The 69,993-nt window shown below is 34.9% G+C and overlaps 3 protein-coding genes across 4 annotated transcripts in view; 1 reads left to right on the top strand and 2 right to left on the bottom strand.

Moving 5' to 3' along the window:
* Positions 1–590: 590 nt before the first annotated feature.
* Positions 591–12,768, bottom strand: LOC110106296. The gene is made up of 11 exons (XM_020836151.2): positions 12,536–12,768; positions 9,383–9,483; positions 9,077–9,236; positions 8,709–8,999; positions 8,528–8,621; positions 7,513–8,255; positions 7,326–7,434; positions 2,101–2,156; positions 1,845–1,951; positions 1,659–1,746; positions 591–1,003 (listed from the first exon to the last, which is right to left on the bottom strand). Exons 1-11 carry the CDS (start codon positions 12,671–12,673, stop codon positions 782–784), a joined length of 2,109 nt encoding a protein of 702 aa, XP_020691810.1. The 5' UTR covers positions 12,674–12,768; the 3' UTR covers positions 591–781.
* Positions 12,769–17,153: 4,385 nt separating this feature from the next.
* LOC110106291 (squamosa promoter-binding-like protein 12) lies at positions 17,154–27,477 on the bottom strand. Of its 2 annotated transcripts, none has more exons than XM_020836141.2 (5): positions 27,245–27,477; positions 25,911–26,622; positions 25,252–25,388; positions 20,152–20,412; positions 17,154–17,806 (listed from the first exon to the last, which is right to left on the bottom strand). In XM_020836141.2, exons 2-5 carry the CDS (start codon positions 26,573–26,575, stop codon positions 17,445–17,447), a joined length of 1,425 nt encoding a protein of 474 aa, XP_020691800.1. In that variant the 5' UTR covers positions 26,576–26,622; positions 27,245–27,477; the 3' UTR covers positions 17,154–17,444. The 2 variants fall into 2 exon arrangements, with proteins under 2 accessions (XP_020691800.1, XP_020691799.1); XM_020836140.2 differs by lacking the exon at positions 27,245–27,477 and adding an exon at positions 26,824–27,213.
* Positions 27,478–49,494: 22,017 nt separating this feature from the next.
* LOC110106290 overlaps positions 49,495–69,993 on the top strand; it is an 89,325-nt gene continuing 68,826 nt past the window's right edge. The window contains exons 1-10 of the mRNA XM_020836139.2: positions 49,495–49,743; positions 49,911–50,034; positions 50,265–50,336; positions 51,338–51,439; positions 51,575–51,743; positions 51,902–52,000; positions 53,385–53,534; positions 54,141–54,180; positions 60,211–60,268; positions 61,114–61,199. Of these exons, the coding sequence (XP_020691798.1) occupies positions 49,657–49,743; positions 49,911–50,034; positions 50,265–50,336; positions 51,338–51,439; positions 51,575–51,743; positions 51,902–52,000; positions 53,385–53,534; positions 54,141–54,180; positions 60,211–60,268; positions 61,114–61,199 (987 nt within the window). The 5' untranslated portion in view covers positions 49,495–49,656. The remainder of the gene's footprint in view (positions 49,744–49,910; positions 50,035–50,264; positions 50,337–51,337; positions 51,440–51,574; positions 51,744–51,901; positions 52,001–53,384; positions 53,535–54,140; positions 54,181–60,210; positions 60,269–61,113; positions 61,200–69,993) is intronic.

A 69,993-nucleotide genomic window follows, 5' to 3' on the forward strand; every position in this document is an offset into this window, starting at 1 on the left:
CATATCTATATAATCAAGAGAAAGGGCTGGCACAGGCTCTATAAAAGCAATTTTTATTACGTTCAGTGTCCTGACGTAGCTCTACTTTCGGACGTCAATAATATGTCGTCATGTGCTCCTACTCTTTACCGCGCGGCCCGACGACCTGACCCGGACCGGAACCCAGTATTGCTATGTTCGTGTATTGCATGTATTGCTCGGTATTGTTTGACAATAACGAGAAATACCGCTCTATCAAGACCAATACATAGCAATACCGAGCAATGCCTATCAATACCGAGCAATACCTAGCAGAACCGGGGTATTGCTCGGTATTACTCAGAATTGCTAGGTATTGGTCATGATAGAATAATATTTTTGTTACCGAGTAATACCAAGTAATACCTAGCAATATCTCGGTCTGCACAAATCAATAAATACATAGCAATACCGGGTCCTGTCCGGGTCAGGTCGTCGGGCCACGCGGTAAAAAGTAGGAACATGTGGCACTATTTTACTGGCGTTCGAATGTAGAGCTACGTCAGGACACCGGATGTAATAAAATTTCCTATAAAAGGGCACAAGGCTTTAAATCGTTATTAGGTAAAGAAGCCGAGAAAATTGAACCAATACAAATTATTCATCCAATATAATATTTCTAGCATTTGTTCCAAAATCCTTCTCAAGCAATAGCTGCTCAGAAAGATACTTCATTTCCAGCACCTCGGTTTAATAGTCCTAAGCTAACTATTGATACCTTCTTCCATCAAAGATTTCTGCATAAAATTTTGAACCTGGAACCCTAGTTTCCAGAATTTGATGAACCCAACCCGTTCGACGATGGAGTTAACGAGCTTTCGCCGCCGGAGCGTTGGTCACGCCTCCACTGAAGGTGAGAGCTTGTGTAAGGTTTCTGCATGGGAATCTTCCCATGGGAAGGCTGAGGATAAAATGGCTGTGGCTGCTTCAGAGTAGACTGCGATGGAACCAAGAAATCTGGAGGAACTTCAACCTTTCGAATAACCTTAATAAGATGATAATAAGGTATATATTAATATAAACTCCATTTGTTTGCATTCCTCTACTCAGTCTTGCGGAATTAGGCTTCGTTTGGAACGGCTTTTTTCCTGCTCCTTAAAGTGGCTTTTTAGTACAACAACAACAAGCCTTTGTCCCACTACGTGGGGTCGGCTACATGAATCCTTTTTCGCCATTGTGTCCGGTTAAAAGTCAATTTTTCATTTAAATCTAATAAAGAAAGATCATTTCTAATATTTTCTAACCAAGTCTTTTTAGGTCTACCTCTACCTTTCTTAACATAAGTCAAATATAATACCTCAACTTTTCTAACCGGGTCATCGAAAGGCCTCCGTTTAATGTGACCAAACCATCTAAGGCGACTCTCTCTAATCTTATCTTCCATTGGAGCTACTCCAACCTTTTCACGTATATGCTCATTTCGTATCCTATCTCTAAGGGTCAAGCCACTCATCCGCCTAAAGCATCCTTCATCTCTGCAACACTTAAAGTGACTTTTTAGTAAAAAATTAAAATTTTTATATTAAAAAACCACTTTAAAAAGCACAAAGAAAGCCGTCTCAAATGAAGCCTTAAGAAGAATTTCGGACCTCTAAAGATCTGTATTTTCAGTAAATTATTAAATTTGTCCCAAGTCATACCTTAAGAATCCGAGAGAAGAACGAGGTGCCACTAAGGGAAATTGCCTTGTCAACTGATTCCTTGTTCGCAAAAACAATGTATGCTGCCCTGTAAACAACAGAGATGATTTTTTTTTTTTTTTTCATAAGAAATATAATAAACTGGTCAAGGGAAAACATCAATTTTTAAAAGAATAAGGATTATACCCTTTAGGCAAAGCAGTTACAGCATCAGTTAACATTATTACTTTAGCAATAGTGCCGCACTTTCCAAAGTGTGAAATCAAAGATTCTCTTGTTGCAGCAAAATGTACCTAAGGTTTAAACAAAGGAAAATATGACAAAATCAACATCTTTTAAACCCTAAACTACATAAGTCATTCATTTTTATTATAATCCTTTATTGAAACTACTAAAATTCGAAGAATTTTGTGCATCGTATATGACGAGTTATGCAGTTTACATTTGCCACCAGAACTGTTCTTGACTCGATACCTTCCTCGGACAGATTTTGCAAAACTGCATTAAGAAAAACTGGGATTAGAATAACTGAACAGTTCATAAACTGCAATTTAAATATGATAAAGAGATTACATAACAATGAGACACAACCAGTAAACAAATAATATAGCATAAGAAGCTTTCTCATAGCATGTCTAAGAGATATTTAAGGTTAATATTGAAGAACAAAATCATAGCAAGTTAAATAGGTGAGAAGTCACCATGCATGTTCGATCTCTATAGAAGGATGATGAAATAAAATAGAATAAATTATATATAAAACTAAGAAATATGGTGCTTAGAAATCAAGCAAGGAGGATCATAATCATCGCCATCATTATTTATCCCAACTACTTAGAGTCAACTTTGAGAATCCTCTTTGGCCATTTGATTTCTACATGTGTTAAAACAATTCAACACAATTCAATGCAAATCTTTTTGTGAAACTTTTAATCATATAATCTTTGTTGCATCATATATTTTCATGAAATATATGATTTATCATAAGTCGTATGACACTATCATACCATATTACAGTTTTCACTTCTTTGTTATTAAGCCTTTCCAATAACTCTTTTAACCACATACCTTTCTTTCTAGCCTCAATATCAGTTATGTATTCTACCTTTGTAGTTGATGAAGCAAAAACAAATTACAGATTAGCTTTCCAACTTACACTGCTCCAAAATACAGATAAAAATAACCAGTCAATAATATTCTTTTATCTAGATCCCCAACATAATATTAGTCTACAAACCATGCAACTCACAATTCATTTATTGTGGTTTTTCAACAAGTTGCCATGTTCTATTCCTTTCCAGTAATTCCATTTCCTCGTGTATAGATTGTTTCCATAAAACACTCCCATCATTGTTTATTTATTCTATGCATAATCCCAACTCATCCCCTAGCAATTATTCAAAAGCGATAGGAGCATAAGCAATTAAATCAGCAAAATCATGTTATTTTAGGAGCCTTTACATTTCTTGTTCGAACCCCTACTAGATCATAATTTCATAAGTCAGATTGATCTTGTTGATTAGCAGGTTCTCCATGATGATCATAACTAATATCATCGTTTTGGTATTAGCTCCACTTGCATCTAATTTGAAACATTGCCAATGATGCACCCACACACCTCAATAAGAATGTATGTAGTGTCAAACACAAAAATGTGCCCGACATGATCAGGACATGTGTCTAACAAGGCAAAACATATTTGATTATAATAACATTTAAATGAAATAAGACATGCATATCCCTATATATAATCAAAAAATTATTTAAAATATAATTTGTCTGATATTTTTAAAGTTATAATTTATTAATAGAATTAATTTTTTATCAAATAAAATTTCTATTTTTTCCCATCCTCTCATTTCGTCTCTAACATTTCACCCATAACTCAATTCAGCTGCCTAGGGCAATCCTGTTTCTCTTGCAGTAGTCGTATACGCCTTATCACGACCCAAGTTCCCAACATGCTTTTGATTTTTTCAAGCTGGGGTGTTCGACAATTGCAACTGCTATGCGTGCTTTTGATTTCTAGAAGCAAGGGTGTTCAACGACGTCGCCTAAAGGTTGTGACTGTAGTTTGTGCTTTTGAATTCTGCAAGCGCGTGTGTTCGCAACGAAATTGAAGGTCACACCTGTTGTGTCGAAGGTAAGATGGTTTACATTTTTGTCTCTTATTTATGAAAGCTAGCTCCTCCGACATCCCGATGCTCTCTGTTTCTATCTCTGCCTAAGTCTATGGTACACCAATATTTCTCAATGAGGTATGCAGTGTCCGACACGTATCAAACATGACATGCATCGGACATGCTTCCGACACATATCAGACATGTTGCAGACATGTCCGATTAAAAATATATTAAAAATAAAATTGAAACAATTGTCATAAATATTTTATGAAAATTTTGAAATACAAAGTCTTATATTTTTAATTCTTACTTATTCAAAAGAAAAAACTAATTTTTTTTATTTCATATCAACAACCCCTAATCAATTGCCCGCACTCAATATTTCATTCTCTGAACATACAAGTTTCATTTCTATCAAGCAGATCGTAGCTAGGTTTCACAACATCGACATCCAACGCTGTCACAACATGAACGTTTCAAAATCATCTAAAAATAAAATTTTGACACTAGCAATTTCTTCCTTTATTGATTTCTTCCATTCAAGTATTTGGTTTTGATAAAGGGGCTATTTGGTTTGAAGTAAAGTGGTTATAAAGTATTCCAAATTCAGATATTTTAAAAATATTGACATTTTTACTTGGATAAAACTCGATCAGTTTTGACCAAATTCATTTTTCATGGTAAGCAAGCCGCCATGTTGCCGCTGGCCCGCACCGTATACCGCCAACTATCACAGCCGCCAATAGCCACCACCCACCAATGTCGGTTGTCAATGACCTACTAGCCGCTACCATCAACCACCACTCGTCGTCACCACCACCAACCACTGTCATTCGCCACTACCCTTTGCCACCATCCACAACCGTCAGCCCCCACCAACCACTAGCAACAGCCACCACTGTCGTCGCTACCGCCCACCAACCACCGCCCACCACCATCTTTGGACTTTACACCGCACTCATTTTACTTCAAGCTAAATAAAAAAAATAATAATAACCTGAATTTACTTACATATCCAAAAATCTCCAAAGATTTCAAATTAATGCATTCCTTTTACACTGTTTTTTTTATAGCAAAATCTTTTTCGGCCAACCAAACATCCCCAAAGAAAATTTTAGCTAGCTTCATAAATCTGTGAATTAGAAAAATAGAAAGTTTGATATGTGTAATAAGTTGAATATTGGATTCCATAATAAGTAGGTCTCAATTTCTCCACATGAATGTAGACACCCACAATGGTGAATAACATAATCCTTATTTTGTTCTTGCTATTCTTTACTAGTTCTCTGTTTTGCTATTATTGTCATTCTCTTATGAAGTTACCGCATCTTTTTTGCCAAAACATAAGGATGTTAGTGAATTAATTTGTATGATAAGTGTCTTTGGGATGAGTTTGGATTGCAGGAATTTTTAGCTGATTTTCTATTTCAAGATTTTTTTTAAACGAACGTTTAAATGGTAAATTAGTTTTCAAATCTGTGTGCATGTATTGTTGGCTATGCATTTTTTATGTGTTCTTTGATTTTCACATTCAAGAAAGCTATTTGCATAGTAAAAATCCTAAGGTGGCCTTTTTGAGCACAATCACATTAATTAACTATAAGTTTTATGATGCATCTTCTATCGTCCATCATATATGCCTCCACGAGAAAATGGTTAAAATGAATCTTGGACTTTTTTTTGTTTGGTCAGAATATTTAAAATGCCCAATTTAGTCTATTGACTCCTCAAATATGATCCAAAATAGTCTTACAATTAGATCGTTGTTTAATTTGACAAAGATTTCATGCAACGTTCATAAATGAGGTGGAAAATGAGGATATTTTATGCAAATTAAGATGTTTAAAAACTTCACTTCCTAAAAATAACCTTATTCTCCACATCATTTGTGAAATTTTTGTCAAATTAAAGAGCAATTCCAACAATGGGATTATTTTGGATCATATTTGAGAATTCAAGGGACTGAATTTGATATTTTAAATATTCTAGTACTAAAATGATCCTCACAAATAATCCAAGTACCATTTTAACCATTTTCTCATGGACAAACCATCAAATTTTTTTTATTAACTTGCCTTCAATGTTTGTTAATCCCATAATAAGACTAACAGAATAAACTTTCACCCTATCCTTCTTATATTTCATATAAATCTTAATATTCACCTTTAAATCACCATCTTTTAATTGCACGTGAAAGTTCTCATTCCTCATCAATTGAATCCATACAGCAAAACTGGCCAATATGCAATTCAATAAAATCTACTTCAAAGTCTCCATACTAAACTATTATCTACTCATTAGCCAAACAATTTCAATATCACTAATACCCACCTGAATTTCAATAGATATCTCATTTAGATGTGAAGGATTACTTTTATCTATCGTCTTCAAAACTAATTCAACTTTAATTTTTACATTGATATATATTTCAGCATTATGTTCATCCAACCCTTTCAAAGAATTTTTTCTTTAATGGTCTCAATTAATATTTTCTCAAAATAACATTAATATGATCAATCCTCTCATGATCCACCTTGTTGAAACCTATATAAGTTTATTAAAATCACCACCAATAATTAACCACTCTTTCTTAGGTTAAGTGTAGCAATTACTTCATTTCTACCCAAAATTAACTTAAAAATTATGTGCTAATCTAAGTTAGCAACAAGAGCACTAACTACATATCTAACATCCAAATTAATAGTAAACTAAACTAATTGAGTTTAGTTGCGTGTCATGCCCATGTCAATCATTGTTTCCTTACCATAATTAGTCTAAGTATGGCGTCTTACTTGTTGCTAACATCCCATGAATCTACCCTCAACCACTTCTTGCAAAATTTGGTTAAAATCATGACAAGTCGATTTTGGAGTTAGAAACAAAACACTTCATACATCCACTGCAGTCATTCTTCTTCCATCACTTGCATCCTTTAATATGACAGACTTTGCATGAGATGAAAATTGAAGAAATGGTAAGTTCAGACAACAAAAATTAAAAAAATAAGTTGTTTGTTCAATTTAAATGATAGGCTTGATGATATATCCCATAACTAAAGTTAAAGCAAGTCTAACCACGAAACAAACCCATTCTTCTTTGCTCAGGGATGCTTCCAAAACCATAAGCTACTCTTCTCTTAAATACAAGGACGCTAATTGCCATCTGCCTTCCTGGGGATTCAGTTCAATTTATCCTTTCGAGGAATCATCTTGCAGTTCTTATCAAGGCACTACCAAATCAAGCTAGGATCATACAGTACACTGCCCTAAGCAAATCCATTTTATTCTGGAAAATTTTCAAGAAGCCATAAAATGCTAGGAAAACTTCGAGAAAGATAGCACGGATTGATTAAAAAAAAATTCTAACAATACTTTAACCCTGATGAATACTTCTTAAGAGAAAAAAAAATGCATAAAATCTAATGCTTTAACAATATTTTTAACTTGCACGAAATAGTTATTCAAACTTCAGACAATAAAAGGCATGTTATCCACAATCAGCACTGAAGATAAAGTCGGGATTCTGAAACTTTTTGTTTGAAAACCTGAAGACACGTTTTGTTTTCCATCCGTGCTACGTGCCGCCTGCTTTGAACGAAGCTTAAGCATATCCATTTCAATCTGATGAAGCCTTAATTTAACAGCAAGAACATCCTACAAGAAACAAATGTAGTGCATAATAAAAATGGGTAAGAAAAAAGGGGATGGTGGTTGTTGGTGAGAAAGACTTACTTCTTGCACAGGCTTCTGGTTGGCTTTCCCACCATCTGTTTTACTCTGAGATTTAGAATTAGTTGGTAATGTTGTGCTGACAGGAACCAGATTCTCCGTAGGTGAGATCATCAAATTCTTGTTCACTTGAGATTGAGAAACTACAGAGGCTTTGGAATCTTGCCCAGTATAAGCAGAATTTATAAAACAAAACTTTGCATCAGATTCAGCTACTCTAGCAATTTTGTTCACGCTTTGTTGACAGTTCTGATTGACAGGAATTGAATGCCGTTCATGCTGATAATGTCCTTTGTCTTGAAGATAATTCTCCTTGCAGGATGACCCATTGTTGGTGTTAAGCTCACCCATCTCTCTCTTCCTTTTTAATGTACTTCCATCGACCATTTTATCTGAAGTTCTACACTCACCAGATAGTTTAACCGATACACCTTCTACATCGCCTCTATCAACTGCATAAGAATGTTTATTTAAGCTACTAGTTGTGCTAGCCACTGATGAAATCCTTGTCAACCTCGGATTTGGAGGTTCTTCTCGATGGTCTAGTTTTCCACTTTCAATTAAATCAAGATGATCAGATAGGTCTCTTTGAATTGGTCGTTTATCTTCTACATGAGGCCTTCCTAATCTATCCCAAACATTGCCACGTAAACGAACTGTTTGATGCGACAAATCATCCATAGCAGTTGAAGGCAGCCTTGTTTCAGCAAAATCTCTATTGGATGAAGCCCTCAATTGATGTTCTTCTGCAGAAAAAAAAAAGTAATGAAGATTCAAACTTTAGTCATCAAGAAGCATGGGCCAAGCACAGATGCCAAAAAACAAATTTGAACTAACAAGAAACAATGCCCAGATTATTTAATATGTGAACAAGGGGAAAGGTTAAGCAATGTTGAGAAATGAACATTGAGATTAATATCTTGAAATTACAGTGCACAATCATAATTAATGCATATGGATAAGAAATCCCAGCATAAAAATCAAGAAGTCAGAACATAAGTCAGAAATAAGGCCTTGCCTGCAATGACAGATCGCAAACATATTGCAGTCTGTTGTGTCTTTGGTTCAGGCAGGCGTTGAGAAGGTACAGTACTGGAAGCATTTTTTGGTATCTGTACTATCATATGGAATGATGCAGTTAGACTCATTGTTTCTACAAATAGTCTGACAAACTAAGACAAAAGGCTTTGTCTATCAACCTTCCGGTGTTGAAGTTCATAATGTAAAGACTGATTGCCAACAGGTGAAACTTCATGAGAGCTCGTAATTGAAGATAACATATTTTTTGCTGCTGCAGTGAAATTACCACTCTTTGAACCGAAACTCTTCTGAAGAGCAATCTCTTGTGGCTTCAACTTCTCCATATTTACTTCAGTTGAACGTTCATCTAAATTAGGGGAGCAAGGCTGGAGCTTCTCTGACAATTGAAAAGGTTTTAAGTATTCTGAAGTTGTACTACAGGTTGGCAGTTCCAATGATCCATTCTTAGTCTACAAATTCATCAGTTAGTCAATGCTATTAAAATGCTACTAAAGCGCTTGATGCCTAGTTAAGACCAAATGATTACCTTTGGTGGCCCAATTGATTGAGCATCATGATTTGCAAGAATGCTACTTATATTTTCCCTGTCCAAACTTTTACTATGATTAGTTGTTACTTTGGCTTCTGGATCAGCGAGGTCACGATTAGCCTTCAAAATGAATTCTTTGGAAAGATAATCCCAAAGCCTGAGCAATACAAAGCATAGAATTATGAATTAAAAATCACTGCATATAGCTATAAGTAAAAAAACCAGGACAATAAGGTATAGCTTTTTTTAATGAGAAATAAAATAGCCAAAGCAAGTAGCTTGAAAGCCAGGAGTCAAAAATACCAAGCTACAAATGCCCCGCTCTCCTCCCCTAAAAATGCCTGTAGGTCATCACGTGCTTGATTTTGATGCTTGCCATTACAAACAAGCACCACAATGTACTCCTTCATAGTGAAAATAAGAATGTCAATAACGCCCATATTCATGTCACACTTACTACATATGCAAATTAATTCAACAAGAATAACCGTTTCTTTAAAAAGATAACAACCGCAACTTAATTACCAACAGAAGGAACTTTAATATATCAGAAGAAAAGAGAGATAGAAAGAGCAAGATAGAATTAGCCTAATATCCTTTTAGAAGGATAGAGTCTATTTTTTCATCCATGTCTTTTACTCTCCATCACATATGTAGCAAACGATTGTTTGATTCAATGTTTCCTTTAAAAAATGACAGGTTATGTTGGAAAACTGTTGATTGGTTGGATGTATCCTTCACATTGAGGTAATAACATTAATAGCTAAGGTTGAGGTACACAAAAAAAGCAGCCAAGTAAAAAGTTATCTCGACTACCATAATTTTGATGCCTTTAAAAATAAGGGGAAAAAAAACCCAAATCTCTAGACGCCGCTAGAGCCCAAAGAAAACCTAAATCTAAGAGATCTCAAATTTCAGCCAAATTCAAGATGCTCAAACCCTAGGAAAATCTACTATTTAATGCATACAAATCAAAAGGAATTCCCTAAACAGTCCCTACGTTCAAATTTCCCTCTCAAAACGCTCAAAAAAACTTCCTAAATGGCTCTACGGGGGCGGACGGGCCGCTCGTTCTTCCGCCAGATCCGCCTGTTTCGCGATTTCTGCCCCCGAACCGGTCCCGCCAGGACCGGCTGGACCGGTCCAGTGGACCGGTCTAACACATGTACAGTATGCAAGTTTCACATATAAACTCTCTTATAGGCTTATAGCTAGTTATATATGATAGCCCCCAATAAATTCAAGATAAGTTGTTTCTTCCTATCTTATTTTAAATATTGATTCCACCATTGGATGCAACAGCTAAAACTCTAAAATTATTAGCAGAAAATCTAACATTAAACATAAATAACTCCATCATTCTATCAAGAACAAAATAGAAAAATCATAAATGAGGATGAGTGAAGAAAAAGGAGAACAAGAATCCAGAATTTTAAAGAAATAATGACTTAGAAAATACCGGAGTTACAGGGGAATTATTTGTATCCTATGTGAGTTTAATTTATTTACAAACATGTTTGAGCATCTACAATGTGTGTCCTGGAAGAGTTGACAAACAACATTGATTAAGGGTCCAAACTTGCGTCCAACAATACCACAGAGGTGCAATAGGAAAGCTCTTATTTTAGGTTATTGCATTACATAGATCTTATTCAAGTTTATGCAACCTGTCTCACAACCACATATTCAAATGTTCCGTCATTATAAACATGATGGAATTTCATGGATCAAACAATAACTCCCCTGCAAGATAGCAGTACATGTAATGACATTGCTCTGTAGAATAAAAACAAAGACAGCTATATATCAACACTATCAAATTAAGCAAGAAATCACCTATTAGTATTGTTCATCCAAACAAGAAAAACTTAAAATCATTGAACCACGCAAGCTAGTCCTTGCATAGGTGCAAAATTATTTTAAGATGAGGGCTCTTTATCCACCAAAAACAAGAAATCGTCCTAAGCAAAAAAGAAGCAGAAACTCCATTATCAATCAGTTACTGTTAATCCCTTTGCAAATGTTTTCAATCTTCCAGCAAGAGGAAGACAAGATCATATAAAATCAGAAGACCAATATAAAGTTAGTAGCCTTAACTTTGATGCTAATTTGCAAAAGTTCAAATGACCTGATATAAGGAGCCATAATCCAGGAGGCACTCCTCCAATCAGGGCCAGACTAGTAATTTAGATCAATTCCACCTAAAATATTTAATATGGGCTGATGGACTCTAGAGTTAAGTAAATTCAAACAAACTAGACCAATAGGTTTAGTAATGTTGAGGTCCATGGATGCACGGAGTAAAATGAAAATCTACATGAAAGAAGGCAACATAAATAAATAGCCTACAAGGAGACTAGAGCACAAAAAGCTTTGTATCATGATTGAGTGTCACAAAATAAAGCCATACTATCCTTCATATGGTCTGTCAATCACCGTTCCATGGCTAAGGACAAGATCACCTACCATCCTCTTCAGGAATACCATATTCCTTAGCTTAAGTATGATGATTATACATTTTATTTAATTTATGAACAAGACAACTAGCTACTTGCAATATAAACGTAGTTAAAAGTTCATTATTCCCTCCTATTACTATAAATGTGAGCTTAAGGAAACCTCGGATATTTGAAGTTAGATTCTGATCAGCCAAAAATTATTTTCTCTCTCTCTCTCTCTAGTATAGCCAACCCGCTATCACACCTTACACGCACAATCTTTCTTTCTCTCTACTTGTGGTTCAGAACAAAGAGAAATAATTTCAAGCAAGATGAATATGAGGAAGCTCTAATAAAATCAGCAATAAAGGATCCACATCAAATCCTCATCGGGCCATCAGGCATGGTTCTCTAATCGAAACCCTAGCTCTCCCACATCTCTTTCTAGCCCCGACCAAAATCCCTTGGTCACATTATGTACGCCATCCAAAACAAACACAATTAATTCAATCCATACACCATCCGAAGGACCAAAACCACTAAACCTAAACACAAACCCTCCAAAGACGTTCCAACCGAAGCATACAAGGCTTAGTTTAAGTGAGGTAATCCCACACCATCACCATAACTTTAGTTCACTCCATTATACCGAACCAAAGAATAGAAAAACAATCCATCGAATAAAAAGAAGAAGAAAAAATAACTAAGACAGACACGCTTGAGCTAGTGTTATTCACAATCCAGAAGAGACACTACAGTATCACACCGAACCCTAAGGCAAGCTCGGAAGCCACATCGGCGGCCATCGACTAATCAAAAAACAAATATAGTATCACAGAAGCAGCCGAAACACTAACCATTAGAATGCAAGTACATCTATAGGCCAACAACAAAATTCAATCCAAATGTCCAGAATTTCACACTTAAAAATATAAAATCTCAAATTATACAAAGGAAAGATGATCTCGAAACTCCATTGTATAAGACGAGAGCTAACTTTAGAGAAAGAAAGTTATACCGCTAAGACGTCGTCGGAGTAATTCCCGAGGAAGTCCAATAGCTTCTTGGAGACCGCCTCTCGCAACCTCACCGCCTCCGGCGACCTCCTATCCATCCTCAACGATATCGGCTCCGACGAGAACAAACTCTTCCCCATGGCCACGCCGCCGCCTAAATTGCCGGAATCTGAGAGAGAGAGCACACAGCGATTTATCTAAACAACGAGGCCATTTGGGTAGGAGCCCGTTTCCAAAAATGTAAAAATAGCATCAGCCTGCTAATCCCATCATAAGGCAAATCGGACGGCAGTAGATCATTCCATTTCGCCGTTTGTAAACACGCCGTGATTCGTGAATGATTCACATCTTGGCCGTCCAATTGAAGTACCCGATCGACGAGCGACATAGCGGGATGCCGGGATCCCTACACGGCTTCACGGTTAGGGAAATCATGGGCTTCGAACACTCGATGAGTATTGAAGTCCAATAAAAATGCGTCACATCATTTTTTTATTCGGTATTAAGCTCAATATAAATATGATATTTTATAGTATCGAGCAATACTAAGCTCGGTACTATTCAGTACTGTGAAGAGTTAATTCATTATTACTCAACAGTAAATTTTGTCCGGTGTCCGAACACAATAATCTCTCTCTCTCGTAGAACCAACTCAATTAATTTTGATCTTAAAATTATAAAAAAAAAAATAAGGACATATCAGATTATTTTTTCGAATCAAATTAAATCTAATAAAAAATTAATTTAGTGAGATTGGTTTAATTTTAAATGAATCAAAATATAATTAATTTTATTAATAAATATATTTATTTTTAACTTAAACAATATAATTAAAATGTATATGTTAAATATATGATGTGCATATTAATATTTATGTTACATATTTATTTAAATAATTATGTTAATTTAATATTTAAAAAATTAATATAATTTCTTTCCTATTTAAGCAGTTTAATAAAAGCAAAAATCGAATTAATCAAATATAAAAGAAAGTTAAAATTATAATCGATAACAGAATATATACTTTAACAAATAAATAAAATATAATCAGTTTTGTTTGATTATTCAATATACCTAGATAATATACACCCCTAAATACTTTTAGTATTGCTATAAAATTGGAGAAAATTTTTTTAACATCCAATATGCAAAGCGGATGAATTTCTTTCTTTTTTCTTTATTATATTTTCAACTCTTTTTTTTTTCAGTTAAGCATTAATATTTATTCATTTACAATCAATTTGATATTTAGAATTTATTAATTATATTAAATAAATAAATAAACAGCAAGAAAAATATAATTACATTTTTATTGTCAATATTTATGTTATGCTAAGAGTTAAGGCAATTTATGTTATAATTGTTTGATAAAATTGAAGCTGGTTATTGACTACTTAGCATAATCATTTATTTTTCTTATTTAGAATTTGAGACCTCACAATAACAGGGTAGTTATCCAAAATAAATTAAGGATGATAAAATTTATAATAGTATATATTGACTCACTTTTGTATAAAAAAAGATATATATTTTTTTAACTACTATTGATAATACTATATAATTTTATCTATTTACCCACATTGATTATTGATACATCATCAAAAAATTATCAGGATCGGGCATGAATCTCGAGGAAAAATCAAGTTAGAAACTTTCAAAATTAAAATTAGGATCATTTGAACTCTGACTTCAGCAAACTTATAGTCGAACTGAACGTCTCAGAAATATGAACCCAACGATGCTATATTTGACTCAATCCGATCTCAAATGAGTCCAAATCAAGGGCACGAAGAGCTCTTGTAGAGTTAGAACCACAATTTGGATTACCAAACGTGACACGCTTATAGTCTAATCGAGCGGCTCAACGAGACGAATCCAATGAGCTTAAGATCACTAAATTCCGACATCACTAAGACATTCAAATGTCCATCAAACGGTCCACGATCAAAGGATTCAACATCAGCCATCCATGCAAACTACTCCATATTTGCCCTTGATTTTATACCTATTTACTGGCCATACTACTACAAGAAATCTATAATCCATTTCCTCTTAAAAAGGGACCCTAAGCCTAAGGAGAAAAGAGAGAGATCGGATATCGTTTTTCCTCTTTACCTCTTTGACCATTGCCTAGAGTTCCGCCGGACCACCACACGACACCTGGAATTCCGTCGAACCACCACTTGAGGTCCTAAGCTCCGCCGGACCACCACCTAATGTCCTAAGCTCTGTCGGACCACCGCTTGATGCCCTGAGCTATGTCGGACCACCGCTTGATGCCCTGAGCTATGTCGGACCACCACCTGAGCTCTTTTGCGAAACTAAGATTTTATTTGGGATGGCTTATTTACTATTTTTAAAATAATTTTTAATTTCTAGTATTAAAAAGTTTTATGCTAGGAATTAACAAGAAAACTGTCTCAAATAAAGTCTAAATTTAAGTTGAAAGGTCTATTGGTGTTGTGTTGCTATCTGATTTTATATAGTAAGGTTATGTTCATTTTATATGCAACTTTATGCTTAGAAATTTTATGATTTTATCAATATAAATCACTTCGCATTTAAAAATCCATCTATGAAAAAAGCAAATATTAAAAAAAAAATGATAAATTGAAAAAGAAAAGGCTGTATTTTAATTGAAATTTTGTTTGGGGAAGTATAGCAATACTCTCAGATTAAGACTTCGTTTGGGACGGCTTTCTTAATGCTTCTTAAAACAGCTTTTTAGTAAAAAGTTTGTACTTGAAAGCTGCTTTAAATAAGCATCAAGAAAGTTATCCAAATGAAGCCTAAGGCTAGCTTCGTTTGAGATCACTTTCTTATTGCTTTTTAAAACAGTATTTTAGTTCAAAATTTTTAATTTTTGTATTAAAAAGCTATTTTAAGAAGCAATAAAAAAATCATCTCAAATGAAACCTAAGCAAACACGATGATAAAAAAAAAATTATAGAGCTTGATATTAAATTTTGTCATAATATCATATTTTTCAAAACTTCAAGATTTAAATAATATTTTCATGCATAAGACTATTTTTCTTTTAAATCTGTGCTAATTTAAAGATTAGTTTAGGGGATGTTTGATTGGATTACATAAGAGTGTAAAGTATTTCAATTGAAGGGATTTTGAAAATTTATGTTTTTGGATGAAAAATGAATGCAAAATAAAGTAAAGTAAATATAATTTAAACAATTCTAGTTAATATAGTGTAAAGCAAACTCGTCCAGTTTTAAGGTAAATCAAACTCGCCTAATTTTGAGCTAGAACGATTTACAATGCAAGCAAACTAGCTTGATCGCCATCGATCACCGCCACCTGCCACCGACCACCACCATGACATCTATTAACCATCGCCGCCACTACCACAATCGTCTCCTGTCAGCTATCACCATTTTAAAGTTTATACTACATTCATTTTACTTCAAATCAAACAAAAAATTATTCACCTGAATGTACTTTACATTCATTAAAAAACTCCAAATATTATTTAATACCGAATTCTTTGAATTCCATTTCTTTTATATTGCATCCATTTTTTTAGCCAACCAAGGAGCCCTTTAGGTTTCATTTTGAACGGCTTTTTTACTGCTGCTTAAAGCGATATTTTAGTATAAAAATTTTAATTTTTATATTAAAAGATCATTTTAAGAAGCGATAAGAAAACTGTCCCAAAGATGCCTTATTAGTCTCATGCATTTGATAAACGTCACGTTTGCTCATAGCAATAAATTGGCTTTATAAAATAAAAAAATAAAAAAAAAAACCACTGCAGCTGGCTTGAATGTTTTATCGTGTAAAAATCAATGGTAGAACGCAAAAACCGTTGGTGATGCGCAAAACGTTCAGAAAAAGTTTCTGACACAAAATTAAATGACATTAATTTTAGAAAAAAAATAATAAATTACTGTGCCACTAAGTCATAAATTTGAAGGATTGGGTGGCAATTATAATTGATATTTTAGTCATTGAAATTATTTATGGAACCATATTCCAATTGATCATACCTATTAGTAAAGAAATACAAAGAGGATTTAACCTATCATAAAATTTTTATATATTTATATATCAAGTATTCAAATTATATATATTTATACAATATTATAATATTTAAATCACATCAAAATATATATTTTATTTTAAATAAATTAATATTAATAATGTCTTTATATAATTTAAAAATTAAAACATCGTACATAAATAAACACAAAACTTTAATTATTTGGCATATAAATATATATGAATTTAATTACATTTTCATAAATTTCTCAATATTAAATAACATTTTTTTATCTTGATATCCCTATTTATTTTATTTTTTTAATTGAGACATTTAAAAAAACACACATCCCTTATATTTTCAAAACTATGACAATATCAATTTATTAAAAGATATGCACATCAACATTGGACTATAATAGAAATTTGGGTGAGGATATCATACCAAAATTTCATCATGAATTCAAAACCCTAAATTTAATTTAACATAAATATAATATTTAAATAATCAATCAATTTTATATCACACAAATTTCAAAATAAAGTCAAAAGTTCAAAAATTCAGATATCCTCACCCTCTTTTATCATTTATATTTTCATCATCACCTTCAATGGAACCAGAAGCACTAAAAGCAAAAAAATTGTTCTCAACCATGCTTTATTCTCTCATAAAATAACAGAACAACAAGTTCTGAATAGTCATAGATCAAATTCAGTTCAGTAATTAATCAGGAAGTAGAAGTGCTACAATAAAAAGTTGTCAAAACTAAGGCTTCGTTTGGGACAACTTTCTTACTGCTTTTTAAAATAATTTTTTAGTTCAGAAATTAAAACTTTTGAATTAAAAAGCTGCTTTGAGAAGCAGTAAGAAAGCCGTCCCAAACGAAGCCTTAGAGAGCAGTAAAAGCAGCAAGCCATTCAGGTCTTGAACCCCAGGAAGTGACCATCTGACTTTGAAAAAACCTGATTGCTTTCAAATAAAGGGCTATCAAATGGAGCTTTGCTGAGATGGAACTCTTGGAAGTGACTTCCAGAACCGTTGAAATTGAAAGCCAGAGCTTGCTCAGTCAGAGAATGGTCGTCATGCCAACATTCTGGTAGGGAGGTAGAAGCAGGAACTGGAGGATGAGAAGCCACAGTGGGGTTAGTCCTTGCAAATTGGATCATATTGCTCTGTCCAGTGTTGCAGGGACCGCATGAATCGTTTGACAGAAGAGAGAGAGCACTTCGAAGGTCTGGTGCTCCATTCAAGTTGGAAGTTGAGACAGAAGCTTCCAGACCTGAAGAAACATAGATGTTCAAAACAATATTAGTACAAGGGTTGTATTGTAAAATTGGGGGTGGTGGGGGGGGTGATCAGGTGTGTTTGTAGATGGTTCTTGCCCCAAAGGATTGGAATAAACTCTTGTGGTTAAGTATAACATGAAAGTTTCTTCCATGCATACAACAACATCAAGTTTTTGTCCCACTACGTGGGGTCGGCTACATGAATACTTTTTCACCATTGTGTCATGTTAAAAGTCAAATTCTCATTTAAATCTAATAAAGAAAGATCATTTCTGATATTTTCTGACCAAGTCTTTTTAGGTCTACCTCTACATTTTTTAACATAAGTCAAATATGATACCTCAACTTTCCTAACAAGGTCATCGGAAGGCCTCCGTTTAATGTGACAAAACCATCTAAGACTATTCTCTCTAATCTTATCTTCCACTAGTGCTACTCCAACCTTTTCACGTATATGCTCATTTCGTATCCTATCTCTAAGGGTAAAGCCAAAAATGAATTATATGAAAATTGCCGGCCTTTTCATCCCATTTACCTCTAAATCTTGATTAATCCGCTGGGTGAAAGCACCAAGGAAATAAATTTGTATGTCAACTATTGAGCCTTAGGCAAATTTTTAGAAGTTTTTTTTCTTTCTTTTAAAACACTTTATATTTGTTTTCAACACTTTTTCTTGCTTCTCAACTCACTTGATATGGTAAAACACATCACTGAATATGAAGCAAATTGGTACCTAAAAAGAATAAAAAAGTGCCAAAGTGATCATGCTACTGTCATATTAACTCAAAATGGTTTTCTTTAAAATATCTTGGTAAACCATTAGAAGTTGGAAGCTTGGCATAATCATGAAGGCGGTCACTAGAATTAAATTTCTTAGAAAAAGAAACAATTAGATTTCTAGCGCGGCAATTCTCTCTATAAACACATACAATTGGTAAGGTCAAAGATAAAACTTTAAAAGCTAGTAACTGCAGACTAAAGCCAACTTGCAGGATTGCAGTTAAGACTTGCTTAAGAAAACCAAGGTGCTCATTGCTCAAGCAGAGATGTTTGTAGCAAGCATAAAAGAGTGGTTGCTTGACAGAAGAAATCATTTTCCTTCAGCTAGAAGAGGAAGTTTAGCATACTCTCAGTTAAACTCGGGAGAGGTGGAAGTGAGGTGAAAGGAATGAGACTATGAAAGTGATTAACACCCACAATTGATATGGAATACAACAACAACATCAAGCCTTTGTCCCACTACGTGGGGTTAGCTACATGAATCCTTTTTCGCCATTGTGTCCTGAATTGATATGGAATATAAAGTTAAAATCATATGTATTTCCAAAGTTTTTTTTTTTGGAACTCCAGACAAAGTTGTCATAACACAGTATGTAACTTGGATGGCAAAATTGATGGTGTAAACTATCAAACTAACCATAGAAGAACAAGCAACCACATATCTTAACCGGTATAAATTTTGAAAATCAGAACTCAGAAAAACAGACAACAAATTGCAACTTTCTTCGACCTGCAGGAGGAAGGTGAAGTTTGTCCACTTAGGTTTTAATTGCATATTCAAGTGAGACTAGTTTTCAATTCAAAGTATCCATGAATCAAGGGGTGCCAATATTTGATACGACCCGAAAACCTGACCCAAAAATTTCGGGTTCAAGTCAACCTGAACCCGAATCGAGTCGGGTTTGGGTTAGGGATTCAACCCATTTGTAAAACCGGTTCGGGTTCGGGTTGACCCGGAAATCCGAAATAGTTGGTTTGACCCATTTTTAATTAATTTAGGAGGGTTTTAAAATATTGTTATGAAATAAGTAAATGCTATTTCCAAAAAATAATAAATCATATTGCCCAAATTGAATTAAGTCTGATTTATTTTAAATTGAATGAAGTAAATCTTACCTTGATTTGATTAAGGTTTAATTAAATCAAATTAACTAAAAAATTTTTAGTAAAATATACCCGAAGTGGGTCGGGTTCGGGTTCGAAAAACTGACCCATTTGAAAAAACGGATAAGGTTCGGGTCGGGTCGAACAGTGCCGGGTCAATTCCAGGTTGGTCCCGAACCCGACCCGTGGCCCGATTTTGACATCACTGATGTAACAAAATTACATTTACATCAAAACAAAGAAAAGCCAAGATAAATGAAGACTAGAAAAGATAAAAGGCCCTCGCAATCATGTGGCAATTCGTATTCCCAATATGAAACAACCTTATTGGAACAATCATAAAATTAAGTAAAAGACGTAAAATTCACAGCAGTCCATGGTGCATGGTACATTAATCAAATCTATGCAGAAAGTCCAAAGAGGCATAACTATTATATAAAATATAAGAGATTACCTTGACTAAGGACCTCAGCAGTGGTGCCCTTGAATGGTATAGTTCTATTGAAACCGTGATGTGATGCAGGAAAGGTATCAGAGAAATCCATAAAAGGCAAATGCAATGCTCCATCAACACTTGCTTTGGTTGGTTTAGGCCAAGATCCTTCTGTTGTTGAAAGGCTAAAGCCAGATGATTTTTCCCACAAGGAACTTGCCGAAGGCCTTACATTACTAACTGGACCTCGACTTAGAAAAAAGTTCATTTGTTGTCCATTTGCTGCATCCAATAAATTAGTTTCAGTTTTGAGAAAATTAATCAGAAAAATTGGCTTTAAAGCATGTCTGCTTGTATGCCGGTGCACATGCAACCTTATAGCATATAGCATAATCTGTACACAAGTCCGAGACCTTCATAGTTGGTAGAACAAACAGATAGATGCTAAATATAAGAATATATATATATATACTCTAAAACTGACAAATTTGGTATCTAGAATAGTTCATGGCATTCATGCTGTGAAGCAAATTGAAAAATTTGTTGTTTTTGGATAGTTCTTACTTCCAAACTGACCAGTGTGGCATCCAGAGCTGGATGGACCATAAAAATATTTGATAGAAGAGAGAGAGAGAGAGAGAGAGAGAGAGAGAGAGAGAGAGAGAGAGCATTGAAGTTTTAGTGCTACATCAACGTAAGAAACAGGAAAAAGTTTTCAAACATGAAAAACTCAGGAATGAATGCAAAAAGATCATACAAGTCTAAAGTACCCGCTTTCGCCGATGGATCCTACATTCCTACCTTCTGTGTATTGGGGAAAGGAGAGGATTTGTGTTGCCAAGGGCAGGGCAGAAGAAAAAAAAGAGTGCTGAGGTCCCCTGGGAACAAATCTGGTCATGCTTTCTCTTGTTTTTTTTTTTTCATGCTTATGCCATTGTGAACGACCACCTTGGCATATGGGCAATAGTAAGCAGCAGCCTTGCAATGCTCCAACACGAGACTGCCTCGCTGTGCTTGCCATATTCAACATGAATTTATGTTAAGAAATTGGGAGGAGTTCTCGAGCTCTTCTTGATCTTCTTGCAAGAGAGAGGGAGAGATAGAAGGGAGGAGAGAGAGATGACAGATTTTAGGAGGAAATTTTTCCTAAATCTTTATTCAATTTTCTCCAAATTGTATATCAACATATCGCATGTATATATAGGTATTTACATTGGTATGAAATCTTGCGGAACGACTTAATGTAAAACTGGACAAATCCTAACAATCTTCACCTTGAATCATATGTTACAATGAAAAAAAAAAAAAAAATGGAAGAGAAATCTTGAATGTTATCTTACTGTCTTTGATCAAGCAACAACACCTTGCTCTCCATTCCACCGGTCACCTCCTAGTAGTTGCACCTCCACCTTGCGGCGGATTTTCATGCTTCCCTGTTGACCGAGAGCCACTACTCACCTGCTTCCATCAAGAACAATATTCATATTTCATCTCCCCATTTCTTCATGGACTACACCCGAAGTCCAACTCACGTGCAACACCACGCGTCCATGCCGTCCAATCCCGAGTGAAATGCACACACACAATCCGCGTGCGTCTCCAACCATGTGGCTTCTGCACGTCTATCTCGCTCGAAAACATGCGCATCACCCTGCCTCCGCACCCCGGTGACTGGTCCACACAATTTCTCTCGAACAGAATGCCAGCGTCTATTTCACACTTGCATGATTAGCGGCCGTTCGTGCTTCATGGCCTAACCGCGAAACCGAGCCTCCTCCATGCCCGTTAGCTCCTACACATGCCCCTGTGAGCGTTCAGCCTGCTCCAAGCCTGCCTGTCGGGAAACTGTGTTCTCCCACATTATCCGTTTGCTCCTGTACACAAACGCGTGCTTGTCCAGTTTTCCTTTTCTCTTTCAACTTTCTTTCTAAAATTTATGGAGTGAATCAACTGCTCCAAATGCTCAAAAGCGTATCAATTATGCTCTTGTTGAGAAAGATCATCCCGTGGCGCCTTCAGCTTTCCAGATCAACATGAATTTCGACTGCTCGATTTAAGAAATGCCATCTTCTGCCACTGTTCTTCCCCTATCCAGGCTTGCCAATTGCCCGTCTCTCCCACTAGATCTTACAATTAAGTTGCTATTTCATTTAAGACTAGAATCGCCCATATTTCAACACTCTTGCAATTGTCCAGATCTTGTTCAAATCCTAACTACATTGATGACCCAACAACAAAACTTCTGTCATTGTTCAAATATCGCTTCATACCCTAATAGACAGACTCTCTGTGCCAAGCGCTCAGTTGTTCGTTTGCACCTTTGTTCTCTATGTCCTCATTGGTGCCAAGCTTAACCACAAAATATTTCAAGATCTGCCAGCAACCTCCATCGACTTCACCTCCAGCGCAACTTCTCCAAGAAGAAACACCTATGTTGACTATTTCTTCAGTTCTTCCGCCATCCCCCGGTCTGCCAGTGCCGCCCCGATGACCGCCCTTCCAATAAGGACGTCTCCTTTATGCTCCGTGAGATCCTCTATGAAGATTCCTCCTCCGCCTTCAAGCCCTCCGCCTTTGATGCCAATGGTACCAAGAAGACTTCTACATTAGCAAGCATTGACACTGCAATAAGGTCGTTGTCTTCGCCATCAAGAAGCTCATTCACATTACCGTTCAAGGCGATCGTGAGCTCATGACCGAGATGGAGACATCGGATTAGCTACAGCTCGCAATCGCGAGCCCTTGCCTTGCCCAATCGCCAACCTCTCCTTTCCCTTCTTGGACAAGAACCCTTCTACTCGTCAATCGCCTCCACCAGGCTCTAATACCATTTGTTATAAAATTGGGAAGAGCTCTTGAACTCTTCTTGATCTTCTTGCAAGATAGAGGGAGAGATAGAAGGGAGGAGACGGCGAGATGACAGATTTTAGGAGAAAAATCTTTCTAAAGCTTTATTCAATTTTCCCCAAATTGTACATCAACCAATGGCATTTATATATAGGTATTTACGTAAGTGTGATATCTTGCAGAATGACTTAATATAAAACTGGACCAATCCTAACAATTTATATAAATTATGCCACTCGCATATTAAACACCCTTATTTTTTCAGGTATATGGCTTGAGAGCTACATGCAGTGCATCTCAGAAAAACAGGATATACTACACTTGCTTCACTGCAAGAAACAACTCCATATCATTCTTAGTAAATGAGATACATGCAGAAGGACACAATTAAACAAAATTAGAAGGGAAAGTTTCGTGGATGTGGAAATACTTTCCTAGAATCTCTTATCAAGGAGGTTTTGTTTTCTTCTGTAGACAACATGGAAACCACCATCACTACAACCGCACCTATTCCCTACCTCAACCACCCACCTCAACCACCCACCCCAAGCCCCCCTACCTCTGACTTTCCAATTCCAATAAATAGAATTATAACTAATAATAGCATGGAATCTTTCTCTCCTTATATCAAAGTTAACCAAAAATTCCCTGTTTTAAATAGAATTAAAGGCTGAAAAGCAAGATGTAAGAAAATCTCCCAGGCTACAAGAACAGATTAATATTACAAAAATTGGTCATCTAGTGTTTTAAAGTTAGTTAATGACTACAACTACATTTCCTTTCAATAAATTTCCTCCAGCATTCCAGTTAGCTCAATATCTTTAGATTTCCGAGCAAGGATATGAATAAAGTAGGCTCGTTTATGAGCTCAGTAACTGCCTGTAAAACAGTACTAATAATCAAATCAATTTACATTTGAAAATGCATAAGTGCATTAAGTAGTCAACAAAGATCACCAAACAAAAATCCATTTCTTCTGTTAAGACAGAATTGCACCTGATAACCACACAACTCTCAGCAGCCCATCAACATAAATAATATGGCTAGGCAATATGAAGCCACGTGTTGACTAAACAATAAAGATAATATTCAGAGGCATCAATCAACAGACAATGCAGAATAAAAAAAGAATACACAAAAGAACAATTGCAAGAAAAAAAAAAGGCATTGATTTCAGGGGCTGATTCAGCTTCTTTATTCACGATGGGCAAGATTTTAATTAATTAGACAACAACAATAATAATAACCAAATAAAGTAAAATAAAATAATAACATCAAATAGTAATAATAATAAAATAATTCACGAGCGTGGCTGCGAACTACAAAGACATTCGGGAACGTGGCTGCGAACTGCAAAGTGCAAGTGGTTCAGATGGGCAGGCACGCGCGGGATTGATAAAATTAGGGCAATTTTTTTTTTTAGGGGGACAGAATTCCAAAATTGCCCCTCCTATACATTAGTTTTTTGGGAGATTTACATAAATACCACATTATTTCATGCTATTTATATATCTAACACTCAAAACTTTAATATTGCATTCTCACCACTCATATAAAATTTTAATTCAAATATATAACTCATATATATCATTCTTATCACTCATACCACCCTATAAACTTTAATATTTCATTCCATTCACTCATATTTGTTCTATGGGTGGCAGACATATAATATTAAAGTTTTAGATGTTAAAAATGTAAATAATATAAAATAAAGTGATATGTATATAAATTTCCCACATTTTTTTGTTCGAGGGTGGGCATTTGCCCACCTTGACTTGAGCGGGGATCCGCCCGTGATTGATTTGCATCTAAATAGCCAAAGACTTTTAAGCGGGAGCAGCATACATTCAGAAACAATCAGAAACAAACACACCTTTCTTTGCCATGAATTTGAGCAAGCTGCCATGCTCATAAGAAGATATTAACTCTTTTTCCCTCAGTTAAAGTTATAGATGAAGAGCATGAATTGAAATAACCTTACCAGACATAAGTGGTTGAAATACTTCGTTCGATTACTTAAGCTCATATTCAAAAAAGGAATGCACGAGTAAGTTACAAAATAATGAAGTTCACCTTCAGTGACCACATGCAACAAATATTCTAACAGTAATATATCAGCTCAGAGAAAATTTATTTGGTTCAAGATGTAAATACAATAACATAAAATCACAGTATAGGCTATGAACTAGTATCAGACAAAATAAAAAAACCATTAGCACTAATCATTTGAGGATTTTAATTAAACAAAACATATGAAAGACAGTTCCATACCATAAAATGAAGAAGGAAGAACCGGTGAGTTAAATGAAATTGCTTCAGGCTGTGGTTTGCGCCGCCGTGAGTTATGTTCAGATAAGCGCTTCCGACAGCTCCTTTTCTTCTGGTCAAACTCAGACAAATCATGGAACCTTAAACAAATGCAAAAAAAACCAAAATCCATAAAACTGGATGTTGAGTCAAGCCGCATCAAGAAATAATTGAAATGAACATAGACAAAAGAAACTAAGCCATATCCTATAAATTCAGGGAGGTTTCACTAGCTCACTAAAATAAAATCCAATTTGAATGATAGTTATATCTCAATTCCCTGTCGATGTGTGTATCTCTTGACAATCTATAAATTTTTTTAGGCCACCAGTATCAAGAACACAGTAGTTTGAGGCTTGTTTGAGATGGCTTTTTACTGCTTCTTAAAATAGCTTTTTAATACAAAAATTAAATATTTTGTACTAGAAAGCTGCTTTAAGAAGAAGTAAGAAAGCCATCCCAAACAAAGCCTAAATCTAAATGAGGCGCACAAAGAAATCCCATGCATAACAATCACATCAGTTCTTCTTGATTGGCTTCAATATCAAACAAAATTACATCTACAAAATAATGGAAATGAGCTATAATAATTTGCTTTCAGCAACAAATGCAAGGAACTATACCTGCTACACTGCTGACAAAAACGTCGCTCTTGACCGGCAATTATAACCTTAGGGCTTTTAGAATGGTTTTCACATACTCTGTGCTTACGATGATAATCTTTTGCTCCAATCAAATCAATGTTGCACCCTTCAACCTGGCAGTAAGTATTCTGAGAGGCCTGATGAGATAGACGAGACTTCTTAACAGAAGAAGGATCATCTGGTGTGATAGAAACCGAAGATGTCTTGACGTTTGCGGTGCCAAAATCTTCAAAATAAGTTCTTTTGCCAAGTTTTAGACCTATAGGTGGCTCCCCAGCACCACTTCTTCCAACTATCACTGGAGACGTTCCAGTATCTTCACCCCTGAACGGCATATTATTCTTGTTCAGATTCTGATGTAAGCCTTCAATTGCTTCAAAGTTCAACTCTGATATAGTAGCTCCAACTTTTGATGAAGAGCCAACAGATGCAGAGATTGAACTTTTGGATGAACCATTACCAAGTTCTGAGCCAGAAGAAGTTCCACTCCCTGATGAATACACAGATCCATTACTGATTACGCCACCATCTTCAGCCCTCCATTCAACCTGTGTTGTAAACTTCGTTATTTCATTTTCTTTCCCAGAAAACAAGGCCAGATTTTCCCACTCCCACTGCAACGGAGCCTTCAAATTCCAGTCCATCTTAGCAGAAAGGATCCAAGAAAAAGAGCTTGTGCGCCGTTTTTTTCCTGCAAAGGGCAAAAAGCAACAGACTTTGTAAAACAGACATAATTCCTCATGCGTACTTCACCTAAATCACCCAAAAGAACTACAACAAAAAGAAACCTCTAAGCTCCCAAACAGTGAGGAAATCATTATACACAGTTAAAGAAAACTCACAAGGCCAACCATAAGCGAGGATTGAAGTAGGAAAACTATACAACTCTTACCTTAAAAATCATGCCAATAAAAGCATTACTTCAACGCCAGCAGAAAGTTTCTAACAGATATATAGCCAGTGTTCTTAACAAGTAAAATAGTTGAAGATCCAAATAACATTCCCATCTAAAACAATGCCCCCAAAACAAAATAATACAGCTTTGAAAGCAAAATCAGAAAGAAGCAAAAAAGAGCAGCTTTTGACTTCAACCCACAGATCCCATCCCTCTACCCCTAAAACAACCAGGGATCCCAATTTTTGCTTTCAAGATCAACTGAAGCAGCAATACGTTGCGAATAATAGTAAAGAATCACACCCCAAAACCCCATTATTGACTCATTACGCACTAGATCTCCAAGTCGCCCAACAAACACACTCAATAAGTCAGTCCTAGCAGAGCTAGCTATAGCATCCAAAACTAAAAGCAATACCTTTCAATAAAGCAACCTTTCCCCCTTTTCCGTGTCTTCTTCCTCCACGTAACTTTCAATACCTTCTCGCCCTCGCCTCTGAATGAGGAGACGGCTGGCACTCTCAATTTTTACTGTAGGTCTAATCAAAATTATAACTTTTTAACTATTTCAGCACATGCCTCCCTCCATGGATCACAAAAAAACTAAAATAAATATCTGCTACTTATAGCCTACGATAAGAACAGTAAACATTGAGAGAAATAAGTATAGACCGGAGATATCACAAGAAAGAAACTTTAATAGTAGAGAATGAATATAAAGTCGATGCGATATCAGAATTCCTATCCCTTTCAGGATAGGATAAAGTAGAAATTAGTACAGAAATAGCTAACCCTACCGTCTTATCCAACATTGAGCGTTGGATCGGAGGACAAATCAGTACTCCGCGGAAATTGCAAAACATGTACAAAATCAACAAACAAAGAGTAGAGATTAGACTTTGGAGATTGGAGATAATCTAGGCTGTTTGGTGTGTACTTCTTTAAGTACTGATAAACTTATATACCTAACTCAACTTGATTTGTTTATTAGGAAAAGTTATTATGTGCGGATACTGACATCATTCGGAGACTAATTAGAATACGTCATGTCACTTATATCTTGCTCGGTAGTCTGTATTGTGCCTCGGTACTGTTCAGTACCGTGGTTGGGTACTACTAACGCGGTGCATTCTGGTTGATCTCCGGACATAATTCTCCGTCCGATCTCCATACAAAATAATTTTTCGTTTATTAGGTCTTAAATTTTAATCTTATATATATGTTATATGTATATATTTATCTTATATAGGATGTCCCCCAAAAAAAAAATTAATTTTATGACTCCTATTAATTTTTTTCCCTATTATATTGGATCCATGTTATCCATGAAAATATATCAAAGCACTACTTAATTAGGGATCTAATTGCAGCAAAAATAAAATTAATGCGTATTGGTTTTAAAAGACGAGCAGCAACACCACAATCTTTAAATCTTAAGATCTAAATATTGCGGTGTTAGAAAGCTTTGTAGTCAGCATTAATTTTATTGCTTCTTAAGAGATGAGCGGCTTTCTTATGTTTCTTAAAGCATTTTTTTAGTAAAAAATTAAAAAGTTGTTTTAAGAAACAATAAAAAGGCATCTCATATGAAATCTTAGAATTCCTTCGGGACGGCTTTTTTGCTACTTTTTAAAGCAGTTTTTAAGTAAAAAAATTAAAAAAAATGTACTAATTAAAAAGTTATTTTGATAAGCAATAAGAAAGCCTTCCCAAACGAATCGTTATAGCTGTCCCATTTGAGACGGCTGCAGCTTTTAATAAATATGTTTGTAAATTTATTGCGAAAAAACAATTTTAAAAAGAAAATTGTCTTAAAAAGTAGCTTTATATCATAAAAAGTCATTAAAAGCATTGGAAAAAAATAATGATTAAATAAAAATTATGAATGCAATCTTAAAAACAAAATTTTAAGAAAGCTATCTCAATCGTAATTTTAGTTGAATGATCAAATTTTGAAGATGGTAAGAGATTCGAGCTTCGTTTGGAACTGCTTTCTTATTGCTTCTTAAAACAGTTTTTTAGTACACAAATTAAAATTTTTATACTACAAAATAGCTTTAAGAAGCAGTAAGAAAGTCATCACAAACTAAGGCTTTATTTGTTTGAGCGTTTTTTTGCCTTTTCCGTTTTTGGAAATGGAGGAATTTTTTTTGTGTTGTTTGGTTTGTCAAATCACGTTCCCAATAACTATTTCTTTTTCATTTTTCTGCAGTTTTGATAAAGCTTTTTATATATGCTTCTCCGTTACAAAACTCCATTTTCTGAACTAATGTTTTTTAAAACTGTCTTTTACAAAAGCACCAAAAAAATAAACGAAGCCTAAACCTCTATATTTTTTTCTTTAGAAGAAAAGGAAAGGTGATCAGACAATATCTGGAGTAAAAGAAAATGAGATCACAAAATACTTTAAACTACTGAAATTTGTCCGTTAATGTCATCCTCATGAATGATATATTTGACTTGCTACTCTACATAGATCGCTTTAAATAGTTATTTGGCTTATAAAACTCCTTTTTTAATATTCACGAAGAATTTTTACTTTGCATCGTTTGTTTAAAGAATTTTAATTTTGCATAGTTTGTTAAACATCACATCTAATAATTGCTTCAATATTCCTAATAATTGAGATATATTAGAGTTGTACGTACAAAGATTATGTATTTATACTAATAAGTTGAGAATAATACATATGAGACATGAGATTTTTTTTATGTGATCAATTTAATAATAAAAAATATATAAACATAATATAATTGAAAATAAATTCATTAGTATGAGTTAAATATTATAAATGATGTTATTCATTATAATGTGTAGTAACATTAATCATGAGATGCATCTCAGATAATGGTATTAGAACTTTTAAGGGATCAAAGTCTTAGGCTTCGTTTGGGACGGCTTTTTTATTGCTTTCTAAAATGAAGTTTTAGTACAAAAATTTTCGTTTGAGACAGCTTTTTTATTGTTTTTTAAAGCTGATTTCTAGTTCAAAATTTTTAAATTTTGTACCAAAAAACTGTTTTAATAGAGTGAGGATTCATAGATAAAAATAGACGTTCGCTTATCTTAAATCATTGGCTATATCTTTCTCTTGATATGAGGGAGATCAATTGACCGGAAAGCTTTATATTGGATATCAATGGCTAATAAATATCATATTGCGGTAGCGATGACGATAGACATCAAAATATTTCGACACCTGGTGTCCAAAGCTTGTGATGATCAACATTGATGTTGATATACTATTGACACTGGGTGGCAATGACTCTCTTCTCTTTTTATTTTGTTGAGGGAGGAAGATTGTCATAGTAGTCTACATACATATTTGTACCATATTGTAATTTTTCGATCTTTTAATTTCGCTATATGCAACTTTCAAAGGTGACAATGATTATGTATATAATTATCTATAAATATCAATTAGATTAGCCAAGAAAATTCACTTGATCATTTTGCATTCTTATGACATCTAAATATATTGATAAACACATAATTGTCTAATATTGGACTCAATCGTTTCAATTATAAGCATATAAAATTCAAAAAACGACTAGCTTGCAAATGGACTCATTAATTTTTGAATTATGCTTATAATCACTTGATTTATGTTTCGTTTGGAAATACTCTCTTGATGTTTTTAAAGCAGTTTTTTAATTCAAAAAATTTTGTGTACTGGAAAGTTACATTAGAAAGCAGTAAGAAAACTGTACAAGATTCATTTGGCGCAGCTTTAGACCACCATTTTTCCGCTTTTAATAAATTTTTGTACTTAAAAAACAGTTTTACAAAGCAGTAAGAAAATCGTCCAAAACAAAACCTTAGTCTAATTTTGACTTAGATATAGATGTTCTTAATGTAGATGGGTTTGTGTTGTCATGCAAACCTAATTGTTTTTAGTATAATTTTTTTAAAAATAAAATATTGGTAATCTCAAAATTAATTATTGAAAATTCTAACTCAATTATAAATGTCCTAAAATTTTATATTAAAAATCATGATTGTTAGCATGTCAACACCAATCAAACAAAAATTCATGAGAAATATAAAACTATCACATTTTTTTTTGTTTATCATAGATTGAATATTTAATCTTTAATAAATTATTATGCGTTTATACAAAAATACATAAAACTAGCAGCATAAGACAAATCGATCAAAGATGAAAATTATATATCGACTGACTTAATTTATTTAAAAGAATGTGATTTCCACCTAAATATTTAAATTGTTGCCATTGTTCTTTAAAAAATATTTTCGTAAAAAAAAAACAAAGCCTTTTTATTCCGCTTAGGCCCCATTGGCTGTATGTGCCTGCAAAGCATGTTTGGAAACAGATAAAAATCCATTATTTGGTGGGATTGTTTCTGAATTCAATATTTGAATAAATCTGCTTTAGCAGATTTTCCCATGCCACTTTTTTTTTTCTGCTATTTTTAAGAAAGTTTTATACTAAAGATTTGATGCAGGAAGCAGTAAGAAAATTGTCTTAAATGAAGGATAATTTATTTTGTGCGGTCACCGGGCAATTCAGAGACAAATGAGAGCGCGCCACGCAGGGACGGATCCAGCTTCTTTTTTTAGGGTGGATAAAAAAAAATTTTTGGTGGGGGATGGACAAAGACGCTTGGGATTAATAAAATTAGGGAAAAAAAAAATTGTAGAGGGGAAAAATGCCCAAAACACCCAAAATATTCTAAAATATCCAATCTTTTTTTTTTTAGGGTGGGCATTTGCCCCCCTCAACACATTGGGGTCCGCTCATGGCACCGCGTCACCCGATATTGAGCATTACTCATAAAAAAATAACGTGACGCGCACTTATTCGTTTCCGAATGCCCTCCCTGACCGCACATAATAATGAATCTAAAGGAAGCCGTATTTAGCTCTAAATAAAGCTTAAATGCCTTATAAACTTTATTTCAGCTGTGATTTTCAAGTAAAAATCAGATCAGAGATTCTCAATTCACAACACTACTTTTTGTCTATTTTTTTTAGAGCATATGTAACAGTAAACATTTAAGTTTTAGTAAGATGCAATAGCTTTTTCAACTTTGATTGTGTTTGGAGGCACTGGACTGAAGAATTAGAGGGATATGATGCTAAAGTGCAAGCACTTGTTGAGGTAGACATGTAATAGATATGTTCCTGCTTTATTGGAATAAAAATAGCTATGGTACTTACTCAAGACCCTACTTGAAAACTAAGTTAGGTTTTCACACTTGTTATATGTTAGAAAATTTGAGTCGGTAGAGTATATATTTTACGTCTTAGCACAGTACAAAAATTCAGTACGCACAAATAAAAGGAATAAGAATAGAAAATTTTTATGTGGAAAGCCGCAAAAGGGAAAAAACTACGAGGCCTGATCCAGTTGTATCCACTACGAAGTAGGAGATATAAGAATCTTTATTTCTTCATCGTTGAATATGAGAGGGTTTAAACAAACGCCTGATTTTCTTTAAGGAAAATTACGTAAATCAAGTGTCCACAAAGGGACTATTTGCACTCAATAATTGGGCTTGATTTTTCTAATAGGGATTATAAAAAGTATATGTCAACAAGCGGATAGATATACCCAACAAAAAGGTTCAATTTTGTTTGTATTATTGAGACGTTGGTGATTTTTTATGTTGATCATTGGTAGTGATGGTGGTTGTTGGCGGCAATAACTGATAATGGTCATCGACGATTACGACAGAAAAATGCGAGAGATATTTCTATAGTTCTATATAGTCTTCTTCCTCACATGAAGAATGGGGCACTATTTAAAGATTTTTTTATTATGATCATTTTGGTAATTTGAACCAAAATTCAAAACACTTCATCGTACGGCTCATATTGATTCATTTGATTATTGAGCATTTATTTAGCATTTAAGTGACTCATTCATGTAATAATTGAGTAACTTAGGCTATTTGGATTTGCCTCATCAAGTTGCTCGATTCAACTATAAGCATGTCTAATTTGGAAATCATTCGTTCATCCAATTAATGTTTTGAAATTTTCAAGTACGCTTTAAGCCCTTAATTTGAGTCCACTTGGGCTAGGACTGGACTGATTTTGATGTCATTGGGTTCGTATTGCCCAGACAACTATTTGACAAAAAGTTTGCTAAGATTGGAGTACATATGGTCCCAGTTTTAATTTTGAAAGTTTTCAATTCAAATATGCCTTGAGATTTGTGCCTGGTCAATATGATTTTTTTGTGATGTATCAGCTGCCCCTTGGGCCTTATCAAATAATTACGAGGCACGACAGCTTTCTGGACGTCAATATTGATCTCCCATCGGAGTCATGAACCAATTAAAATATCCTTAATTATAATATAAGCATTCCATGAAGTTGCAATGTCGAAGGAGCAAAAAATGTCAAAGAATTTCGCTCCAAAATATTTTAAATAATATTTAATTTAGAAGTTTTAAACTAAGGGTCTATTGGGGCAACGATCAATTTTTACAAGTGTGAGTTATAAAATTATTATTGAGAAAATAATTTATTTAAAAGCTCTCGTAAAAAATAGCTTCTTTTTACATAATTTTTTTAAAACAATAAAAAAATAGTAGCAAAAAATTAAACAGATGATTCCTCACCTATTTATTTTTTCCTTACCAATATCTAATATAAATCTCATTATTAATTTAAAATACGGTTGGAATATGATTAATGTATTACCCAAATTCATTATATTTTTATGTATATTTGAGTGGGGCCTATTTATGACTCATTTTATTAAGTCCCAATACAACAAAATTAATATCATTGCTTACATGAGATATATAATATAGAATATTGCATGCTATACTATTATACTCATAACTTTAAAATAATAATAATAATAACATATTAATATGTTGAATTTACATAGAAAAACTTATTCCACTACAGGAAAATCATCAAAAACCGGCGGTTTGGGAGAAAAAACCGGCGGTTTTGGAATCTACCGGCGGCTTTGCGGCGGGTGATGCACCATCGGAAAAAATGGCGTAGGAAACTATTTTCCGGCGGTGTTTACCGATGGCTTAATTCGCCGACGGTGTCCCGGCGGCTTAAACCGCCGGTTATTTTATTGCTTTGTGCCGGCGGTTTTCCGGCCGATGTACCGTCGGTCAAGATATCGACGGCGTACCGATGGTTTCGACGGCCGGCGTGAGGATACTTAACCGCCGGGTTGCGTCGGTAAACCGTCGGTAATACACCGGCAGTCAAGACCGACGATAGTAACGGCGGTCTAGACCGCTAGACTTTCAACGGACACCCGCCGGCTGTCGTCGGGTAACCACCGGCATTGATGTCCGGCTTGATCCAGCGAGATGCGGGCGGAGGCGACGGGAGAGCGATCAAAGCGAGAGAGAGAGAGAGGGTAACCGCCGGCATTGATGTCCGGCTTGATCCAGCGAGATGCGGGCGGAGGCGACGGGAGAGCGATCGAAGCGAGAGAGAGAGAGAGAGAAGGAAAGAATAGGAATGAAATGCGAGGTGCGTGTTCGTTCGTTTTAGGGCATTTACCGGCGGTCTGGACCGCCGGTAACAAAATAACTTATCAACGGCGGATCAAGCCGCCATTAAACCGCTGGGCAATATTGATGTCCGGCGATTTTCCGGCGGTTATGTGACCGTCACTAGTACTGGCGGCTTAACGTAACAAAACCACCGATAAAAACCGGCAGTCTAACCTCCGGCGAAACCGCCGTTAAAACCGGCGGTCCATAAACCGCGATAATCGGTGTTTTTCCTGTAGTGTTCAATACGCAATCATATTAATATGCTTATCTAACAAACTTACATCACAATGTTTATGATATGATTAATATTTTTTATATGATTTAACCGTCAGTGGGACAGCTTTTTTTTATTTGAATATTTTGTATTAGAAATATGTTTCATAATAAAATAATAAGAAAGTTGTCTCAAACGAAGCTGTGATGACTTTTTTGTTGTTTCTTAAACTAGCTTCTTAGTACAAAATTTTAATTTTTATTTTAAAAAACTGATTTAAAAAGAAGTAAAATAGCCATAAAAAATTATCTCAAATAAAACTTTAATGTCAAAAAAATACTACAATTATTGAATTTAACAATCATATATTTGCTTACAGAGAAATTTTAATAATTTTAAATTGACTTCTAACTACAAGACATCCATAGCATTATTATTTTGTCCTTTTTTTTCAAAATGGGGCTGAAAAATGAAGAAAAAGATGTATTATTTGTATTTGAAACCCTAATTTGAAGAAATAATTTCCTTCAATTATTGAGCCTCAAATACTTTTTACTTATTTTGTCCTAAATTATTAGTGGAGGCAAAGTTTTAAATGGAATAATCATTAATTTTTAATCATTATGATTATATCCACTAAACACTTTTAAATAATATTAAAACTTAATTATACCTTCATTTCCCCCCTGATGGGAAGTGATTGTGTGTAAGGATAAGGAGAATAACTTTTTGAGATTGATAGTTATAAATTCTAAGCATAATTTGCAACTTGCTTTATTATTTTATTGTTCTCTTAGATGACATCATTGTACTATGATTTTAAGGATACCTTTAATTTTATTTATTAATTAATAAAAATAAGCATATTGTTCATTAATTATTATTAAAATAATAATTAGCATTAGTTTAATCATACGTACTTCTTAATAAGAATAATTTTATGTAGTGTGGAAAAGACTTATACAGTGAAAGAGCATTTAGTTCTTTACAGGACACACCTCACATGATGGAGAAATTATTAAGTGCGGAGTTCGAATCTTTCAGATTTGTGAGGGTACACAGTAAATACATAGTATTTATATACATTATGTATTTACTATTTATTTATTGTGTACACTCATAGACTTTATATTTATCTTTCCTCCGGACTTCACATATAATAATCTCTCCAAAGACGTCTGTGGTGATTAATTGGCTATAGTTGGAGAAATTATTGTGTGCGGAATCCGAACGTGTTCGGAGGCGAATCCGGACATGCCACGTCACAAGGGCTCAGTGCATCTGGTGACGTGGCGCATTCGGATTCGTCTTCGATTGCATTCAGATTCTTCACATAATAATTTCTCCTATAATTGAGCTTTTACAATCCACTTAGAAAATATAACAAGTGGAAGAAAGCAACTAATGGGTGGTATTTAAATAGTGAATGTAGTGTGGCAATTGGAAGAGCATAATTGAAGGACAAGTGTTGCAGAGTAGGACATGAGAGTGCTATCAAGACAACTATGGCTTTTTGTATTCATTATCTTACAAATATATTAGCTTTTATTTTAATGAATTAAGTTTTTTAATTGAAAAATAAATTAATTATTTATGTATATCATATTTAATTCTAATTTTTTTTAGATTAGATCAATGATAATTTAATTAGATCTAATAATTCATATAGTTCATTACTTTTATATGTTTCTAATTTTTTTATCTTGATGATTAAAGTTTATGAATAGATCAATTTAGTGAGAAAAAAATTTTCATTTTAATATATCTTGACAAAAAATTGGTGGGATTATGTAATATTAATTATTTATATTTTGCACAAATCTCAAAGTGTGTTCATGGGATTTAAGATTTTTCCTAATTAAAATTTTGATGATGTCATCATAAGATTTTTTTCCCTATCATGATTGTTCCATATAATTGTGTGAGTTGTTGATGCATGATAATTCATGATACTAAAAAATTTATATTCAATATGAAGAACCCTCATATGAGAGAATTAGTCTTAGGTTAAAATATATATATTATGCGTGAAAATATCAAAGGATTAATTGTCACATATAGATTTAGGCTTCGTTTATGATAACTTTCTTACTGTTTTCTAAAGCAGTTTTTTAGAACAAAAATTTTTAAGTTGCTTTAAAAAACAGTAAGAAAGTTATCTCGAACGAAGCCTTAATCGCTTGAATAAAAAAGTAGATCTGATCACATCATCTCTTGATTCAAACTCACTCAAGCTAATAAGGTGGATATAAATATTTTTGGCTGTTATATTAATGATCAATAGTAGATTTAAGGGGAGACATTTTGATGCTGGTCCCCACCAATCAAGATGCTAATACTGAGCTTAATTATAAAATTAATAGTGAGTTAATGACTTATATTAGTATTTTTTCCCTTCAATTAATTAATCTGTCTATTTCATTGAATCTGCTTTGTGGTCTTTTATTAAACCCTATTATGCTAATTTATAAAAAAATCCCCCTTAAATCAATTAAATAAGCTAATTCTATTCTATGACGATTCCTTAAATTTTCATATTTATATAGATAGAAATAAATATATTATAAATGGAGTATATTATATCAATGACACAGAAGGGATATGAAATGAATGAAACTGAGATATAGATGTCATATAATGAAATAAAGTCATGTTGAGGTTCCCTGTGAAACGAGGCATGGAACGGAGACACGAAAGAAGCTTCAGACTCATTGTTCATGGGCTGAGAACGAGAATTGAACTGTATGAGGTCGAATCTCCCGTTGTTCCTCAGTAGCTCAGTGGTAGCCAGAGCGCTTGACATGCACATAATTTTTCATATTTATAAATGGATACAATTAGTTAAAATATTATAAAGAATATAAAAATAGATCAATATTATTCATGTTCATTTTGCTTAATCTCTTTAATTATTATATTATATTATTCATGCTACACTTACAAGAGATGATGTATTTTAATTATTAGAAAAAATAAGGCTAATATATTGAAGAATAAAAAAAGGAAAATATTCCAAAACCATTATTATGAAATATATTTTAAAATATTTTGTAGAATAGATAGTAATTATTATGACATGGATTAGCCATCCACACAAAGCTTACCGTTTCTTTCAAAGGCTATAAGCCATAACACTCCCTTCCTATTTCAATGCGGAAGTTGGATCGCTGTGACAACCAAAGTATTTTCTATAAATCATTAAAAAATTTTATTATATAATATTATATATATATATATATAATTATATTATATATATATATATATATATATATATATATATTAATTTATTAATTCATAATATTTAATTTAATATATTATTAAATTTTGACCATTAGCAAAAACACTAAAAATAATAATATCAAGATTTCATCCTACTCTAGGGTCGGCTATACGAATCATTTTTCTTTGTTGTATCAAATTAGCAGTTTAATTCTCATTTAAATCTAATAAACAAATATCATTTCTAATATTTTATAACCAAATCTTTTTTAGATCAACCTCTACTTTTCTTACTATAGACCAGATCTAATACATCTATTCTCCTATTTAAGTCATCGAAAGACTGATGTTTTATGTGACCAAACCATCTAAGATGAGTAGATCTCTTTAATCTTATCAGCCACTAGAGCTATTCTAACCTTCTCACGTAGGATTAATTATTATGTGCGGACGTCGAATGACATCCAAAGGCCAACCAAGAATGCGCCATGTCACCCCTTCACTTTGTATCGCGGCTCGATACTGCTGACATTGTTGTACCTGATTCACCTCCAGACATAGAACTGCGTCCGGCCTCCGCACAAAATAATTTCTCCTCACATAGATACTCATTTCACATTCTGTATCTAACTTTAAAGTCACTCATCCATCTAAACTTCTTTATATTTTTAATGGTCAATATTTTGCACCATAAAATATTGTCAGAATCTTAAAACTATTGAACTTTAATAAGTATTTTTAAAAAAATTATTTTTCACCATAAAAATTTATGGGAACAGCAATGAAAAATATAATAATAAAAAAAATATGATCTGAAACAAACCGGTAAGAGGAAGGGTGAGGGAAAGAGATGGCAAAGCGATAATAAATTGATTGAACATTCAATAGTGGAGCTTTTGGCTGAAAATGATTGCTACAGAGGAAGGAAAGAGGGGGCATTGATTGATGTTGCCATGATGGATAAGTAAATATATTAGCAAATCTTATCTCCAAAACTTTACTGGGTGGGATTAGAAAGCTTGTTTGTTGCATAGTATGATTGAGGCAATAAGATAAGCGCAAGTCGACTATGGCTGATTAATAATGATCTAATTGATCATTGAAGATTTGAAGTGATTTAAATAAATCTTAATTTGGTAGGATTAGATGGGTTATATTATTAAATTTGAACTTCTACTTCTCAACGGCTCAACCTACTTGCTTCTCCTAACATACAAGAAATTAATGGTCATAAATGCTACATGTCCCACTTTGTATTTTAAAAAGTTTAATGAATTTGTATTAATAAATACAAGGTGAGAGGAAGCTTAATACTTTTTTTTTGTAATATCATGTGACTTTGTATTATATTCATTGCCAATTAGGGGTGCAAACGAAACGAGTCGAGTCGAGTCGAGTCAGGGGGTGTTCGAGTCAAGCTGACTCAAGCTCGACTGTCAAAAACCTAGCTCGAACTCGAGTCGAGCTCAAAAGATGAGCTCAAGCTCGATTCAACTCATGTCGAGCGGCTTGTCGAGCCCATAGGGGTCGTCAACCTCGCCCCGCTTCGTCCTGAGGTCACACACGAGGTCCGTTGCAAAAGCTTCAGTTCCGTTTTTCTGCTCTCGCTCGCCTGAGCTCCAACCTCAGAGTGTCCTTTTCCCGCTGCCCAAGCTCCAAGTTCCATTTCTTGTCCGCTTGAGCATGTGGTTTCGTTTTCCTACTAGCAACGAAAGGTCAGTTCCATGAGCTGCTCGACAAGCTCGCGACTATAGTAGAGAGTTATTCGAACTCGGGCTCGATAAGCCATTGAGCTCGAGTTGCGAGCTTGATAAGCTTGACTCCTTGAGCCTGATAACAAGTCGAGCTTGAGCCAACTCGCTAGTTGGCTTGACTCGATTACATCCCTATTGCTAACCATTAATATTTTTTTATTTTTTTTATTTGGAAACAAGTGAGAGAATATAACATGTTTGATTAAGAAAATTAAACTACCTTAAATGGGATTGCTCCACTAGAGCTCGACTGAGAACCGGGCCTAAAAATTTAATTAACATGGCTTACTTGATTTGACAAATAGTCGAGTTTAGATGTAATTTTTTTAGTTTGATATTTAAAGTTAACCTAATCAAATTTAATTTGGTTGCATTACTGAATAAGGCTAAGGCATTGATATGGTCTCAAAATTGCCTAATCATATTAGCATTAAATTTGATGTACATGTTAGATCTTAAAGCACCCGAGAATTTTAAATTTTAGTTATGGGTTAATGATCTATAATTTTGTGTGTTTATAGCCAAAAATGATTATTTAATTGAAATAATTCCAATGGCCTTATAGATATTATAATTTGAGGCAAAATGAGTATGAATGGACTAAACAAAGGCTACAAAAAAATTTTAAATTAAAAAAATTTTTGTACTAAAAAGTTGCTTTATAAATTAATAAGAAATTTGTCCCAAAAGAAGCCAAAGATTGGCCAACCAAAGTGGACCATACACCCTTCTTAGGCTTCGTTTGGGACGGCTTTTTTACTGCTTCTTAAAACAGCTTCATAGTACAAAATTTTTAGTTATTGTATTAAAAAGCTGTTTTAAGAAGCAGGAAGAAAACCGTCTTAAACGAAGCCTTACTCCGTCAACTTTATCCTTTTCAATACCAGATTATTCACAGTTATGAAAGTGCCTTATACAATCGTTATCGCCTCTTCAATGGGCAGGGGGTCTGCTGAACCTACCCCTAACGTCTCCTCACAGCTAACAATAAACATGGTATACCAATCATTATTAATTTCTTGGATTTCACATAATACATTTATATATATATATCTAAACTTCTAAAAAACTTGGCAATATCTATGAAACTCTTTTTTGAGAGATATATACATTTATTTTGATTTACATGTGAAAGACTATTCGTTTGGGACGGCTTTCTTACTACTTCATGAAGCAATTTTTTAGCACAAAAATTAAAATTTTTATACTAGAAAGCTGCTATAAGAAGCAAAAAGAAAGTGGTCCCAAATGAAGCCTAAGACTTTGCCTTAAAAATGATAGTATGTTATCAGCATTTTTAAACACTCAAATTTGATTTGCAAGCCTTCCCAAGATTGTATATGAGTATAATTTGTAAACCATTAGTAACATTGGATTACTCTAAAAGTGAGGGCATTTTGATGCTAAGATTGTGTTTTATGATCACCATTCTTTATAGGCTTTGATTTAGATTCCTCGAGCTTTATAAAATTATTCAAAAGATAATACAACCATCATAATATTCATATATCAAAATCGTTGGATTTTTTTGCATCAATATCATTGAGAATATATATTCAATTTCTCAATGGGAGACATCACTATCGACAATTGTTGCCTCGCCTCCGCCAATCACACTTGTTGGTTGTCTGACCTAAAAGCGGCCTAAATATGTCAATCGAGCTAACTAATGGAGGAAACATTTTGTCACTTCTCAATAAAGCGAAGTTGTCATCTAGTGCATTTGTTGTCAATAAAAATGAGGGCTATTTCATTACAACTATGGATAATGATGAGAATGCCCATCTTAATAAATATATGTTGATTATAATCAATTATATATTTTTGACTAAATAATCATTAAGAATTATATAGCTCTAATTACTTCTAGAAGCTCATATGCTCCTTTGAATGTTCTCTTTATCACGCCGGTAATCTAATTTGGAAGAATTGCCTATTTTAAAATTTATTATCATCTACAATAGCTACTAATCATCATTTATATAAAAAGCAATATGCCACAACGAAAGCTATCTTTCATTATCAAAATATTTCATCTTAAATATGTACATTTTATTTCCAAAATTCATTTACACTAGTCATGAATTTATCTTTCCAATTAATTTATCTCTTATACAACAATGGCTATAAAATTAACAGAAAAATAGAAGAAAATAATTAAATCAACAAACAAACATTGCTCTACCTTTGTGGCAATAACGTAGTTGAGAAACACTAGTCAGAATAATATTGTCATATCTACATAATCATTAATATAAAAGACATATTTATATAATACTTGCATAAGAAGAATATGAAAGTAATAAATAGCTCGATACTTTTCTTTTCATGAATATTATCAATTATGAAAACATTTATGTAATCATATGAAATATCATTTTAAGCTTGGATTATTACAATTTATATGTGGTTGTTTATAATTGAATATATAACTATAAAGTCACTCAATCAAATTGCAATAAATTTAATACCTTTTTCACCCCTTTTTTTTTTCAATTTCAATTGTATATGCTTAAAAATACTAAAATTTATTTATTTTTTTTAAATTAAAATTGTACTTCTTATCACTGCGACGAGTTGCCTCTTCAATTCTAGCACCTCTCCTTTTTGGCCTATAACACCTACATAATCTACATTTCTCAAATCCTATAATTTCTATAATTCAATTTTTCAACCAATTGAACTAAATCATTTTTTTTCTAAAATGACAAGTTTAGCTTGCAACCTCCACTCCGCATATACCAGTTGAATCCTAAATTATAACTAGGTATAATCTCCTCTAAGATTTCTTTTTTTTGGATGAGGAAACACTGTTCAAAGGCCAGTTAAAATCTCGATCGACCTGAGCAACCCACACCAATTTACTCAAACCGACAATTAAGGCTGGCACTATCATCGAGGGAATTCGAACTTGGCACCTGAGCTTTGCCTAGTCGATTCTCCACCACTTGGACTAAGCAGTGGTAGGTTCCTCTAAGAATTTTACCTATATTAGAATAAATCTATAAAATAACTATAAAACAACCAAAATGCTTATCTTTCCTTTTTTTCCTTCTCCCCCCTACTTTCACTCTTCTCCCTTCTTCATTCTTTTGTTTCTTCCTCCACCAAATAAACCACCTCCCCTCACTGTATTTTCCCCCAACTATCACAGATTGTGGCCTTCCCGGCCTTAGCTAGGCTTCGTTTGGGACGGCTTTCTCATCTTAAAACAGCTTTCTAGTACAAAAATTAAAATTTTTGTATTAAAAAGCTGTTTTAAAAAGCAGTAAAAAAGCCGCCCCAAATGAAGTCTTAGACTTTGTTTGGGACAGCTTTTTTACTGTTTCTTAAAGCAGATTTATAGTATTAAAATTTTAATTTTTAAACTAGAAAACAACTTTAAGTAGTAAGAAAGTCGTCCCAAACTAATGTACGTTTTGTTTAGGACGGCTTTCTTATTGCTTATTAAAGCAGCTTTTTAGTATAAAAATTTTAATTTTTGCACTAAAAAGCTGCTTTAAGAAACAGCAAAAAAGCCATCCCAACCAAGCCTTAGTTGAACTCCAGCCCCACAAAACTCGTAAAATCTGCTTTTGGGCGACTGAAACCGAATGTAACTAGTGTACGGGAGCTGTTATGTTCCTATTGCCTAGCTAAACCAACACGGATCTCTGAATTTCAATTAGTTTTTGCATGTTTAAGGTAGCGAAATACTGAGTGCTATTTAATAATATTAGACTAGTATTTTTGCATTAGTGCGTTAATATCTTAATTATCTATATATAATTAGAATTCGAGTTCATTACTGTTCACGTCAAATTTTGTTAACAGTAATTAAATTAACAATATTTACATTAATTAGATTAATATTGATTATAATTTAAACTTGTGGAAAAATAAAAACTTAAAACAAATGTGATAATTTCCACACATTTTTGTATAATTTAATATTTTGGGTATAGTTTAATGAATAGAATCATTGTATTTTTACCTGAGATTTTTGGGTATTACAAGCAGTGATGTCAATTTCGGGTCACGGGCCAGAAACTGACCTGGGTTAAAACGGGTCAGAAATTTGAACCCGGACCCGACCCGAGTAGGTAAACGGGTCGGAAATTCAAACCCGAACCCGACCGCAAGGTAGAGAAGGAGCTCGGGTTTCGCGAGCGCGGGCGTCGGCGAGCGCGGCAGCGGGCGGCGGCGCAAGGCGGGAGCGCAGCACGACGGTGGCGCGAGTTCGGCAGCGGGCGATGGCACGAGCGCGGCAGCGGGGGCGCGGGGCAGCGGGAAATTCAATTTTTTTTAAAATAAACGGGTTTTCGGGTTGACCCGGCAACCCACCGGGTCAACCCCTTACCCGAACCGTTTTTTCAAATGGGTCGAATCTGCAAACCCGAACCCGACCCATTTTTCAAACGGGTCGGGTCCAACCCGGATTTTCCGGGTCGGGTTTTCGTGTCGTGTCAAATATTGACACCCATAATTACAAGAATGAGTATCAATCTATATAATTCAATAAACTAGTCAAAAAATTCATAAAATTCATAACAATAAATCTACCTAGTGAAATCATGATGTTTTAATAAAAAATTATCAGAATAATCGTATCTACTATATATATAAAAAGTTATATGATAAAACTTTTCTTTAAATCATCAGAAAAGCGAAGTTTTATCAATTTAGGAAATACCTACCTACTATAAGAAGAAATCTTTGAACATAATTAACGAATGAAAATCCCTCGATCAAATTTTTCTCTTCTCTATCTCTCCTCACTCTCCCTTTCCCTCCTCTTCCTTCCCTAGGAAACAATTGAAATAGGGGGTATAGGTGGGGTGGTGGTGATGAGATATGGAGATTTATATAATGAAAATTATTTGTTAGTGCCAAGTGTCGTAGTGCTGCATGCATAATCCAAAAGTATTATAAAATAGAGAGCTCAACACCACCGCATTGCCATCCAATGCCTCAACATTCATAACGCCGGTGCTCTTGCTAGCACAACATAACAACACTCCAGTTCAAATTTTTTAGATTTTCATTTTAAAAATATTTTCACAATTTTAGGTCATTACAATCTAATGACATAAAAAAATGTCATCCTCGATATTTTCACTATCGATATAAAAACATATCAAAACTAAACATATTCAATAAAAAAAAAAAATTCAAATAATTGAATCAATTCAATTAAAAAATCAAATCATTTTGATTCCACTATTTGATAAAAGTCCAAAATAGCTATTCATCACTAACTTATCATTCATCTCATTCAATTAGTAATGAGTTTAATCAATCAATCACACATTTATGCATTTCATACAATTATACATGTTATGCAATGAATATCAGTCAAATTAAATGCATAGGATTGAGAACTCTATCGGTGGATCCTCCAAGTACATCCCTATCATCTTGCTGAATCATACTATAAACTTTAAGTCGTAATGGTGCTAGTATAACAAAATGTGTGTGCTCTCTCTGACTTTCACTAGCTCATCTTTTATATGTCTTGTGCACAAACCTTTCATTGTATCATCTAGATCCAACAATCCTCTATAAATAACTCTATCTGAATTGTTTCGCTCTAAATCTTGATCCTATTCCTTGTCACTGATGTAGAAAACTGGCCATCCGATGTCCTTATTATTCACAACAAAAACTCTGTCCAGTATACCTCCTGCCACATTGGGCATACTCTTGTACAATCCCTACAAATGCCTCATATCCTTTCATGTTATTAAAAGATCCACATTTCTTTTCATTGTTATCTCATTTGATTATGTCGTCTCCTGATCACTTCCTACTCATATCATGTATAAATATTGGAACTGTTAAATAATTCTATATTAATTTGACACTCTCAACAAACTAAAAAAAAGTCTTGAATCCTGAACGAGTCACGATACTTGTGAATGTTTTAACTCATCCTAAAGCCCTCTTAAAAACCTATAACACTTTTCTTTTGTTATGCTAATCAACTATGAAGTGTACCTGGCCAATCAGGAGTAGAACCGTATAGATGTCGCGCGCATTTAAATAATAATAATAATAAGAAATGCGCATTTAAATAATTTACACCCAAAGCCTCTTACTTTGCCCATTTTTGCAATAATTGTCAATATTCGCCCTCACACAGCCGCAACAATTTCTAAAATATCCTCACAACCAAAATTATTTCTAGGGGCACTGCCCCCATAAACCCCATGACATATATGCGAAGCGTATAATGATCAAAGATATGAACAAATAGGGGTAGAGCCAAATTCAAGGAAACTCTAACATATATTTTGTATAAACTGAATGATTAATCATGTTACATCATTTTGATTTTTTTTGCAAATAAATCTTCCATACTTCAAACTAAATTTTGTTTAAGAATAAACAAATCATCCGTAATGTTTCCTTTTGGTAGCTAATATCAAGCTTTTTTTTTTGGTAAGGGTCAAGCCAAATTCGAGGCAACACCAACAATTATTTATAAGCTTGTCTCTCATGAAAATTAAGCCTGGTTCCGATGTTATGGCCAATACAATAAATTTTGCTTCATAATGCATCATTGTCCTGTTACCCTATTCCAACTTCATAAAGGCCTCCTACATTTGTTATCGAGTAGAAGTTGGTATGAACCAGTCAATGAATATATCTACGAACTTTAACCACCAAAATTTTTCTTATACTTTTCTTTTAAATTTCTCTCGTTGTTGTCCAATTCACCACCTTTTAACTTCTCCTTCAAATAGGAATATAGTCAATGGGACTTTCTTTTTTCTGGACACTACATAGTGTCAACAAAATTTTTTTTTATCCTCAGTAGCTTGTGGTTCTACTGCTCCTTTTAGTAGTGAGGGTTTCAACTTATGGAACATTTGTACATATCTATTTTTTGTTTGCTATGTTTATTCTATTTATTATGTGCATTACTCATTACCTATGTAAGTATACTGATCAGCTACATCAAACAATCAAACTCATTGGAAATGCTACTACACTTTGTTCATTATATATATCCTAATCATTTTGACCAGTGGGGTCCATTTGTCGACTTATACAATTATCTTTCCTAATCAATTTCCAAATAAATTAAGCTTACAAGCTCAACATATGCAATTAATCAAATATGTAAAACAATGCAATCTATACTACCCAAGATCTATCCAACTCATACTAATTAGTATGATATGTACAAAATGCATATGAATCTAATAGTAAATGAATGAAAACAATAAAATAAAATAATCATTAATAGGTAATTAAAGAGTCATAAACTATATGTCACTAAAACCTATAGGTATTCTATAAATCTGTCATATGTCGATGGTGTATTTAGTTATCTATATTATCATTCTATTTTTTTATGAATCATGATTATATATGTGTAATGTTTATCTATAGTGCTTTTCCTATGAATGTTGTATTAGTATATCCTTTCTATAAAATATCTTATGTATATATATATACACACCATGAAATAAATCAAGTGTTTTATATGTATCTATATGTTATTAATGCATGCATCAATATCATATGATTTGGTAAGTGAGGACCTCCATCTTTTATGTGTTGTTTAAACATCTTTAACCTCAATTGTGCACGAGTTGATCATCAATCTTTAATTTAATTCCAATTGTTAACCGATTGGTCATCAATCTTTATTTTACCATCATTATTTATAAATATTAGATTAGTTCACATGTTGTTTTTAGTAAATCATTAAGAGTCATTACTCTATACCGTCAGTTTAATTCAATTAATCAATTATAGACTACAATCAGAATTATACCATGAATCTATTTTTAACAAAAGCCCATCAGTCTATCCTTTTGTGAAGGATATTATATTTTAATAGCCAACTCTTACTGTCATAGTGTTTTTAGCTAGTCTTTCTTACTCACATACAAATATCACATTCATCATGTATCAAACATGTATGAAATGCACAATAACTATTATGAAGCGTGTGCCAATCTATATAATTCTATACATAAATATTATAAAACAGATAGCTCAGCATCGACAGCTGCCATCTAATGCCTCAGTTTTCACAGTGCTAATGCACTTGCTAGTACAATGATGCATCGATCTCGTTCAAAATTTTTAATTTCATTTAAAATTTATTTTCTCAATTTCAGGTCATTACATTCATTTCCCATTTTCTCCAACTCCATTGATAGACGCCGTCATGTACAAGGCTCATGCTTGATGTTTACACCAACATTAACAATCTAACACTGATCTTCATCATATGTTGTCTCCAAAAAATATTGATGCATGCCATCACCAATAAAGCATATAGACATCATTAGCACAAAAACTAACTCCCATTGCTGACACCAAAAATTATATTGCAATTATTGGCCTTTGGTCTTATCTTCATCATGGAGAAAGATCAAATAGAAAACAAACTATCACTTGAAGACAATTTAAATGCCCAAAGGCTTTACAAATTTTCACCATGATATCCACTATTAAAAGTTCATGTCTAATATATTGGATAAGCACATTCCCTATTTACAAGAAAGAGCATTATTTATAACTGATGACATATGCTAGTAAAATCATTTCATTTGATCTATGCCATGTAGTTTTTCTTTTGGTTCTCACATAAACAATTTTCTCTCTCATATATATTTCTCTTGATTTATCTTATTTGTGTGTGCATGCAAGATCTTTGTATGACCGTAAGATAATAAACTCACATATTCTTTTTTTTTTTTTGTGAATTTTATAACACTCAATAGAGATCATTAAATTTATTTAAAATGCAAAAATCACTTTTTAATATCAGATGATTATTTATTATTTTAAATATATATTTTTTATTATGTTTATCATATGTTTTAAAAGAGTTATTTGAATCAAAATCATTCTCTTTGTTATAATTAATCAGTATGCTCATGATCCGACCCAAACTCTTAAAATTAAGCTCAAGCTGAAACTCAAAATTTCATTTAGGGGAATTTACTTAATCAGCACTTAAACAATTACGATTTACATATTTAACATATAAAATTAACTATTCATTCACACAACACTCAAAACATTAAAAAATAACATATAAACTAACCGACTTTGTTATCTTTCACTTTGCATGTTCCGTCGTCATTTGCCAATGAGATTTTGTTGCCCTCCATATCATTGATCAATTCGTTATTCTTCACATGTCGTTGTTTGTTCTCCAACCAGATAATGTTGCTAAATTCACACATCCCATGAAGTATTCTTGCATGATCCCATTGATGCCTTTAACAATAAGCTCATATCATGATTTCTCCTACACATTCCACCGATCTTGCCTTTGCTTGCCATAGTGAGTTCAATTGGTGAGATCCTCACAAGACATTGCCACAATTTCCTCATGTTTGCCGAGATTGAAGGGATTTTTGCTAACTCTATTAATACAATACTATATCATATAAATAGTTAAATTTGCAATCATAAAATTTTGATGATTTGTGTGAATCAAGCGAACTTTTATTTGGTTCGGTCACAGGACGTAGCTCTACGTTCGGCCGCCAGTAGAATCGCGCAACGCGTTCTCACTATTTATCACGCGCCCGACAATCTGACCCGAAATGGACCCAGGATGGCTCAGTATTTCTTGATTTTGCTAGGTATTGCTCGGTATTATTCGGTATTGATCGATTTTGCTTGGCAATAACCAATACCGAGCAAATACCGAGCAATACCGAGTTGTACCGAGTTTTTCCAGAAAAACTCGGTACAACTCGGTATTTGCTCGGTATTAGTTTTCACGGAGCGATATTTCTCGTTATTGCCATGCAATACCTAGCAATACCGAGCAAATACCGAGTAATACCTTGCAATATGCGAACATAGCATTCCCGGGTTCCGGTCCGGGTCGGGTCAAGTCGTCGGGCCGTTCGTGCGATAGAGAGTAAGAGCACATGGCGACATGTTATTGACAGCCAAAAGTAGCTCTACGTCCGGCCGAATCAAGCTTAAGCCCCAAACTGACCAATGTGGAACGCGCGGTTTGATCGAGGCAACGCGACCGAGCCGTTCGGGCCAGCCGGCTTCATGCTTTCTTCAGAACTGCATCTAGTGTCTCCACGCTGGTCACTACTATTCGCTTCGCCTTGCCCCCTCTTCCGAATCGAGTCGCAGGAGCTTCTTTGGAGGGTTTTCTGGAGGCGCCATGGATGCCGCTTCCAAGAAACTCGTTTCAACTACCCCAAGGCGATGCATGCTTTCTTTTTGCCGGATCCTTCTGCTAATTATTATAGTAATTATCTCAGTTAAACCCTAGACTTTTTGAGTTTGTTATGGTCTGATTTTCACGCATAGGCTCTCTATTACTTCGTTCGTTTTTTATATGTAAAAGTTATCGGAATAACTTATCGTGCTATGACCGTTGAGTGCATTCTATTAGTATTTGTTGTCATCTCGTAGGTTTTGGTGGCGGAGACGAGGGCGGCTTCGCGGGTAAGCCGTGGCAGTGGGAAGTCCTCCGTGTTTTCGCTATTCAATCTGAAATCCAAGAGTAAATTTTGGAGTGAATCCTTGATTCGTACGGGTAAATCTTCATTTATTTATTTTGTTTAGGATGCTTATTGTTGGCATTCTCGATTAAGCAGCATATACTACTGAGTTGGGCATTGAGAAAAGATGTTAAAATAAAATGATAGCTTTTATATTCATAATGTGATGCTTTATGTTATTCTTTTGTAATGCTTTTTGAGATGAGGGAGCTTTTATTTCGTGAAGCAGGGGATTGATGAATTATGTGGAATTTTGAATTTTCAGATTTTGATGATTTGGAAGGTTCAGTTCCCTCTGGCCATGGGAAAATGGAGGTGGTTAACTACACCAAGGCAGGTAATTATTTTCTGATTTCTGAACCGCTTCTTTTTCTATTTTTTCATTGCCGACCCCACGTAGTGGGATAAAGGCTTGATGTTGTTGATGTTGTTGTCTCCTCTTCATTGAATTAAATGGAAAATTTGATTGCTGGTGGGCTGTGCATATATAACTTGTCAAACTTATCATAACTGCTCTGCTTAAATCAAAAGATGAAATAGACTAACTATAGGGAGGAAAGAGTGTGGTAATTCAAAGTGCAAAAATCTATCAGGTAATTGCAAGAAGACAACTAGAAGGCAGAAGTTTTTGAATGTGATGGATTCATGGGCCTCATGTATATATTTCTATCCTTTTCTTGGCAATTAACTTGCAAGAAACCTAAATGCCAATGCTCAGCCCTCTTTCACAAAAGAGTTAATTTAATATTAAATATTGCTAGATGGAAATGAAGAGGCCTTACTTCATTTTAGGAAAGATGGATCCAATAATGATTCACTTTTCTCTAATTGTTTAGATTGGTAAACAAATAGAGAACTTTTGTATTCCTCTCTGGTGTATCTTTTCAATTTCTGAGAGTGCTATTGCTAATATGATTGTTCTCTGTATGTTCTTTGGGTTGCTTTGAGATCGAGAAATGTCTTTGAAAGTGATGATTTAGTTTCACTTATTTGTGCGTGAAATGAAATTATCATGTTTGAGGGATTTTGAAAGTGAGCTTAGGGTTTAAAATTAATATTGAATCTCTTAATACATTCAGCATAATAATGGAATCCAGTTTTTTCACTTGTCATAACAGATTTTTAAACTTCAACCAAATGTTCCCTTAGAAGAGTTACTTTGTAGTTTGTACAATAGTTAATAAGTTTGTGTGCGTGTTGTGTGAATTTAAGAACAGCCTACTGGCAGTGGTGGTGGTAGGGTTTGTGTAAAGGTATGGAAACCAATGTAAAGCCTTCTGTTGAGGTTCGGCCACTGTTTCTTGCATTTTTACTCAGATATTTCCTCTTTGCATCTAGGGAACATTGCAAATTTTTTGAAGATGTCAGAGGTTGATTCCATATACCTTCCTGTCCCTATCAACTTCATTTTTATCGGATTTGAAGGCAAAGGAAATCATGGTACTTTTCCTACTTTTTCTTGTTTTGGCATTTTCTCCTCTAAAATGATTCTTTGTTATATATTGTATCAGTGCCATTTTTTTAATGACATTACAAGGTTTTATATTCCATTTATTTAACTGGAGTATTTTGCAGAGTTTTTGCTGGGTCCAGAAGAAATGTCGCGATGGTTTACTAAAATAGATCACATCTTTGAGCATACCAGGATTCCTCATATTGGAGAAATTTTAACTCCATTCTATAAGACCAGTGTTGAAAAGTCCCAGCGTTATCATCTACCTCTAGTTAGTCACGTAAATTACAAGTGATTATTCTTGTCCTACAGCTTCCTTTTTTATGGAAATAACTAAATAACCTTGTTTTCTAAACTTGCACGGTGACAGTTATTATGTTTTGTAATGTGATTTAAGTCCTATTATTGTCTACTTAATTATACTGATCTCTTTGTCACTACTAATGCAGCTTTTCTGTCCATGCTATACAAATGGGTGAGAAAGTTACTTCTGTTTTTGAGCAAGCTGTTGCAGCTTTGTCACGAAAAGAGGTTATATTAGATTCAAGGTAACATGTTAATATATATTCTCCAACCAAAAACTCTTAAATGGATTAAACTTTATAAATTGCTTGTTTCTACATTATTTGCTTCATTTCTCTACATGAAAAGCAGATGAAATTATATTTATGTGGATAAGCAAAATTTGCAGGACATAAGCTAGGAAACCAAAACAATTATTGATAACCTTTTATGAAAATTGGAACATCGTGGAAATAAATTTAGATAAAAAATATTTGGCCTTTTATTACAAATTAGTAGCTAGACTTAAGTATAAAGAAAGAAGTGAAAGAAGAAAGAAAGAAAGGAGGGAAAGAAGTTACTACCAAAGAAAGCTAGCCTCATCCTTATATGTGGAGGTAACCTCAGTTGGAATTCTTCAAGTCCCATAGCTGATCGAGGATCAAGGTAAATTAAATATCCCAACATCCATGAAAAGAATTTTATTCACATCATAACCAATCTTATGGGACTCAAAATTTTTATATTAATGTATAAAAAAAGCTGTTATCCACTAAAAAACTTGCAGTATCAACATGTTTATAACAAATAATTGCTAAAAATAATTAATTTCATTGACTATAATAATTATAATAAAATAATGAAATCTAAAAGACATAAAATAACTTATATATATATATATGAAAAACTAAAATTCAGAATTTGTGACCCCATCAATTTGCTTTGAGCTTTGCTGTTTGAAGCCAAGTAGCGTGCTTTGAAAATTCTCTTAGGTACAGACTCCAATAATGGTGCCAAAACCTTTGAATTTAATGTATTTGTTTGGACTTTTCGCTTAGTGAGTAATATTTTATCGAAATCTAAATTTTCATATATAGTAATTATATGATTTAAGAACTGTTAAATGGCAGGTTGTATGTTGGTTTTTCCTTCTGCTGTGTTTGGTTTCCTGCTGTTATGTTTACAGATTATCAACTGGCGCAGCCATTTATTCTAAAAATCAATCTCTTCCTTGGTGAAATGAAAGAGAACTGTACTCCTTGCAGTTCATTGAGTTGTTATGACAATTATAAAGGTCTAGCTGACAATTTATTTGGATTTGACTTGCTATTCATCTAATATGTACACGTACCATACTTGACATTCTTGTTCAGCATACATGGCTAAATCATTATAAGGTTCATCAAATTTAATGTCAGTTTGCTAAACTGAATTCATTTTTTTCTTCTGCTTCATATCCTGTATAACTTCTAACCTTTATTATGGAGAAATGGTTTTGTCACAATTTAGTTGCTCGTATAACTGCTCTCCCCTCATAGACCCCATCATAAATTCAATAAAAGTTTATGATGTATCTTACGTGTCTCTGAGAGGCTGACATTTAGTCCTTGATACTTTTCTTATGAATTTCTTTCTTGTCCTTATTTGCAGAGCAGATGAAGATGTTGTTTGGCAAGTGGACATTGATAGAATGGGATACATCCTTACAACTCTTATTGATCATCTCAAGTTAGAGGATGCATACAACGTTTTCATACTGAATCCCAAGTACAACAACAAGAGACTTCGTTATGGCTATCGGTTAGTGTCTTTCTAGCATATATAAAATATAGCTTAAGATATGATTTCATTTTGCATATTTCCACGAACATGGTGACACATCCCAACCGCGATTATATATAGGAATTGGTTTTGTTCTTTCTTACACATTCCCGCCTAATGGGCTCTGGTCAAGTATCATACAAAGCCAAGCATTGATATGTTCCTCTGCATTGCCCTGTTGGATCACAACGCCAGCTCGCACTAAGTTTTCCTTTTTTACTTTTATCCAAGGGTCATCTCCATTGTGTATGTACCTTGGTCGGCATTGAAATCACTCATATTCTGAACTGGAACAGCATTTTCCCGAGAGTGTAAGTCATGAATGATAGAAAGGTTAACCATTCTCTTGTAGACTACATTTTTCTTGATGATGCATTTTTTAAAATGTAGTAACTAGTGGTTGTCTCATACGTTTATGTTGTGCACAAAATACAACTAGCATTTGCAATCTAATAGCCCCATCAATTATACTTGAGCCTTATTTGTTTTTTAACCTTTAGTGTGGTGGTAGTATATTTACTTTGGTACGCTTCCCTTTAATAGTACTTGTGCTTGAATTGATTTTAACTTTTGTTATATTTATAGGAGAGGCTTGTCTGAATCGGAGATAAAATTTCTCAATGAGGTACGACTACTACAACATTGTTCTTGTCTAGCTTGTTTTCCATGTTTAATGTTGATGGTGGAATTTGATATCATTTGTTAAAAGCTTTGTTTAACATTTTTACAGTAGGATTATTGTTCAATGATGAATTTAATTGGTATAAAATTTTTGATTACCTTGAAAACTACGGAGTGTACAGCTTGAGTTAAAGCTCTTTAGAAGGCCTATTTTCTTACAGTGCTTGCTAGTTGTTAGTGTTAATAAAGTTCAACTTTATTTCCGTTTTTTTAAACCATAAGGTGTTTCACTTTGCGGAGTTCCTAAGTAAGCTGATGTAGAACGATATGGCAAGCTAGAGATGGGGACATTAATTTGAGGAATTAAAAAACTTGCCAACATAGGAATTTTAATTAAGAAATGATTTTGAATTAACTCCTATTTAAAAAAAAAAATTCAAACTAGCCTGATTTGAGGGAGCTTCCTTAAATAACTTATCTTATTTTAGGAAGGAATTTCAAATTCACATAAATTGGAATATGAAATTAAGAACTTTTCTAAATTAAGATTCACCCAATATGGAAGGTAATGAATAGCCAATTTGAAATTGTGGAGGCAATGGAAAGGGGGATTTAAATTTGAATCTTCTCCAAATAAAGGAGAGAGAGAAGTGTGGGACAGCCCCTTAATGGGGACTTAATTGGATGATTAAAAAAGGGATTGCCTAGTTAGGAAATTTAAATCAGGAAAGGATATTTAAATCATCTCCCATTTAAATTCAAATAGACATGATTTGAGAAACTTTCCTAATATAGGTTTTCTCCCTCAGGAAATAAAATTCAAATTCAAATTCAACTGAATATGAATTTAGATAGTTTCCAAAATTAAAGGGAGCTATTTTAGAAAAGGGTTTGAATGCTGAATTTTGAGCCAAAGGGAGGGGGTGTTGGCCGGCGGCTTTGGGAATGGGATTGGGGCCAGCGGTTGGTTGATGTTCGGTCTTGGCCTTGGGTGGAAGGTCTCGGCCAGGGTAGTAAATGAAAAGGGGGGTGGCGGCTAGGGTTGGAGAGGGGAGGGAGGTTGGTTAGGGGTTTGGGACAAGGTGGTCGGTGGTTTGGGATGAGTGCAGAGGGCTGGGTGGGTCTCGGTTAAGGGAGAAAGAGGGAGTTAGGGGCGTCAGCTAGAAGAAAAAAGAAGGGAAATTAGAGAAGAAGATAAACCATGAGCCCAAACGCTTCCTGCGGATGATTGGTAATACTTTGCCCTCACCCAGGGACTTCAAACCACGAGCCCGAATGCTTCTTGCGGTTGTGGCTATTGCGTTGCCCTCACCTAGGGACTTCCACTCTCCTAAGAACTCCCATAGCTCTTAAGAACAAAGTGCATAAATTTTTTCTTAGTAATCATCCATTAACCTCAAATGATGAGGATGAGGCTTTAAATAGCCAACATACAATAAAGGAAAACAAAAAAGACAAAAATGCCCCTAGCGCTTACATAGGACTACTCTCTCAAGTGAGGGTAGAAACATAAAAAAATGCATAAATAATTCAAAATACAAATAATAACTCAAAATAAATTGGGCGATCATGGCCGTCGATCTTCGGCTCCTCCTATGATAAACTTTCACGGTCGGATGTCCTCATCATAGGCACTTCTGTTTAGTGAACACCATGGATCACATTGCTCTTTACATGTGTTTGAATCAGCATTCACACCACTTTATGCATATTGCTTTAAGTAAGCTAGCACTCACACCACTTTATGCATATTGCTTTAAGTAAGCTAGCACGATGGATCACTAGAGGTCTCACAGGCATGAAAAAATAAACCTACTGGTGTACCTCTTTGTGCTTCAGAAATGCAAGCGTGATTGGCTGATTGCCATAAGTTTCTCCTATGAAGAAAGAATTCCAGGGATGATGAAACTTGCTAGTGTTTATAAAGCACTCATTACAAATGCGGTTTATTGAAATACTGTGTGCAATGGGAAATGCAAAACATGGGCTTCACTAAGAAGTGCAAACTTAAGAACTCTACAAAATTGTAATATTAAGTGTGTACACCTCATGATGCCAACAGCAACCAAAAAATTCATAATTATGCTGTCACTAATAGGCTTAGCAAGCAAAATTTTCACTGCAAATAAATAAAGTACTAGCTGAAATATCAACTATGCAATTTAGAAAGATTAGATAATTTAATGTCCATGTAAAATATATTGCATTGCAAATAGTTTTTTTGAAAAAAATGATAACAATGCAAAGATAATATCTAAAATTTCCTGGTGCTGTAAATGTGCAAGAAAAGATAAAAAATAAGAAGGCTTAGAAACTTTATTATAAAAATATGTTTAGATATTAAAAATCTGAAAAGTGGGGAAAATATAACGATGAGGCCCATAAGGAGACTAAGAAAGTAATATGCAAGGCAAAATTTTTAGCTTTTAATAATTTATATAATAGATTAGATACCGAGGAGGGTGAAAATATATGTATAAGTTATCAAAAAAAGAGATAGGAGTAATAAGGATTTAGTTCAAATGAAATGCATTAAATTTGAAGATAAAAAAGTGCTTTTATTAGAAGATGGTATTTGACAAAGGTGGATGAGATATTTTGTTAAGCTTTTCATTGAAGATTGTGAGAATACGGTTGATGTTAGTGATCTTAGCATCCTAAATAAAAATAGAGAATTTCTTTTTTATCAGCGTATTAGTAAAATTGAAGTTAGAGAGACTTTAAAGAAAATGAAGCGTGGAAAATATTATGGACCTGATGATATTTCAATAAAGATATGGAAATGCATAGGACATGAAATTTCTTGGCTTATTAATTTTTTTAATATTATTTTGAAAATTAAAAAGATGCTAGAGTTGTTGATTTTTATTTTTAAGAATAAAGGTGATGCACAAGATTGCGCGAATTATAGAGGAATTAAGTTAATGTGTCATACTTTAAAACTATGGGAAAGAGTTATGGAGCATAGGTTACGACGAGATATTAATGTTTCTCAAAATCAATTTGGATTCATGACAGTTAGGTCTACTATGGAAACTATACATTTATTGAGAGGTTTAATGGAGAAGTGTAGAGAGAATAAGGAGGATCTACCTATGATATTTATTGATTTAGAGAAAACATATGATAACGTTCCAAGATAAGTTCTATGAAGAGTTCTAGAAAAGAAAGGGGTTAATAATGCTTATATTGAAGTCATTAAGGATATGTATGCAAGAGCTGTTACTTGTGTTCATTTCAGTTGGATTAGAGCAAGGATCAGCCTTAAGCCCATGTCTTTTTGCTTTAGTCATGGATGTTCTTACTAAACATTTGCAAGAGGATGTACCATGGTATATCTTTTTTTGCTGATGATATTCTTCTTGTTGATAAGACTAGAGAGGGAGTTGAAGGTAAACTTGAATTATGGAGGTCAACTTTAGAGCGTAAAGGTTTTTGTTTGAGTATATCTAAAGCAAAATACAATAATACATGGAGTGTAATTTTAGTAGTAATAGATATAGTGGGTGGATTATGACTTTGGGCAATCAAGTCATTAATAAGAGTACACGTTTTAGTTTTCTTGGGTGACATATGTCTAGCAGTTAATTCATAAGATCTAGCTCTTTTATAGCGCATTAACAGCTGGGAGTTTTATTTTTTTGTTTTTTGAACTTGTGGATTAAACCTTGGTAGTTCTGTATTGAGGACTTCTTCCAAGTACATAATTAGAAAATAGAAAAGTAAACTTGATCAGATGTGAAATATTTAGGGAATAAAGATTTTAAAGGTGAAAAATAGTTCCGAATGGAGAGTTAAGGGGCCTTGTCATTAGCTCAATTTGATTGATCAATTCTTTTCCTAGGCCCTGGCGTGCTCAGTTATTCTTTCAAGAATCGCCTAAGTCCAGGCAGGTTCATGACAAGACCTGAGTTCAGATTGAACCTAGATTAGAACAGCTTGTAAAATTATGTTTATTTTATATTTGAATTAGGCTTATATTTTATTTACATTAGATAGAAAATTTTCTTTTTATGATAATATATTTTGTATTAAATTGGATGATAAAATTTTAAATGTCTTTGCTTTAGTTTGAATTTAAATATGTGAACCCAAATTTTATAAATAAGGCATAATGAATGCTATTTAAGTTAGTTATGAAATAATTTGAAAGCATTCTCTTAACCCCCTTGATTTCCTCTCTTAACAACCCTCTACTTCTTCTTATAAGGTTGCTTCAGATCCTCCTCTCTCTCTTTACGCCAGACACTTTTTAGTTTCCACAAGAACCGATACCCTCTCTCTTATTTCCTCTCTTTAAAATCTATCTACAAGAACAATTCTAGCCTCTCTCAAAGAAGAATACAAGTAATGTCAAATAGAAGAAAAAAATCAAGAAGATCTTCCTTAAGGTCTTTACCAATTTATTATCAGAAAAAACCTTGTAAACCTTAGCCAATTTTATCTCCTTTTCTTTATTAAACTTCCATCATCATGTCCACCTAAAATCAAGTTTTTCACCCTGAATATTTCTCATCTGGGCTGTGCCTAGTGACAAACCCTTCCCACTTGAGCAAATCCCCACCACACAACTCCACTGACTCTCCTCTCACTGCATGTCTCTCTCCCTCTCCATGCAAAATCTAGAACTTCCGACTCCTCATAGATGCATCCTGAGGTACTTCAGGCATTTTGTAGGAATTATAATTCTTGATGCCCATCTCCAACAAATTTCGTAAGTCTGATTTTCTGTGTCTAGATTTCTTGAAAAAAAAAAAAGGAGAAACACTCTTCTTTCCTCTTTTCGCTCTCAATGGTTCTTCAGTTCTCTTACATAAGATGAAGAGGCTTAAAAGGAGATCAACATCTGGTTAAAAGGTCTCCACCATGCCTGTGTCCCGTGTCTAGAATTTGGCCAGACACTTAACGCTTAAGCTGAAGGGAAAAAAAAGAACCAAACAAGATGGCTAGCTGAGCGATAGAAAAAAAAGCTTTGCTGTGGAAGTACTACTGCTTTGAATAGACAATTTGTTTACCACATGATGTTGCATTTCTGCCTTCTTTCCGAAGTCTTGGTGCGTAATATATGCATTTAACATTAAAACATGTTTGTGTGAGCTAAGGCTCATCAGTTTCTTTGGGTTGAAGCACATCTCAGGTAATTGTTTTATAATTCCAGCTATTGCTTTCTAGTGGGTGCTTGCTTTCGGCTATTTTTGTTTCTGAGACTATAGCGGTGACTCTACTTTAGATTGTCTGTAGTGTGGCAGGGTGGGATGGATACATAAGTATCTATATGTTTTCATTGATTTTCTTCAATCATATTCCCTTTCTGTGGTTGGAACACTCTTTCTTCCTATTTTCTTTGTATAATCTTTATTAATAAGCCCCATTTGTAACTCACTGTGTAAATCTTAGTTTTTATTTTCTCAATCTTTGGTTCTTTATAGTTATGACGCAATATAGTTATTGTTGAGACTTACCCTAGGTGTTTATTCATTTGAATTCGAGTGTCATAGTTCTCTGTTTTTTTGTTTCCATTAGTTTCTGTTTCGGCAATATTTATTCTACATTTATTATGGTGTGCATAATGCTTCTTTTTAGATGTGATGGTATGAAAAATTGAGATATTTCATATTTTCATTTTTTTTTGTTAAATCTCTAAATTCAGCATCTTCAAAAAAAAAAAAAAAAAGATAGGAGAAGGTGAAATATTCATTTTCCTTAAGATTGTGCTTCACTCTTTACCTATGTATACTGTAAAAGTTTTCCCAGTCATCCTGGTAGAAATGGAAATTTTTTGGCAGCAAATAAGGCAGTTGGATGCATGGTTCTGAAAGGATTCAAAAATCAGTGAAAGCTGTTTATGCTTATTTAGAAGAATCAAACTTTCGCAGGAATAGAGAATTAATATAACTTTGTCAAGAAGTCCCCTTATTATGCTTTATCAATTGATTTCAATGGTTTAATTTTGTTTTAGGCTCTTATTATATATATATTTGGATCAGTTTTCTTTTTAAACTTATGCCTGGTGAAACTGTCTTTTATTTCCCAGAATAAGACAGTACAGGCCAAAATTCTTCAGTCAGAGCATGTCACAGGGCCAACTCTGGGTAAGTAACAGCATGCCTTATGCACATCATCTATCCGTTTATAATATTTTTTTTTGTTTTTATTAAATATATTAGTCCGTTAACTCTTATGCAATTAGAACCTAGATTACCATAAGTTTTATGCTGAAGACACAAATGTTGAAGTGGACTATTAAGATGTTTAAACCTTGAACAGACCTATTAAACGAGGAATCTTTTTTGACAGTAGACATCTTTTAAGTGCTGATTTAGCTATGACTTACCTTGATCAACTTTAATGAACATTGCCTCTCTTAATGAAATTTATTTCCACATTTACAAGTGGTAAGAACGTTTAAATTTTTTTCATTTATTGGCAGCATTATATATTAGAGAGAGTCGCCTTAGATGGTTTGGTCACATAAAACGATGGCCTTCCGATGACCCGGTTAGGAAAATAGAGGTATTAGATTTGACTTATATTAAAAAGGGAGATGTAGACCTAGAAAAGACTTAGTTAGAAAATATTAGAAATGATCTTTCTTTATTAAATTTAAAGGAGAATTCGATTTTTAACAGGACACAATGGAGAAAAAGGATTCATGTTGCCGACCCCATGTAGTGGGACAAAGGCTTGATGTTGTTGTTGTTGTTGGCAACATTATATATATACTAATGCAAGTTTGGAAGTTGTGTTGCTCATCTTCTGTTTACCCTATGCGTGATTTCATTTGACTGGTTTGTTTATATGAAGGTTTCAGTTTAGAATGAAATTACTTGGCTGAACACCATTTGTTATGGCCACTATATTCCATATAATTCCAAGTGATAGTTTTTTATCATGATAAGAAAAATTTGCTGAATAATGCTCCTTCTTCCCCTTGCAGAAATCGATAAGATTGATCCAAGGCCATTGTATGTTAATCGCCCTTCATCTAATTTTGTGTGGACCACCACTGAAGAAATTGACACTGTAAGCTTTTGTATGTCATTATTCAATGATCTTTCTTTCTATTTATTGACTCAACAATGTGATAGACCAGCCCCTGGATCGGTCCAGCCGGTCTAACCAGGACCGGTCCAAGTCTACAGGAGGTGGAACAGGTGAGTTCCGCCCCCCATCATTGCCGCCCCAATCCTAGTGGGGTCCACAAGCTTAATTAGGGGAATTTTTTTTGGTGGGTGGGTGGGTGGGGTGGAGGGTTTAGGAGGAAAAATTCAAATAGAAGAGGCTATTTTGGGTTTACCTAATTATTGTATGATTAAGTATGTTTTGGTGGCTAGAGTTAGTTTTTCATCTCTGTTTTTACTGAATTTTAGTGGTTCGTAGTTCTTGCTTGAGCTCTAGTGGTGTCTAGAGATTTGGGTGAGCCGGATATTCCTCTCCAATGAAAGATCCATTGTATCTTGTTTGTCTTCTTTTGTATTTCTTCAATCCGAAGGCTATTTAAGTGTTTTGCTACAAGATTCTTCTCTATCTACGGTTCTATATTACTGAAATTTCAATTTCAGCCAACAATTTCTGCACTTGTTACCTAACAAAGTGGTTTCATAGCATAGATTTGGGTAACTATGGCGGGAAGAAATGTGTAAGTGTTGGAAGGGAAATAGGCCAATTTAAATCAGAATTTTTGGAGAAGATTTTAGATTTTGAAAACAATTTTGCATCCGTACATGAAAAGATGGATGGAAAGTTCGCTGTCGTGGAAGAAATGCTTAAGAAGTTACATGAAGCCAATCCTAAAATGATGACATCTGAGAGGAGGGAAGCCACTAGCAGCCAAGGAAGTGGAGGAAATCCTAATCCAATTAGGGGAGGGGAAAATCAAGAGGTGGAGATTTTGGAGTGAGAAGATGGGATGCCTCCTCTAAAGCCTCTTTCTAGGGAGGAGATAAGTAGTGGGTATGAGCGAAGGGATGCTGATTTTCAAACGAGGGGGGATTTTGAAGAAGGATTTGAGTACAAGAGTAGAAGGGAGGATCGAGACACCTGGGGAGCACCTCCCCTTCGTGGAATGGGAGATTATGGAGGATTCAGGGGAAACAAAGGAGATCCGAGAGTGATGAAGTTGAAGATGCCCATCTTTGAGGGAGATGATGCATACGGGTGGATCTACAAGGTGGAGAGGTATTTTGCGATCAACAACTTCATGGAGGAGGAGAGGCTGACGACAGTTGGACTATGTTTGGAAGGAAAGGCATTGACTTGGTACCAGTGAAGGGACATTCGATGACCTCTACGGAGCTGGAGGGAGTTCAATGATTGCTTGTTGGAATGTTTCTGTGGGCTCCGAAAATTCGGCCCCGGCCTCCCCGCTCGCGTTAATAATTTGTGCTTTGGGCGAGGGGAGTTTTAACGGAATAAGTTCCGGGGTAAATTTTGGAAGGCAGATAGGTTTGTAGATAAGACACTACCCAGAGATTTCGCCCTCATTTGTGAGGACTTTATGATCTGAGTTCTGGTTTCCTATAGGCGCAAGCCCCTATAGTTAATTACCCCTCCCAATAATGAGAGAGAACTTTCGATTAAGGCTAGTCGTCAATCAGATACATATAGAATACATGTTATCTGGCATATAGTAGCAGCAATGGATTTAGATATTGGTAGAAATTGGATTTGAAAATTGAGTTTATATTTGAGAATTTGGAAAGCATTGAAAAGTTTGATATTTAAAATATGAAATTTCACCACCTACCACTTAAAGCGGATGGTGGGGGAATGGATGATGGGCCCGATCAAGATCCCATGGTTCCGTCGTCCCGGGCCATCGTGGTCCCTGGTCTACTTAGTCAGAGGAGGTAGTCGACCCAACCTGACGGAAGGATCCTTGTCGGCAGCCATGGGTTGCTTCGTCCAAGGGGACCTTGTAGACCGAGGTTGAATGTTTGTCTAAGGGGACAAATTTGAATCCACCTTAGCTAACAGAGGGCTTTGTGCCCTATCGATCATATCCTATTGATTCATATCTCAAGGATTTAACGCCATTAAGGAGCGTATTAGCTCTGGCCATAACCGCTATCTGTGGTGCCATTTGGCGGAAGAAAACACTCGGTTCAGAGGGCCCCGGGTCATAACCGTTTACCTGCAGTGCCATTTGGCGGCGAAACTGCCGGTTAGAGGACACGTACCACGTCCTTATGGCAAGAGATTGTTTGAGATGGATCTAGTGATATTTTTACTAGGCATTTGGCTTCTTTGTGAGCTGAAGTAAACTTTAATTTGTCCGCCCCGGCAAACTGTTGCGGAGGGTGGATGGATTTTTGCTTTAAGTTTTTGATGGATTTATTTCAAATTTTAAATATTTTTTTGGGTTTTTGGGATTTTTGAGAATTTGGACTTTTTGGGTGGAGCTTGGAAGATGTTTGAAAGCATTTGAATCACCCCTCCGGTTGAGATCTGCATTCAACACGGCCATCATCGGGGTGTTAGGGGTCATTTCTCTTTATGGATTGAACCTTGTCAATATATCGGGGCTGTCGACAAGGACCGGGTTTTATAGGCTTTGAGCCTTTATAATGAATTCATATGTTGTAGGCCTTGATGGCATAATATGAATGTTTTAAAGCAAATATACCGGTCGCCATAACCTTATATTTGCTTAATGGTTCAAACCCTTTCGACTCTTATTGACCTGTATAGAAGGATCGGATTTCGAATCTGAATTCACTTGTCAACCCGCACAGCATCCCTAGACGTCACGTGTGTACCAATAACACGCTCGCCAGGGCCCATGCGGGTTTCATGATTGTATACCCTCTTTTAGTGTACCTAAGTGTGTACAAATTACAGTGCATGTGCGAGGGTATTTTGAAAGAATTGTAGACGCCTTCTGTCTGCTTGTACAAATGTTGCAGATCCGGTGGCGTGGAGTAGCATCTTCTGGATCAGTTGTTTGCTGTTTGTTACAGGTAGACTGTCGTGCACTATTTGTTGATTTTTGTAGGCGGATCATAGTGCACTAACTATCTCCTGCCTTGGCCCTTGGGTCGTAGGAGCTTGTACTTGTTCGTATTCTTCATGTATTTCGTTGTGGTATTTGATCTCATGTAGTATTCCGCCACTGCTATAGGTAGGCAGGTAGATGTATTCTATAGATTGAAAGTGACTTCAGGATACTGCACTTACTGAAGTCTTTCTGCATCTACCCATCAGTGGCAATGTGGCACTAATCATTTGTCTTTGTAGAAAGATCGTATGTGTTGCAGATCTTTTTTATTCGCTTGTGTATGAATTTTGAGTGTTTGTTGGTATTTGCACCTCGATCGACATGAAACTTTCTCAACTTTTGCTGAGAGCCTCATACACTTGGTTGTAAGCATATTGTTATCTCTTTCAATTTGATCTATATCTGCAAGAAAGTTGTTGTATTTGTTGCATATTTGATTCATCTTCTTGAAGGAGATGGATACATCTACTTGCATGATAGTCCATGGTTTGAGTTGTGTTTACCACATGCCTCCCATTTGTGTTTGCTAATGATTCGTTGAACTCGTTGCATGTGGATTCTCAATAATATATAAAGAGATTGATGTGTGTATTTATAGATTTATTGTTGACTGTCGGAATGACTACAACCATTGCTAATTTTCTCACATACATTCGTCAGCAACCTACTATGCTCATTGTATGTTTCCTTTCAATGTTTATGGAACTCATTTGTTGCTTGCAAACAAACTTCACTTGCAAATTCTTTATCCTTTCTTGTAAATTGATGATTAAACATGTCAATTTTCCTTAGTTCATTTGAATGCTTTGGATCATTTGTAGCCGAGACATGTTTCAACTTTCTCACTCACATTTGTTGGTGTCTCACTAAAATGATGAGGACATCGTCAGCATTTTCGACGCCGGAGATCGACGGCCACGAGCATGACTTGTATTTTGTCATTTTATGTAGTAGCGTATTTATTTTGATGTTTTTCCACTTTTGCCCTTATGGGCATTTAGTCGCTTATGTAGCCCGGAAGGGCATTTGAGTCATTTCTTAATTTTTCATTTTGGCCTATTTATATGAGGCCTCATGCATTGTAATTTCAGTTTTTGTTGAATGAAAATTTTTGAGTTCTGTTCTCTTTGTGAGTGCAACCTCCACGATCTCTTAGTGAGTTCGTAGGAGAATCTAGATCTCTTTGTGAGTTCTAGTTTTCCTTATTCTTCAATTTTTCTTTTCTTTATTCTCAAGATTTCATCGTTGTCACGAAGGTTCGAGGGAAAGCATTGGTGGAAGATTAGAATTCACTTTTTGGATTCCAAGAATTTCCCCCACCTCTCCCCTCCCTTGCTCTTGCCGCCAGCCCCTCCCTGGATTGCCCAGGCGCCGGCCTGCAGCCCAACCGCCGGCCAACAGCCACCGGCCAGCCCTTCCCCAGCCCGCTGGCTTCCTCCCCTTGCAGCCGCCTCCTTCCCCCTCCACCTCTCTACCCGCCGGACCCTCTTGGGTTTTGAATTTGAAATTCAAATTCACCAAGAGCTTGTTACCCACTTGCCAAATTAAATTCCTGAATTTATGCATCATCTTAATTGAATTTCAATTTGAATTTGAAATTCAATTACTGCATAATTTCTTAATCATAAATTAGGAAATTTTCCTTTTGGTTAAAATCTGAATTTATTCAGCTTTCTACTCAAATCCCTAATTAACCAAGTGGGCCCCACCTCATCAAAACCGAAACCCCCTCTCTCCTGTGCTCTATGGCTGGCCAACCCATACCTTACTCCTCCCCTTAATTAGGAGCTTAATTCACGGCTTCAAATAAGACCTCATTAATTCCTTTTTCCCTCCTAAGCCTAAATTTCAAATTTCAAAAATTTGAATTTTCAAAGTCCAAATTAAAAATCAGGAAATCTGAAATTAATTTCAGGTTTCCTAACCGAGTTCTTGCTTTAGCCCCACCTGTTTCCCTTCCCTATTATTCACCCAATTAATTCCCATCAAAAGTACCAATGAAAATTCCCCAACGCCTCATGCAGCACCAAAGTTCCTGCATAAGAGTCTCCCGTTCCAGCTGTCCTAGATATCCCATTTGCTGGACGTTCCCTTCTCAACTTGCTGCAAGAGAACGCCACCCAGTTTCTTCACCGTTCTGTGGCCTGAAGCCACCCAGGTTGCTGTCCCCGAAGCCCTCCAAGGGCTGTTTCAGGTTTTCTGCCATTTCCAATGCTGTACAGTGAATTGGAGAGTTCACCATTGCAGCCCCACTGCCCACTAGCATCAGTTCAGCACGTCTAATTGTCCGGGATGACGTCGTAGCTGCTGTCCAACAATTCTGCAGGTTTCCTTGCACCACACCCTTACCCGGGACGGCCCCAACCGCTGTCCAGAATTCCTACTTCGGCACCTATCCAAGAACGACGATCCAAGGTTCCTCCTTCCTCAGAGCGACCTCGATTCTAAGGGTGGAGACTCTTCTTCCGCTAAAGCCTAAATTAGTTGAGCGTATGGGTTCCAAAGGTGAAAGTTCTCTTTATTAATTCGTGGATTCTTGTTACCATTCGTAGTTTTACAATATTCTTTGTGTTTTCTTGAATTGTTTGGTTGATTGAACTTGCTCTACTTTGCCCCACCAAGTTAAAAACCACGAATTCCAAGGATCAATCTTTTGCTATAAGTGATAAATTTTACTTTGGGATTATTTGTTTAAATTGTTTCTCATTAATTTCTTAAAGTAACTCCATCATGCATGTACGTTTCAATCATAAAACCATTAACATTCAATAATACACAGGTTTTTAATATGATCATTATATACACATCTCCTTGACTTTCGATTGTTCCAATGGAGTAGAGAATCGCGTAATGATGAGTTCTTGCATTTGTTTGTTCAGAGTTGAAATATTTGCTAAAGTTACAAACTCACATTAACTATCGACTAAGAAGGTCTTAATTGCATTATGTTCAAGTTCGATATCATCGTCTTTATTTCTTGCACATTCTCCATCTGGATAGTCCATTTCTCAATCTCATCAAGTGATCATTCAAATTCATACATTCGTTGCTTGCTTCTCAAGTCCATAATTGGATTATACTCCAAGCTTTCTTATACAATTTAATAAATTTATTGAGGCATGTCATTTGATTCAAAATTCTTCATTCGATCAGTTTTAGTCCCAATTAAGTCACAAGTCCAAATGATTTTGAATTTTTGAGTAACAATTCAAGCTTAAGAAAAGATCCGTCTTTCCTTCCAATTCGAGTCCCCTGTAGTCCCTTTTGAGGGTTCAGTGGTTATAATTTCACTTTGGCAAGTTTCAAGCCATGTCCACTTGATGTATAAATCAAAGTCAAATTTAGTTCATTTTGATTTGAGCTTCTGAGCATAGTTCCAAGTCCCTTGGTTTGTTCTGAGTCACATTAAGTTCGTAGCTCTTCGTTCTTAACTCATTTGACTTTCAATTAAATGCTAGGCCTCAATCTTAATATTTTCAATTTTAGTTTGAGTTTAGGTTTACTTTAAAGTCAATTGAATCAAGTTCCACCAAGGTCCAATTTTTGCTCCAAGTCCTTGTTTCTGTATTTTCAGACAAAATTTCAGCAGCCTCCCGGCGTCTCCCCCGTTTAGGGAAAACCAAGGGCCTGCCTACCCGCCACGTCAATAAAGACGTGCACGGTTGGTGTTGGTGAGACACCAAACGGCGGTAATTTTTTTTTTTGTTTTCTCCCACCACGCGCAATAAAGGAAGTGCATGGAGTTTTATAAAAAGCATTTTTTAAAAAAACAGTTTTATTGATTTCCCCCCGCCCGGGGTACTTTAATAAAGCGACGCCCGCTTCGCCGTAATGTGCCGCACCGTGTCCATCCACCAACGGCAATAAAGGCGTGCATGGGGCGGTTCTCCGGTTTGCCAGCGAACATTGAAGTAGGGTTTTTGAAGTTTTAGAAAGATTTCCATACCTCCGCGGGGTGTCGTGGTTGACACGTGGATCGAGGGGTCACTCGCTTACCTCGTTGTTAGGTGTCGGCATCGAGTTCCCTTCTTTACCACGGCCAATAAAGGTGTGCTTAGGTGGTTTGCCGGTCCGACACGGACATCGAGGAAAGAGAGTGGGGGGAATTTCTTTTATTTATTTATTTTTTTGCATAATTATTATTATTAATAACTGAATTAGAATTAATATAATAACTTAATTATTTAATTATAATTAATGTATAACTAATTAATAATTAATTATAACTAAAAGAACAATCAATCATAATTAAAGTAATTTAATTATGATTAAGATTATCAATTTTAAATAATTAATTATAATTAAAAAGTTATTAAATTACAAATTAAATTTAATTAATTAAAAATTAATATAAAGGTTAATTATTTAATAATTATAAATAACACTGATTGAATATTGATTAATAAGATATTAATTTATAATTAAAAATAATTAAGCTTAATTACTATAATTAATTACTCCTTAATTTATAATTAAAACTAATTAATAATAATAATAATAAAATAATAAAACAAAAGAAAACCACCTCCTGGTTTGGCGTCGGCTGGAGATTCGGGATCGAGTGGCTCTAAGGTAGAGAGGAGGAGGTCGGTCCGGGAGTCAGGCTTTAACGGTAGAGAAGAATTTGGTCGGAGGAGGGTCGATCGGTTGGTGGTGGAGGTTAGAAAGCAGAGAGTCAAAGGGGAGTCGTGTGTCGAGCAGCGAAGAGGTGGAGTTCGGGTTCTGATTGGAGCAGTGGTTTCGTATGGGGAGAGTGTCGAAAGGAACCGAGAGCTTCTACTTCGTTTGCCCGATATTTAAAGGGCGAGAATGGGAGTGGGATCGAGGTTTATCGTCGCAGGAATTCGCGCAGGATTTGTGCGAGGAGACGCGAATCAGCTCTGCCAAGCGCCGAACCGCTAACATTTCAGTGGGTTTTGAGCGGGATTTCTTGGATCCACGGAGGCAGAGTATGATTTGGTATATACATTGGTCAAACAATTTCCAAACCACCAGGGGAGGAGACTTCTTCGAGCAGTTTTTTGCCGCTGACACAGGATGTTTCAAGTGGTAGAGTGCCGGGAGATTTCGAAGTACCTTGCTAGCTGATTGGACCATTTTTTTGAAATGGTGTTAGAGGGGAATTTATGAAGGGACTCCAAACCAAGAATGCCGATGACAGTTTAGAGTGATGAGCCTCATGACTTTGAGAGAGGCTATGGAGCTGGCACAGTTTAGTGGAGGACCAATAAGCACCTAAAAGGGGGCCAAGAGGACGTAATTCAGGAGCTCGTACAGGATGACCCACCACGTTTTTAACGGGGTACTTAGGAAATTTGTGAGAGGATATAACACGCATAAATTGGGCCATTAACTAAGTAACTAAAGGAAGGATAACTTTTGTGGGGAGATGCAGCTACATGAGCTTTTGAGAAGAACCTGAAGAAAGTCATGACACAACACCGGTTTTTGCCCATTCAGATTTAGTTAGATTGTTGTGGTGGAGACGGATGCATCAGGATATGGGGTTGGGGGCCGTGCTCATGCAGATATCACAGACCCATAGTCCCTACTTCAGCCAAGTGTTGACAGCCTGAAGCTAGGTTTGAAGTCAGTCTATGGAGGAGGGAATTGATGGCTATTGTAGGTAGCCATTCAGAGTGAACGATCATGCTTGTTGGGTCGACATTTCATTATTAGAATGGACCAGAGAGCTTAAAGTTCATGTTGGAGCAAAGGGATGGTGATTGAGTATCAAGAGGATCGGTTGTTCATAGCTATAGACAATGATTTTGAGATTCATTATAAAGCCAGGAATTAGAGAACACAGGTGGTGGATGC

The sequence above is a fragment of the Dendrobium catenatum genome, unplaced genomic scaffold (assembly GCF_001605985.2).
Source record: "Dendrobium catenatum unplaced genomic scaffold, ASM160598v2 fragScaff_scaffold_1021, whole genome shotgun sequence".
NCBI lineage: Eukaryota > Viridiplantae > Streptophyta > Magnoliopsida > Asparagales > Orchidaceae > Dendrobium > Dendrobium catenatum.

Excerpts from the sequence above, each read along its gene's own strand:
- LOC110106296 (XM_020836151.2), bottom strand. The coding sequence starts at position 12,673 with ATGGGGAAGAGTTTGTTCTCGTCGGAGCCGATATCGTTGAGGATGGAT. Across the intron at positions 8,622-8,708 it reads ATGAACTTCAACACCGGAAG|ATACCAAAAAATGCTTCCAG; the intron begins GTTGATAGACAA and ends ATGATAGTACAG. Across the intron at positions 8,256-8,527 it reads TTTGCGATCTGTCATTGCAG|AAGAACATCAATTGAGGGCT; the intron begins GCAAGGCCTTAT and ends TTTTTTCTGCAG.
- LOC110106291 (XM_020836141.2), bottom strand. The coding sequence starts at position 26,575 with ATGGACTGGAATTTGAAGGCTCCGTTGCAGTGGGAGTGGGAAAATCTG. Across the intron at positions 25,389-25,910 it reads TTTTGTCAGCAGTGTAGCAG|GTTCCATGATTTGTCTGAGT; the intron begins GTATAGTTCCTT and ends CATTTGTTTAAG. Across the intron at positions 17,807-20,151 it reads TGCTGAGGTCCTTAGTCAAG|GTCTGGAAGCTTCTGTCTCA; the intron begins GTAATCTCTTAT and ends ATGTTTCTTCAG.